At 57.4% G+C, this 69,828-nt stretch overlaps 1 protein-coding gene and 1 long non-coding RNA gene across 3 annotated transcripts; both read right to left on the reverse strand.

The window, feature by feature from the left end:
* Nucleotides 1–7,460: 7,460 nt before the first annotated feature.
* On the reverse strand, nucleotides 7,461–32,213 carry THBS2 (thrombospondin 2). Of its 2 annotated transcripts, none has more exons than XM_030316801.1 (22): nucleotides 31,289–32,213; nucleotides 28,662–28,733; nucleotides 26,498–27,054; nucleotides 25,243–25,327; nucleotides 22,582–22,778; nucleotides 21,413–21,553; nucleotides 20,783–20,879; nucleotides 20,158–20,328; nucleotides 19,842–20,018; nucleotides 19,000–19,173; nucleotides 18,190–18,317; nucleotides 17,967–18,119; nucleotides 17,293–17,511; nucleotides 16,269–16,376; nucleotides 15,497–15,656; nucleotides 14,136–14,254; nucleotides 13,329–13,563; nucleotides 11,700–11,927; nucleotides 10,979–11,250; nucleotides 10,422–10,519; nucleotides 9,875–10,014; nucleotides 7,461–9,025 (listed from the first exon to the last, which is right to left on the reverse strand). In XM_030316801.1, the coding sequence occupies exons 2-22, from the start codon at nucleotides 28,711–28,713 to the stop codon at nucleotides 9,018–9,020; spliced, it is 3,519 nt and encodes a 1,172-aa protein (XP_030172661.1). In that variant the 5' UTR covers nucleotides 28,714–28,733; nucleotides 31,289–32,213; the 3' UTR covers nucleotides 7,461–9,017. The 2 variants fall into 2 exon arrangements, with proteins under 2 accessions (XP_030172661.1, XP_030172662.1); XM_030316802.1 differs by lacking the exon at nucleotides 31,289–32,213 and adding an exon at nucleotides 29,872–29,930.
* Nucleotides 32,214–47,005: 14,792 nt separating this feature from the next.
* On the reverse strand, nucleotides 47,006–48,691 carry LOC115513465. Its single transcript, XR_003968704.1, has 2 exons — nucleotides 48,248–48,691; nucleotides 47,006–47,444 (listed from the first exon to the last, which is right to left on the reverse strand). It is a non-coding gene; the product is annotated as an uncharacterized LOC115513465 (long non-coding RNA).
* Nucleotides 48,692–69,828: the final 21,137 nt, after the last annotated feature.

Here is a 69,828-nt window from a genome sequence, read left to right on the forward strand (position 1 = left end):
GCGGGGCGTGTGAGGGGCGGGACAAAGGCAAAGCCTTGCTCCTGTGGCTGGCACGTCCGCCTGGGGACAGGGCCCAGGGTCCCCAAGCAGCGTCTGGTCACGCCCGCCTGAGGCGCGAGGCTGGGACCTGTGAGCAAAGCGCCTTCTGTCCTGACTTTCCAGTCGCCGCTGTGCATGTGACGCCTTTCCTGGGAGACAGGGCCAAGCACAGGCTCTGTGATATCCCCTCGGGCAGAAGCCAGAGCAGGGAGGGGCTCCTGGGCCCCACCAGGAGTGTGCCTGCCCCTCTGTTCCCGCCAGGTGTGCGGCGAACACGCTTGCGGCCCGGCGGCCTCCCCTCCCGTCTCGCCTCGTGCAACGTAACCCGACGGGGACAGGCAGCCGGTGACCTCCATGGCCCTCTCCTCCGCCTCGTCCAGCAGCGGCCTTGGGGGGTCCTCTCTCCGAGGACCCACTGGCATCTTACGAAATGCCCACGTAGTCGTTTGTCGACCCTTAGAGGTCACAGAGGTCTCCGAGCAACATGGAACACCGCGGACATCGCTGGTCGGAAGCACGGCAGGTGCACGTGTCCCGCATCTTTCACGGCGGGTTTTCGGGGAGTCTGGGAGTCCCTGTGGCAGCGAGACCCGTGGCTCACGTGGCAACAGCTGGGGTCCGCGGCAGGGGCAGGGCGGCACGGGGGCGGAGGCCGGGCCACAGAGACTCAGCTGCGTGCCCAGCAGTGCCCCCCCACCCCGATGTGGGGCTAAGCCTCCGTGAACACCTCACTCTGTGGATCTACCCCACTCCCCCACACTGTCTGCGCCCACATGGAGGGGCAGAGCCACCCCGGTCACCGTGGCCTTGTCTCCCTTCCTCTGAGGGAGGCTCAGGGCCCAGAGGAACGAGGCTCAGGCTGTAAGTCACAGTCCAAGATCAGGTCACAGACACGACTCCGGAGCCCGTTCCCACCACTAAGTCCGTTTTCTCTTTCCTCCCATGTCAGGATCCCACCACGATTAGTGGCACTGAGGAGGCCGGGTGGGAACAGGGACCAGGAAACAGGGCGAAGCCACAAGCCGCGGGGCACACGGCCTGGTGCCGACGCGTCCATGATCACCTGAAGCCTTGATCCCCACAAAGCGAGCGTCCTGAGATCAGTTTGAGTTACCGGTCTGGCTCATGGGCTACAGTCAGATGTGTGTTCCTCAGTTTCCTTTTTCTCATTGAGGTGAAATTCAAAATTAGCTGCTGTAAAGTGCACAACTCACCGGGGTTTAGAGCTGTCACCAGGTTGTAAAACCATCACTTCTATCTGGTTCCAAAAATGTCACCACCCCAAATGACACTTCTGTGCCCACTGAGCAAGCAGCCCCATCCCCCGCTTCACGGCCCCGCGGCCACTCATATCTGCTCCGTGTCTCCGGCGACTTTGCTAATCTGAATTTTTTTTTTTTTTACTTTTTTACGTTTATTTATCTCTTTTGAGACAGAGAGAGAGTGAGAGAGCAGGGGAGGGGCAGAGAGAGGGGGAGAGAGAGAATCCCAAGCAGGCTCTGCGCTGTCAGCACAGAGCCCGACACGGGGCTCCATCCCATGAATTGTGAGGTCATGACCTGAGCTGAAACCCAAAGTCGGATGCTTAACCGACTGGGCCCCCAGGTGCCCCCTGAGTATTTTAAATGAAGGGAATTAATTGTACGACATGTAACCTTCTGTCTGGTTTCTTTCCATTACTCAGATTCATGCACATTCAGCATGTCTGGGCTGCCTCGTCTTACGGATGAACAACAGCATTTTACGTTCGGTTCGCCACCTTTCGTTTACCTTCCACCTGCTGAAGGACATTTGCATTGTTTCCACTGTTGGACCACTGTGGGCAGTGCGTTAAGAACCTTCAGATGCCAGTATCGGTCTGAGCTTCTGTTTCTACGTCCTTAGGGTGTATGTCTGGGCTCATGTGGTATCTCCACGGTCAACCTTTGGAAGAACTGCCATGGTTTTCCCGCAACAACCGATCCATTTTTTGTCCCACCAGCCGTTGGTCCCAATATCCACGTCCTTGCTAATTAACACTCATCTTTCTTTCATCGTAACCATCCTGGCGGGTGTCAGGCGGCTTTGACTCGCATCTCCTCTCCCTGGCGACCAGTGACGTTGGGCACTCTTCACCTGCTTATTGGCCATTTGCTCATCTTTGGAGAAATGTCTACCCAAGTGTGCTGTTCATTTTTTAATGGAGGTTTTTTTTTTGTTTTCTTGTTTTTTTTTTCTTTTTTGACTTTGTTGCTGTTGGGTTGTAAGGGTTCTTTATGGATTCTTAGACTCCGTCAGATCTATGATTTGTAAATACTTTCTCCCATTAGTGATTTGTCTTTTTTTTTTTTTCCAACATTTATTTATTTTTGGGACAGAGAGAGACAGAGCATGAACGGGGGAGGGGCAGAGAGAGAGGGAGACACAGAATCGGAAACAGGCTCCAGGCTCTGAGCCATCAGCCCAGAGCCCGAAGCGGGGCTCGAACTCACGGACCGCGAGATCGTGACCTGGCTGAAGTCAGACGCTTAACCAACTGCGCCACCCAGGCGCCCCATCGTGATTTGTCTTTTTACTTCTCTGATACACAAATGTTTTTCATTTGGGGAGAGTCCACTTTGTCCACTGTTTGCTCCGTTACTCAAGCTTCTTTGCGTCAGACTTAGGAATCTGTTGCCAAATTCACAGTCGTGAACATTTACCTGTGTTTTTATCTGAGATTTTTGTGATCTTAGCTCTTTGAATTAGGTGGCTGATTCACTTTAAGTTCATTTTTTGTATGTTGTGGGAGATGAGGGACAACTTTATTCTTTTACATGTGAAATCCAGTGTCCCTGATTGGAGATTATTCCTTCCTCACCGGGTGGTCTTGGAACTCTTTTTGAAAATCATCTGGACTCTGTTCTATCTGTCTTTGTGGCAGTTTTGAACACGGCAGCTTTGTAGCGAGTCTTAAAATCAGAAAATGTGACTTCTCAGCTTTCTTGTCACTCTGAAATAGTGTTCTGGCTGTTTGGAGCCCTTGCCATCCCTTAGGAATGTGAGGTTCCGCTTTTCCATTTCTGCAAATCGGGTTGTAAGGACTTTGACGGAACAGCGCTGAGTCTGTAGGCCCAGGGTGCTGGCTCTGCCCCACGATAACCCTTCCCATCTGTAAACGTGATGGGTCTTTCCACTTAGGTAGGTGGGTGTTAGTCTCTTTCAGTGATATTATCCAGTTTCACTCCACTTTCACCTTTTTGGTTGAGTTTATTTCTACGAATTTTGTTGCCTTCGATGCTTTTGTAAGTGGGATGGTTTTCTTCATTCCCTCTTCGGATTACGTATCGCAGGTATGTCGAAACACGCCCGCTGTCACTCTTCAACTGCTGCGCTCCCCACTGTTTCCTCCGTGTTGGCACATGATTGATATAAACACTGTCATTAAATTTAAGGTGTACTCCCATTTTTTTAATCTCTGAAAGTTACAGCACTAGAAGAGAAAGATCTTGGGAATTAAAAAAGGATGTTACCTTAAAAAGTCCTTTAACTGAAATATTCGGTCATTCTAGCAACAGGTTTCAGGATGGTCGGGTGTCGTATGACATGCAAAAGCCCAAAGGGTAGCGAGCTGTACAAACGCTGCCAGGCTAGGCTGTTTGAGCGTGTTTCTTTGTCCCCTCGCCTGGGGCGAGCCTCAGTCTGGGGTCCCCACCCCTGCTCTGAGCTGGCTCAGGGCCCACCAGGTGAGGGCTGATTCTCCCCAAACACAAGAGAGAAACTCCAAAATCTGATGGAATCCTCCTCCTGTGAATCCCCTGCCTCCCCTTTCCAGAGTTAGCGGGAAACCTGTCCCTGAATGCGACGATTCTTACCTACAAGGAAGCAACTTCTAAGATTATTCCTCTCGGAGAAGTTGTTTCTGTAAGGTACACATTGACTGTGTGCATAATATTTTGTTAACGTTTATTTATTTTTGAGAGAGAGATAGAGAGACAGAGCGTGAGTGGGGAGGGGCAGAGAGTGAGGGAGACAGAGTCCGAAGCAGGCTCCAGGCTCCGAGCTGTCAGCACAGAGCCCGACACGAGGCTCGAACCCACAAACCGTGAGATCATGACCTGAGCCGAAGTCGGACGCTTAACCGACTAAGCCACCCAGACGCCCCTAACGTTTTTTATTTTTGAGAGAGAGAGGGGTGGGGGGAGGGGCAGAGAGAGGGGGAGAGACAGAGTCCGAAGCAGGCTCCAGGCTCCGAGCTGTCAGCACAGAGCCCGACGCAGGGCTCGAATCAGGCTTAACCGACTGAGCCACCCAGGTACCCCAACTGTGTGCATAATATTAAATACAACCTTAAATATAGATCTTTAAATATTCCATATTAAATATATAGTAATGTATTTAATATATAGGTCCTGTTTAACAATGCAGGAACAATAGGTCTTTGTTCCAGAAAGTCATATTAAAAAGAAAAATAATTCCAGTGTTAATCGTGTTAATAATTCCACCGTGCGTTGTGTCCCAACCCAGAACAACTGAAAAATTTTCACAAATAGAAAAATACATCCACAGAACGATAAAACAAATGTATACAAATAATACAACTTGGAAGTAAATAAATAGTGTGTAAAATAAAGCGTAATCCAGTTTTATCATCCTAACACCCTTTGGTCTTTTTGCTCGACTTTTCTTTTCCAAACCCTTCGTACGCTCACAGTTAACCTGCAGTCACACTGTCCTTGCGACATGCCGTCACAGCACGGAACCCCCGGGGTGGAGTGAGGGCTGAGCCCCGGTGTGTCCCGGGGGCCTCGGGTGCGGCCTGGGAGCCAAGGGGACAAGGTGGGCGCGTCCCAGGGGCCTCAGGGATGAGGCAGGTGTGACCCGCGGGCAGCAGGGAGCCCTCCCCCTCGCCCCTCCAGGGCAGCTGGTCCCACCACCCGGGTCCACCCACGTGCGGTCATTTGACCTAGACGTGCTCCTGGCGGTGCCCAGACCGAAGCCGCCTCGTCACGGCGTATTCCGAGTGTGTCCTGCCTGAAGGCTGTGGTGTCGAAACATCACTTCTAAAGCGTGTGATGTGCTTGGGGGGAAAAGGTCGCGCTCTGGAGAAGGCAGGATCTGGAAACGCCGAGTTTTCGGGGCCGCCGTGCCGGGAGACGTGAGCTGGACGCCGCTCGGCGAGGCCAGCTCGCGACTACCGGGCCCGTGACCGCCGAGGGGCCGGCCCGCCTCCGTCCGCAGGGGGGCCCGGCAGGGACCCCGTGGAGGGGCAGGGTCACCCACGCTGTGCGAGGACAGCGAGGCTCAGCCGGCGGCCGTGGGCCGACGCTTGGCAGGAATGCCCCACGGCTTCCCCGGAGCTGATGGCGCCGCGCGGCGCTGGCCGTGGCTACTCTGGTCCCCAGACCGCACCTTGGCCGCCAAGTCGTTCCCCTGGGAGCAGGGCTCGGCCAGGCCCGGGCTGTGCCCAGAGTACTGGGATGTTCCCGCTTCCGCGGGATTCCAGGCCGCGGCTCAGTCGGATCTCTTTGAGGGTCTTTCCGTTCTGCGCAGAGCCCTGCCCGGCAGGTGCGGGGTCCACGCCGCAGGCCCCCAGCCCAGGGCCCGGGCGTGCTGGGTGGCCGTCCGTTCCCATCCTGCCGTCCCTGCCCAAAACACCGCGCTGTGTAACTCAGACTAACTGGGAGAGACCTGCCTGAGATGTTGAGAGCCACAGAAACCCCCGAAGGGACCCCATGTAACCTACAGTTGGAGATGCCGGCTGCCGGTGACGGCCAAGGGCCGGACTCTGTCCTGGGACCGTCTCCCCTCCCCGGCACTAACAGACCCCGTTCCAGATCCTTGTGAGAGGCTGCTGCACTGCCTCCTGCACGGCTCCCGCGCCAGTGAAGGCGTGTGCACACGGCATCCGGCTCTGGGTCCGGTGCTCGGCGGACCCGGCTCTGGGTCCAGCATTCACGGCACCGGGGGCTAAGCCCACCCCACATCCATGCAGCTGCAGCTTTTTCCGGAACAAACAAGACTGGGGGCATGCGGGTTCCATTTGTGGGAACCCTGCCCAGAAGGAAAAGAGGACTACAGAGTGGCAGAGTGGGACACGAAACGTGTCCTGCTCCAGGGGCGCCGCGTTCCTGTCGGTCAGTCGGTCAGTCCTGGGAGAGGACGGCCCCGGGGTCCATCACACACTTCTACTTGCTATAAATCACACAGAAATAACGTCCGGAGAGACGCATCTCGCTCCCACCCGCCTCTCGAGCGTCGTCCTGAAGCGTGTCCGGTTGTGTCTTTGGAAAAATGTGCGTGACGCTCCCTCCAGTAGCCACCACGGCCCAACCCGAATCACTTCCCTAATTGACTTCTCTCTCAATTTGCCAAAGGCTCCCGTTTGAGGTGCAGGGGCCCCGCGGTCCCCCCGCTTTATGTCACAGAATCCCCCCTGCGCCCCCAGATCGAAGCAGGGCTTTCCTGCCCCCGATGACTGGTCCCGTGCCGTGTAGCTCCAGCGTGTGACTCGCTCCTGCTTCTTTCTGCCAAACGCCCGCGTTCCCCCCCATATTTGACTCCGACGTAACAGAAACCCAGGGCCGCTGGGAACCCAGAGAAACCCCACGACCCTCCCGCTGCGCGCCGGCTTGTCTGTGTCTCTGCCGCCGGCCCCGGTGCGCCTCCGTCCCTGGTTTGGAACGAGTACAGCTCGCACGGGTCCCGCTCGCGTTAACGGGGCGTCTCCCGGGCGGTCAGTGCTCCTCTGAGTCCCTTCGGGGACGCCCCCCAAAACTCGCTGCACAGCTCGAGCCGCAGGCGGGAAGGGGCACCTACTGGCCGTGTCCCGCTCAGCTGTGGGGCTGCCCCACACGGGGTTTCCTTCTCCACGACGACCCCAAACCTACACCTTAACCTCAGCGGGGGGGGGGGGGTGGGGGGCACAGCTGGGACCTGCAGACAAACGGGCTCACGTTGAGGGGAGCAACACGTCACCCCCTCCCTGTTGGGGTATGTCTCCCTTCCCCCCAGCAGGAACCCTGCTAATTCTTCTTAAAAAAGGGAAAGAGATTCGTTTATAGAAAACCTTTTTACAATTTATTTCCTGTTATTAATCTTTAAAGTATAAAAATGAGGCTGCAGCTAGATAAAAGCAGGGTTTCAGTGGTGAGATTCTGACCATGTGAACAAATAAATAAATATTTACAGTCTTTGGCAAAACAAATGGTTTCATCAATCTGGAAGAGAAGTTTGTTCAAAAAAAAAAACATAAATAATTTACCGAAAAAATATGGTACATTCTAAATATTCACATCATCATCGCACAGCACTGCGTTGTTCGTCCGAGCGACAGCCACACGGACACCTGTGCACTCTCCGCGGCCGTTACATTTAGTCCAGTTCCCAAACCCCCGCCGTCTGGGAACACAGCTCCAAAAACTAAGTGGAAAGTGCAGCAAAACAAAAAGTCAACCTCAAAGGAAGAGACAAACACAACTTTATCAAATGAAATGTGCAAGTTAGGACAAGAGTTATGGATCCTCTGTATTCCACACTATGGAATCGAGATAGAAACATAGAAACGAGATCACTATGAACAGAAAGGGGAGAAAGATTTGCCCGCATCAGACAAGTAAGACAAACTTCTCTTATTAAACCCCTTATGTGGAGGGAGATTAATATTTCCTGCAGAAAGAACAGGCAATTTAAAGCGAAAACAAAAAAACAAAAACAAAAACAAAAAAACCCAAAAAAATCGTGTATATCATTGTATGACTGATTAACAGGTGTGTCTGGCAAGGCTTGATGCTGATTTTTCTTCAGCCTTTAAGGTTTCATATCCTACGTACAGCAGAGAACAGGGGCACATACTGGATTAGTGCGTTGGCAACAGTATAAATTAAGGTTCCTTTATCAAGTCTTCGTCATCATTTCTTTATTCCCCTTCATTTGAAACACGCTTTGTCGTGACAACAGCATATTGTAAAGCTTGTATCTCGGCAGGAAGGTATTTCCTTGTAACAACATCTTTGTATCATATGTGTGCTCTACGTGTATCCCTAGAAATCATGCTATACGTGTGTTACTTGACACATTTAAAATAAGTTATGGTGAACGAAGCTGCATCCTAAAGTCATTTAATAAATATTAGCGTTTCTAACTGGAACCTTAATGAAAAGTGTTGCCAAACTAGGTAAGCAACTTTTGCAGAGTTGCAAAGCCCAGAGGAGGAATTAGATGCTAAAGTGCTCTTGCTGACGCGTGGTCTGGAGCCGGGCCCCGGAAAAGACTCATGCAGAGACCCTGGTGCTCAGAGAGCAGAACCAAGGGGCACGCGGGGCTCCCTCCAGCCCGCCGCGGTGGGAGCGCCCACTTCTCTCCGCTAACTTCACCAACGGAGGCCAAGTACGGGACTTCGGACTCCACCGCTGTAGGGGGGGACAGTGGGGGAAGGGGCTTCCGTTTGTCCTCGTGACCACCGCTCAAGTTCCAGTTAGAGAGCCGGCCCCCCACGTCGGACGAGGTCTCCCGACCTCTGCTACCAGCACGACTCCAGACTCCGTGAACCCGACAGGACTGGCTGCTGTGGGACAGCTCGGACCCAAGAGTGGAAATGGCTTTAAGCACTGAAAGTCGTGCAGCGGTATTTTTTTCTGCTTAATTTATGATAATGGCTTGCGCACAATATTCCCTTCAACTCCATATACACATAAATACAGTAAGTAATTACATTTTATATGTAAACGTCATTCTTTTTAAACAAACAAGAAGCGATGTAATGCCGAGCTCAATTGTCACTGCACGGAGTCTCCTGCATCATCAAGCTGTCTTCTGGGCCGGACGTTCACCTGTGGGGCCCACGACCAGTCCCCTCTGAAGGCGCTTGGGCGTGGGGTTGATGTCGGTGAAGGACCCCCAGCGTCAGGGTCAAGGACGGGAGCTGCCGCTAAAGAGAGCGAAGCCGGAAGCACCAGCACAGACTAGGGGTCTAGGCAACAGCGTCTACAGTACGTTTCTGGAAATGCAGCCGGTCTTGTTTAGACATCTACAAAATAAACAATACACAGAACGAGGGTGGCTGCACCATGGGTTTTGCTTCGTTTTGTTTTGTTTTACCTGCAACCGAAATATCATTTTAATTTTAAAAAGCCTCCACAGTACGGACGGGTGTGCGAAGGGTGGCGTGTGTGGGAACGCGTCGGGTCTTTGCCCCACGGAGGGCTAAGGAGACTTCGCCAGAAGCAATGTGCTCGTGTTCCCTTTCTCCCCTTGTGGGTAATTTTCAGTGTGTGAATTTTGAGAAGCATCTCAGAGCCTTACTGACCTCATCTGTAGGAGGGAATGTTTTCATGTCCTCGTGAAGGTATGGGGTCAGACAGTACGGTGAGCCAATTATCTTTCTAGACAGGTAACTACAGAGAACCCCCTCCCTCCCTCCCTCCCCCTTTCCTCCCCCTTCCCTCCCTCCTTCCTCTCTCCCTCTTCCTCCTTCCCTCCCTCCTTCCTCCCTCCCTCTTCTCTCCTTCCTCCTTCCCTCCTCCCTCTTCCCCCCGCCTCCCTCCCTCCCTTCCTGCTTTCAGCAAGGGTAGCAATCTAAAATCTACAATGCCATGGGGGGCCCAGAAGCTGTAAGGAATGCACAGTCACAGGACGGAACGCAAGGTGAATAGGCAGAGCCTGGGAATAACTGGAAAGTGTTTGCTCCACCAGAGACATTCACGTTCAATTTAATACAAACAGGTAACGAAACAGGACACGACGCAAGCCAGCGAACAAAGCAGCTGCCATCAGCGTATTGCCGTGATGTGCCTTTCAAGGCAGCAAAGTTACATGCGTGTCTGTCTCTCCCCCACTCTGTGCCACAAGCCGCCCATAGAGCCGTGTTCTCACCCACCTCGGCATTCGTATTTGAGGTCTGAGAAATAGACCATTTCCTGCGAGAACACAAACAGACCCAGCCGCCCGCCGGCATACGTTTGGTCATAGATGGGTCCCGAGTCCGCCATGACCTGCTTTCCTTCGTGCACTAAGACTCTGAACACAGGGGTGCGGGGGAAAGAAACAAGGTGTGAATGGCAGAGGGCGGGAGGTCCGTCCTCACGGGGCGCCGCCCCAAGACCCACCCCTCCCCACGACAGGTGCTTCAGCCTCAGCCAGAGCGCTCTCCAGTCCCCACCACCTCGGCCTCCCTCCCCGTGGCCTTCAGGTGACATTGAAGCCACGTGCGCTGGGCCCACCCTCTAGGCTGCAGCCTAGGTGGTAGGGAGGGGGCCCCGACCTAATGCCCGGAGCAGGACCCCACGTGCTGACGGCTCCCTGACAGGAAGGCAGCACGTGGGCGAGTAAGCCTCACGCTCAGTGAGCCTGCGCTTCCCCCGTCCTGGCCTCTCACTGGTGCTGGGGACACTGGGTGGAAGTCGCTGGCACTGGGCCACCCTCACCTTATGTAGCCCGTCTTCGGTCTGTGGGTCAGATGCCACCTGTAAGCAGTGTAGTCTTTCCAGCCAATGTTTTTGGGGTCGTGCCATAACGTGCGCACCTGAGAAAACATCACTCTTGAGTACGGGTGCCGTCTCACAGCACGGACGGGAGTGCCCGTGGCTCACGCGGCCACGAGCCTCGGGAGCGGACCCAAGTCCGCCGACGGGCCAGCAGGTCAGTGCCACCGGCACAGGCGTCAGAGCCAGAGCCACGGATGCGATTCCGGATCCCCTGCTTCCTCAACATGGGACCTTGGGCAAAACAGTTAGCCTTTGAAAACCCAGCTGTCCTCACCTCTAGAAGACAGTAGAATCACACGTAACTTACAAGAGGATCATGGACCGTGTTTACGGAAACACCAAGACCGGGCATGGCGTCTTTAATCAGGTAGGCGCTCAATACGAGACTGTTAAAATTACTGTCACTTGGGTTACAATCAAGGAAAACACAAAGTTTGGGCATCTTCGGGGCGAGAACGGCTCTCTTGAGCGTGCTCCCGGCGCCTCGCCGTCCTCACCTGGCCTTGCGTGTTCCCGGTATGCCAGAGCGCGTTCCTCAGGTGCTCGCCGGTGCCCGTGGTGGAGTTCACCACCTTGAGGGACACGCCCGAGTAGCCGTAAGCCCGCGTGGGCTGCTCTTCCCAGTAGGTCTGGGTGACCTGCTTCCACATGACCACGTAGAAGCGGCTGCTGGACTGGTAGCCGAAGACAAAGCCGGCGTAGTCATCGTCCCGGTCGGTGTTGACGTAGAACGTGCCGCTGAAGTCCACGGACCCGAACTCGTCAAAACCTGGGTGTCAAAGGGGACTCTCGGTGGGGAGGTTCAGGCGGGCCCGGCCCCGGAGGACGTGCCCGGGTCGGCCCCGGGACCGGTGGGCGCGGGCGGGAGGAGGCTGGGCTGGGCCCTTGTCTCACACCCACCTCCGCTTCGTGGCTCTGGGGTTAATGAATGTCTGGGATCTAACAACTTCAGACCCCACTTCCTGAGTCTGGCAGCCCGTTACTGTATGACATAGTATCTTGTAAACCAAACCCACACGTAAGATGGCTTACTGAGCACGACCTCACGGACGCCTGCCTCCCCATTCCCTCCATCGAGACCATTTGGCAGGCGTGGAAGGACGGGCACCCGAGAGACCACCCTGACCCCACCACGCGGCTCTACAGAGCCTCCCGCATGCCCCGTGGGCACCCTGCCCCCAGGAACCACGAAGGGCGGTGCGAGTCTCGAAGGCTCACCGACAGCGATGCCGGGGTCCGAGTTGGCCGTCTGCACCAGCTCCTTGCCCTGATGGCGAATGACCCAGTTGGGGTCGATCTGAGTGGTGCCCTTCGGGTCCAGGTGGACCATCTGGAAGTTCCTGAAGTCGGTCTCGCTGATGGCGCTGTTCTCGGGACACACGTCATCGATGTCTGGGATGCTGTCGTTGTCAAAGTCGTCTTTGCAAGCGTCCCCACGCCCGTCCCCTGGCGGCGGATAGCCGAGAAAGAGAACACACGGTGGGTGGTGGGCCGTCAGCCTTTCCTTGGTGTTCTGTGGGGCCACGCTCATCTTCCCTAGTGCGTGGGGCTGGGGGGCTCCCAGGAGCCCGGCGCGGTGCTCAGAGTGTGGACAGCAGGCTCCTGCTCGCTTCCGCGGGTGTCCCCCGAGACTAGGCCTCAGGCTGGGGGTGAGGGGGGCTGCACCCCCAGCTTATTCTCTGACAGTTTCCAGAACGTCTCCTGACAACTTTCATCATCACCCTTGCCTGAAATCTATTCGGATTTAAAGCGGAGCTCTTACTCTACCAATGACTTTCTTTGGGGAGGTACAGACTTTTCTCTGGAACCTTCTTCTCAACCTGTCCGGTGAGGTGGTGGGCGGGGTGCGGGCCTGGCAGGCCCCCAGATCACTGGTGGGGGGAGGCGCGGGGGGCCTTGGCCTGTGGCCCCCACAGCTGTCCCGTCCAGGGGACGGACGTTAACGTTCTCAGCTATAGCTCATTTCACCAGGAGAACAGCCACCGAGCTCGGCTAATTCCCGCCGCGTCCTGCGGGGTCTGCTCGGCTGAACGCACCTGAGGCCCACGCTCGCGCGGGAGGAGCCGGAAAGCACACCCCGTGCGCTCAGGGCCGGCCTCTCCCCACCCCGGCCCGCCCCCGGGCTCCCGCGCGGGTCAGCTTGAGCCGAGCGCTTGCTCCAGGCAGGGTTCCCGCCCCTGCTCGAGTCGCCCGCGTGGCTCTGCCGTGACCCCCGGAGCCGCCCTCAGATCCCGGGTCCCCCACTCGCCTGTGAGTCACGTTGGCTCGGACGCCCACACCCCGTCTGCGGTCCCAAAGGCTGGGCGGCCCACACGCGCGAGGGCCCCCGAAGCCACCTTCTCACGGCTCCCCCGGGGCCCCCGAACACGGCGTGCACCTCGCCGCCTACTCCACACCCTCCCCGTGGCCCCACTTCCTCAAGACCCTGCCCCCGACGCCGCCCACTGGTTGCGGGCCGTGCGGGGAACCCCGTTCCTTTTCCTGACACTTCACACCCCTTTCTCCTTTGGTTTATCTTTGAAAGAATAAATCCCCAACCCTCTCTGAGCCCAGATCCCACCTCATCCCGCTCGTGACGGGCAAGTCTCTGCAGAGACCGCTCATGGCTTCTGCGTGGAGCCTGCGGCCTATGGGCTGGCGGGCACGCGCGAAGCTGCTGCACAGGGGCGGGGCACGGATCGCCCGAGGGGGTGGGGCACGGATCGTCCGAGGGGGCGGGACACATACTGTCCGAGGAGGCGGAGCGCCTGCCGTCTGATGGGGCGGGGCACGGATCATCCGAGGGGGCGGGGCACGGATCGCCCGAGGGGGCGGGGCACGGATCATCCGAGGGGGCGGGGCACCTACCATCGGAGTCCTCCTGGCCAGGGTTGGAGACAAGCCTGCAGTTGTCCCTGTCGTCTGGGACCCCGTCGTTGTCATCGTCTGAGTCACAGGCGTCGCCCTGGCCGTCGTGGTCGTGGTCGGCCTGGTTGGCGTTGGGGATGTAGGGGCAGTTGTCTTGGTTGTTCTGGTGGCCATCGTCGTCGATGTCATCATTGTTGTCACACTGGTCTCCCACGAGGTCGTTGTCCATGTCGGTCTGGGGGACAGGGCAGGGAACGGGCTGAGCACCTGCCGGGTGGACGGGCGCCAGGCTGGTCGTGGCCGCGGACCTTGGGGCTGGGCCGCCCCCTGCTGCAGGCGAGCGGCCGAGTGCGCGACTTGGGCAGCACCCTGCGTGACCCAGCTACATGGACTCGCTTCCCGGAAAGAAGAGGCCGGAGACGCAAGCGCCTTTGTGACGTCATCTGCAACAGTGTATCCCACATACGACAGCAACACCTTACGTGCTGTGTCTTCCAGAGGCAAGTCTGGAAGAGAAGCCAGTCCCCACGTTTGTGTCAGGGAAACAGGCAGATAGCGGAGGGCGGGTGCCCGGTCCCCTCAGACAGGGAGGGCCCGCGAACGCGCCCACGAACGCAGCCGTGGCCACCGAGATTGAAGCCCGCTCAATGAAAGTTTTCAATTAAAATTATTGAAAAGCCCATGCTGTCCCTGTGTGGCAGCACTAATGGAAAGCTACAAAGACACGTATATCCACGAATGATTAGGTTCCCTGACCTCCCCCCCCTTCTGCTCACACACACCCCCATCGGTCACCTAATCAGTTACCTGATCAGGGTTGTGCACCAGGGGGCAGTTGTCGCAGTGATCGCCCACGCCATCCCCGTCTGTGTCTCTCTGGTCGGTGTTGTAGACGTAGGGACAATTGTCCCGCTCGTTGAAGACGTCTGCAGATGTTCGGGGAAAATGAGTGTGCTAGCTTAGAAAAAGCACAGAGCTTTTCCCGGCTCATTAAGTAACTTACAGCCGAACTTCGGTTTTGTAAAAAAGGAGCTAAGAATACGGGAAAGTGTAAATATTATCAGATCGTGAAAGAACGTGTGTCAGGTTTCCCATTGAAGCCCAAGATGCCTTAGTTTAAAACAGAGCCACTCTCGGAGGCTTCCGGGTGATTCTGCATGGCAAGGAGCTGTCACCCGTGTTCACACGTGTCACCTCTGAGCTCCCCGTGTCGAGTCTTTCCCCCGGATCCATTCCACAAACAGGCCGCGAGCCCGTAGGAACTGAGCGTGGACATGCTACACGGAGGAGCGTGCCCGCGGCAGAGGCTGGCAGGTGCAATACCTTACTTCAAGAGCCCTGGAAGTGGATAGTGGATCCCAGGACACTGGGGCCGTGAGAGACCTGAATTTACAGCAGCGGCAGCAACCCCGTCCGATGGCACAGCCAACCCTCACGATCGCTGCATCGAGAGGAGTGCGCGAGACGGGCCGAGGCGCCTCTCGCCCGGGCCAGGTGGGGCCTGAGGGAGCAGGGCGGGGGGCAGCGGGAACAGACCCCCAAGAAGGGCTGGGGCGCGCTCCAGCCGCTGCCGAGACAGAGAGAGGCGTGAGTCGGCTCAGCCTGCAGACGCCTGGTGGGTGGCGGGCAACCACCGCCGCTGGCGGATGGGGTCCTTTCCGGGGCACCGGCCTCTCCGGCTGAGTGTGGCCTGATGGTGTCCGAGGCTCCTAACAGCCGGGGACGCCCGGGGTGCTTTGCCATGGCCGTGCCGTGAATAGTGGGAAGTAAGGGTGTGGGCAGAAAAAACCCGGGACAGGGCGGCAGACACACCTGCCTGCAGTGTGGTTTGGTGAGGACACAGGACTGAACACTTGGGCCTCTGACGGTGACGCCGTCACAAGTGCCAACAGGGGACACAAGCGTGAAGGACACAGGGCACAGGACTAGGGGCCTGGGTCACGGAAGGAACATGCCACATCCGTGGTTTCACGAAGGGAGTTCTTGAGGCTGGCGACCCCACCAGCGACCCCGGGAAGGACAGGCCTGGCGAGGCTGGGCTCCCGCGAGAACAGCTTAAGGCACTGTTTACCCTGGCACCGGTCTGCAGGTGCGGCTGAGCCTGTGTGGCACCCACGGGACAGAGCGCCAGGCGGCAGACACGCGTCCGCGGCAGGGGCAGAACTGACCGTCTCCGTCAATGTCCACGGAGCACGCGTCGCCCTCGCCGTTGTTGTCCGTGTCGATCTGCGCCGGGTTGTGCACATACGGGCAGTTGTCACAGCGGTCCCCGACTTCATCTTTGTCATAGTCGAACTGGCGGGGGTTGAAGAGAAGCTGGCAGTTGTCCTGCGGAAAGGCAAGGGAAGAGGTCGGGACACCTCGAGGACATCTGACACCGCGAAGACGTCGCTGGGCTGCACATCACTCACTCCGGGAGGATCGGACGACCCACACGGAGCCAGTCGGCCTCAGCCCCGCGCTTTCCTGCCGTCAAACCGCTTTCTGATTATTTATGCGTCTGCCGCTGAAACGGAGACATTTCATGGCAGAGACGACATAACCGTATACGTCACGCTGACAACAGGTCTGCCAGCGTCAGGTGAGTGAGTGAGTGAGGGGTTAGTGGGTCAGGAGAGGCAGGTGTGGTGAGGCTGTGCGGAGACAGGCAGCCTAGTCTGTCCCTTCTGTGAATGTGAAGTCACCTGGTGGACAGTTTCCCCGCAGGTTTCAGTAAAGGCAAGCACATCACTCATGGTGGGGACAGCGGCGCCCCAGCTGGCACCCACAGGAGGGCAGGCGGTCCCCCTGCACGCAGACGCCCACGGCCAGTCGCGCTGGCCGGTCACCGCACGCTGCACACGGCCTGCGCCCTGTCAGGGCTGGGTTGCGTGTGCGGGATCGCAGAACCCACCGAGTGCGGGGCCCCCGGGACAAAGCTCTCTTCCCTGCCACCCCCACCTTCTCATCATCCACGCCGTCATTGTCGTCATCATCGTCACAGGCGTCACCGGTGCCGTCCTTGTCAAAGTCTTCTTGCCCGGAATTCGGCAGCAGGGGGCAGTTGTCCTGCAATCAGAGGGCACACACGAGTCATAACAACACTCGGGGGGGCGGAGGGTAAACCCTCGGGCACGGAGCTGACGGTGCCAGGGTCACGCGCTGTCCTCAGTGGGGGCGAGGCCAGGGACACGCGTGTTTCTCCTCAAGGCTGCCCTGGAGACGCCGCACCGCCGCCCATGCTTCCAGACCAGGGAAGCTCGTGCCCTGTGCCCAGGACCCCGGCGGCCACGGGAGAGCAGAAACCCGAGGAGAGGGAGGGGCTGCCGCTCTGGAAGCCTGGAGGAGGGCCGAACCCCCGGAGACCTTTCACGTCCCGACGTCAGAGTCCCATTCTGCACATCCGTGCCCTCCGCCCTCCTCAGCCAACAGGTGCCAGGAGTCAAGCATAGATCTCTGTTCAGAATCCGGGGCATAGAGTCCAAATCATCTCCCCCGTGACCGGCGTGATTAGAAAAATCACTTGGCTTCAACGAGCCGAGTTGTAATTCAAACCTGTGTGGCGGTGGTGAAGCGTGTATTTCAGTCGTGTTTACCCTTGGGTCTCAGAAGTTCCAGGGTGGCCTCCAAACAGATCCACAGGGACCTAGGTCCCATCGAGGCACAGCTCCTGGGGCCTGTCTGCAGCCAGCGAAGGGCTGGTGGCCCGGCTCCCCCAGTCCCACGAACGTGGGCGAAACCTGAGTTTCTCCAGCAAGTTCCCTCACTGAGAGCAGAAGCCCAGGTGGAGCGGGGGTGCAGCTGGGAACCACCTCGCACCCCCAGCTCTTCAGACCAACAGATTGTCTGCAAGTGGCCACAGTGGCCCTTGATGGGACTTCCTGGAGCCAGTGGGAGGTGGGACGGGGGGGAGCGGCGGGGGGAGCAGAGGGTGGAGGGGAGGCTGGAGGTGGAAGTAGGGGGGAGGCAGGAGGCCAGCGCTCACCTTGATGCAGTGGTAGGTGGCATTGGTGGAGCACACCAGGTTCTTGTTGGGCCAGCCGTCCAGGTCCGAGTCCTCCCCGCAGATGAGCCCGTCTCCCGCGTAGCCCGTCTGGCACTCACACTTGTACATGGGGTCGCTGAAGTGTCCCAGGTAGATGCACTCCGCGTGCTTGTGGCAGGCGTGAGTCTTGTCTTTGCACGGGTTCTCGGGCTCACACACCTGCGGGAAGGCGGCCGCGTGGTTGGGACGCACCGAGACCCCACCCCTCACGTGCGGATCTGAGGCGGACGCTCCGGGACGAGGGCAGGGGTGCAGGTCCCCCCCCCCCGGCCGGGTGCCCCAGGGACCCAGAGCCTCGGAGCTGTGCTCTCTGCTCTCCAGAAGCGATCCTGAGGTCCAAGCCCGCAGGTGACCGCGCGGGGTCGCCAGCATACAGTGGTCACGCCGGTCCTCTCGGGCTCCCTGCGGGAAAGTTCAGGTCTGCCCCCTCCAGGCTGATCGGTCAGGGTGGTGGACAGGCTCTGACAGCCCTCCGCCTGCTTCCCAGGAGTCAGCACCCCTTGCCTCCTCGCCCAGGGAGGCCACCTGGTATTCTCTGACTGCCCTCCAGTGCTCTGGGGTCTTCCCGACTGATCTGCAGCCTTTTCCCAGAACACAAGCGGTCAGTTGCTCACCTGCTTCTCCGTCCTGGCCGCCTCCAGGCCGACGCCAAAGGGCTGGGTCCCTTTGTAGCGAGGGGGGCACGGCAGGCAGTGGAAGCCGGGGTTGGTGTTGACGCAGCGCTGGGCTTTGCCCACGGTGAAGCAGACGTCGGTGACCACGGCACACTGCGGGATAAGCGGGGGTGAGCGCCGACCCCGGCTCCGCGGGCACCCCTTCCCCAGGCCGGGCACCCACCTCGTCCAGGTCCTCACAGTGTGTGCCGTTGCCCAGGAAGCCCACGGGGCAGGCGCCGCAGGACCAGGAGCCGTCCGGAAAGCTGCTGCACTCGGCACCGGGGAAGCACGGGTTGGACAAGCAGCCGTCTGCGAAGGACGGCACAGAGCGGGGTCGGCTCGGGCGGGCGCACCCGGGAGGCCGCCGGGACGCAATCACCTGCGCCCGGGGAGGCGTCTGTCCAGCACCAGGGTTCAGTAAGGGGAAACTGAGTCACTTGGTATATGCTGGCAACGTGCTTGCCCTCCCGGAATTTATCTTTAAATAGTAAAAGACAGGGGCGCCTGGGTGGCTCGGTCGGTTAAGCGTCCGACTTCGGGTCAGGTCACGATCTCACGGTGCGTGGGTTCGAGCCCCGCGTCGGGCTCTGTGCTGACAGCTCGGAGCCCGGAGCCTGCTTCAGATTCTGTGTCTCCCTCTCTCTCTGCCCCTCCCTGATGCACACGCTGTCTCCCTCTCTCTCAAAAATAAATAAACATAAAAAAATAGTAAAGATAGAGGCTACAGGCGCATAGGCACATGGGTGGCTGATGGGTGATTGTCGTCACGCGGGATGTTCCACAAAACCGTGGAGGAGCACGGGTGTCAAAAGCAGGTGTCCTCATGAGCATAGAACTAATCTCTCCCTTCTATATTTCCTACTTTTCTACTTTCTATGTCTTCTATTTTTATGCTTTTAACCAGAATAAAAATGCGGTGGCTTCTTCAGAGGGGCTGAAGCGTGCAGACCACAGGGACACAGGCGCTTTCGTGTCCCGCCCGCGCACCCACCTACAGGACAGCTCCTTTTATTGCACATCTGACGCTCTTGGACGTCCCCCACGCAGTCCTTGCCCCCGTGCTGGGGCTCGGGGCTGTTACAGACGCGCGTCCGCTCCCGGATCCCTCCGGCACAGGTGACCGTGCAGGCTGACCATGGGGACCAGGGGCTCCACCGGCCGTCGACTGAGGGCAGAGAGCACAGAGGGTCAGCGCGGAGCCTGACCTACACGGGGGCTCCCGGGGTAAGAGCCGGGATGGAGCGGGGTCTCCAGACGTGGGAGGGAAACTGGAAAGAGCGTCCTTTCCTGAACCTGAGCTCGGGGGTGATGCGGACGACAGGTTTCAGCTGGCTTTGTTTTCCCTCACGTCCCACAGGCCGGGGTCTAGAGGCGGAAAGCTGCCCACACAGGCACACCTACCAGGTGAGAGGTGCTCGCATCTGAAACGTCCCATGAAGCTCAAGTTCATCTTATTGGACAACTTGGCAGCGAGAGGATCACCCTGCACTCCCCTTGTCCCTGGCTGTCTCTGCACTTCATGAACGGGGCTTCCGGAACAGGGTCCTGGCACCCCGGGGCCCGGGGCCAGCTGGCTGCAGGCTGCAGGGGGCCGTCTCCCGAGACCCCCTGTTCCATGCTGTCTACCCATCCCCCGGTAAAGGGCACGCGTCACACTGCCCAGGGGTCAGGCTGACTTGTCCCTTAGTTGTGGGTTAGCAGTAATTTAACTGAGCTGGTTCACCATCAGGATGTACCCTCAGGCCAGCTCCGGCAAGGAGCCAGCCAGGGGACAGCCACGTCTCTTCTGCCCGGTCCTGCGCTGGGCCCACCCCCCGCCTCCACCCCACTTACTTGGACACGGGGTGCCCTGGCAGCCTTTGGTCTCCCGGCCACTCCCCTTGCAATTCTTGCCCCCCATCTGGGGGACGGGCGAGTTGCAGAGCCGGATGCGGGTGATGTTGCCCACGCCGCAGGTCACAGAGCAGGAAGACCACGGCGACCAGTGGCTCCAGCCCCCGTCCTGCCGGACTAGCACACAGAGGAACACAGAGACATCAGGGGGAGGCAGGGGCTGGCCGTCCCAGGCGTCTGCTCACACCCAAGCCGGAGAGCCCGTCCCCGCGATCTGGCCCCGCCCTGCGGACGAGGAGCGGCCTCTGACACTCACTTCGGTGGTCACACTTGCCCAGGCTGCACGCCCGCGTCTGGATGGACGGCCCCAAGCAGGTGTTGCTGGTGACGTCACACGACCGCCCTCTCTGCTGGGTGCCCGACCCGCAGGTGGCGGAGCACTGGGTCCACTCCGCCCAGGGGGACCAGCCCTCCTCGCCGTCCGGTGCTGGTGGGAAGCACAAGGGCCTGTCGGGCCTCTGCCCACCCTGCCACGGACGGACCGCCCGTGAAGTGGCCCACGAGGCAGAGTCCGTGCGCTCAGGAGAGCAGGTGTGTCCCCTCCCACGAACAGGGTCCCCAGCGGGGCAGACGCCCACACCTGGGTTGGGACTCAGAGCTGCTCTCCCCAGCAAGACGGAGGGCACGTGGGGATGCCCACGGAGAGTGACAGAAGCCAAGGAGCCTACTGTCCCCGCTCTGCGCTGCTCCCTCCCCGCCAGGTGACACGACAAGACCCTGAACTCCGAGATCGTGGGTGTGGACGGCCTCGGGGTGAAGTGGCCCTGATCCCTCCCCTCCATCCCGCTAAGCCCCTCCACCGCCTGCGGGTCACCGGGAAGACAGCAAACAGGCGGGAGGCGGACGAAGCAGATGGCACCCCCCGCTCCTCGCACACTAACAGTGGAAGCAGGAAGGACAGCATTCTCCCTCCACGAAGGACGGGTTGGCACAGGTCGCCGGCGGGCAGGTGATTTGGTGGCAAACGGTTTTAAATTTCTGCAAGCAGAGAAAGGTGTCTGTGTGACCCTCGTCTCCAAAAGCAGGCGTCAGGGCAAGGGCGGGACTCAAGGGCCGAGAGGGCGGCTGTGCCCGTCCTGACGCCGCAGGCCCTGGAAACAGAGGAGGGCCTTCCGCACACCGCGGGCCGGGGGACCAACCTGGCGTGCGCTGCCCGACCCCCGAGGCCGCCATCGTGAGAACGGGGTGCGTTCGCCAAGGGGAAGAGGCTAAGCTACCCACTGACCTCTGTGTGGGCAGTGACCTGCACCCCCAGGCCCCCCGGAACGGCCTGAAGCTGCACACGCCCGGCCCCCTCCCGCCTCCCGGGAGACACCAGCCGGACCGGTCACCTCCTGGAGCTTGTCTCTCGTGTGCGACGGGGTGAGGTGGGCTGGAGCCCTACTTACGGTCGGTGCCCCGTGCCCGCCCTCGTATCAGCTGTCCCGGCGCACCTGCGCGCGTTTGCGGCCAGCGGGGGAGACCGGGGAGCCCGCCTCCCTGCCCCGCGCAGAGGTGTCCCCGGCCCTCACCTTGCAGGTGCATTTGGTGCAGCTGTCCACCACCCAGGTTTCATTTTCCGCGAAGAAGCGGCCGTCCTGCCAGCAGGCGGACATGTTCCTGGTCTTGGGCGGGCCGCCGATGAGCTCCCAGAGGACCTGGTTGTCGTTGGACTGGAAGATCGAGGGAAACGTTTACGTGTGGGCGGAAGCAACATCCTCATCGCGCTCACAGGCGGGAGAGGAGGCTCCTCCCTCAGGGAAGGGCGCCCCCGGCCCGTGTAGCACCGCCCGCCGTGCGGCCGGCTCTGCGGGAGGAGAGTCGGGGCCACGTGAGGCCTCGCCACGCGGGGTCACGTCCCAGCGATCCCAGCGGGCAGCCGACCGCCTGTCACCCTCCAGGGGTGCTCCACTCACGTGGCCGCGTCCCACGGCGTCTGCCTGCCCGCCTCCGAATCCCTACCTCTTCCTCCTGCACACGGTGGGTGCTCAGCGGGAGGCAGTGGGTGCGGGCGGGGGTACTGTTGGAACTCTTGCCCCCATTCCTGCCCCAGGGGCACACACCTGCTGGAAAGTTCCAGAAGAGGCACAGCCTCCTCCAGGTGCTTCCCAAGCCGCGCGTCCTGGCCGTGCCCATTCTCCCGACCGCCGACGGAGTGGGAGTGATAGGGTCCCACCCCATCCCGGGCCCCTTGACATGGGGCAGAGGGTGGGGACGGCTGCCCGCCGAGCGGCTGTGCGACGCCACCAGGGCGTGAGGCGACCCCAGACCCGCAGACCTTCCCGGCCACTCTTCCCCGCTGCCCCTGTCACTTCTGTTAGGCACCATGTGTTCCCATCCCCTGGGCCCAGCTGAGGGCCTGTCTCGGGTCACGCAGCTACGAGAACATGGCTCCCGTCAGTGCCCTTTTCTAAACCTGAAGGGACCCAAGACGGTGTTTTCCTTCTGACGTCCCCTTACGTCCCGGACCTGCGGCCAGTCCTCCCACACCCATCCTGTTCAGGCTCGGGGACACGAGCGTCCCCCGGGTAAGAGCCATCCTGGAGGACGTGGAGCCACAGGTATCTGTCGTTCAGGGTCCTCTGCCCGCCCACCTGCCCTCCGCTGCCCTGTGCTCGGGCCAAGCGCCTTGTCAGTGCGTCAGGGGGGCTTGCGGGTGAGGTCGCGCCTGTGTGGCAGGAAGCAGCCGCCAGGCACCCACCACTTTCCGCAGGTTCTCGTGAAGCTGGTTCACGATGACGTGCAGCCCCGACAGCTCGGTGATCATGGTGCCCAGCTCCTCGCAGGAGCGTTCGCACACCTCCGGCCTCCTGTGCGCGCCTGGGCCCGCGTACTCCGTGGCCACCTGAGGGCTCAGATGCAGTGTCTCCGTGTTCTCGCTGATGGCGTTGGCTTCGGCTGCGGGAAGCAGTGGGTGCAGTGAGCACGGGGGAGAGCGGCCGCGCAGACGTGGGCTTGGGGACGGAACGAAAGAGGGAAACACGGGGGCTGGGGCTCTGCACCCACATGTGACTCAGGCAGAGGAGAGGTGACCACCGCCTTTGCTGACAGCCGTCCCTGTGCCCCGGAGCCTGCTCCCCAGCACGTGTCCCCGCAGCTCCTCGCTCACCCTGTTTTCTATCCAAACACCCTTTGTTGTGGCCACTTGCTCCACATCAAGATGGATGCAGCCGGCGGTCTTCATGCCAAGAAGTGTCCACCAGACCTCACCTGCCTCTCCCTCATTCCCGTGTCCTCTGGAGGGAAGGGCAGACGCCCTCAGAAGCGCGACCTTGGGGACTCCCCCTCGCTGCCCCTGAAACCGCACAAACCTCCTGGGGCTCTCCCATGGGACGTACGTGGCCAGGACACAAACAGCAAACTACTTGGGCCGGTCCGGAGACAGGCGTCATCCCCCGAGGGAGCCGGGCCGGCCCAGCCATGCCCCCAGCCCTCCGGTCACTGTCACAGGAGTGAAATGCCCTGTTTCTCTCAGCATCTCGCTACTGAGTTACACCTTCTGGAAGCTACCGATCTGCCAGGACTACTGCTGGGGACTTACTACTTGGTCATGAATCCTTGCCGCAATCACTCTGACCTCGGGAGTTCCCCTGGCTCGCTGCATGGAAAAGGGCACAGACCACATGGACATAAACGCGTCAGTCACTGCCCATAGGTATCAGATGGGAAACGGTCCCGCACCCACAGATGTGCCCCGGGGCCTGATTTCAGACAGACCCAGAGCAGGACAGGACAACACACAGTCAGGGCGTCCACTCCCCCTGATGAAAGGCCTGGCAGGGTCGCCCGGGGGCAGAGCTGGGACCGGGACCGGGGTGCCCTTCACCCCCTCAAGGGTGAAATGTCCCCCCCTGCCCACAGAGCAGACCACCAAGCATGACGCTCAGCTTTTACGTAAACACAAGCACAGTCCGTCCGTCAGGGTCCCGAGAGCCGCTCTCTTCCTCCGTGTTGTTGAGCCTTCCCGGAGGGGTTAGTGTCCTATGTCTGTTCACTATCTTAGCCCCTCCTGAAACTTTTGCTTTTTAATGACCACTTCCTCCCCCAAGAAAGTCAGCGGCTAAAATCACAGAGGCCAGTAGTTTGCACGTTAGCCAAGCTGCAGACACGGGGTGAGGTCTGAGCCTCAGCGGCTGCGGCAAACGAGGGGCCGGTCACAGGAGCCTTACAAATGTCCCTTCACGCCACAGTCCGGCCAAAACGCGCTGTTCTAATCCTCACCTGCCCTGAATTTCCACTGAGTGAGTATGGAAGATCTGCAGAGGGACAGAGGACAGGGCAGAGGGACAGGGGACAGGACAGAAGGACAGGGGATAGCCTCAGACAAAGATGAGGCCTCCGTGGGGGACCCCCAGCCGCCAGCCAGATGCAGGCTGAGGAACAGAGCGGGCATCTCCGCGCCTAAGATGGGGGAGGGACAGCTCCCAGCTCCAGGGGGGTGCGGGTCCCAGAGCCGCACCTGTGCGTTACAGACATCACATCCTATGTATTCCTGACACGCTGATCATGAGAGAACGATTTATCTTTGTCGTAATTTACAATTGACATGAGGAAGGGGCCTCAGTGCAAATAAATCACAACGTGAACCATGTTGGGAGACTCTCAGCCCAGGTGGGCACACAGGTGGTCACACACGGCAGCGGTGGGACCCCCGGGGCCCCTGCTTCTTTATGGTAAAGTGAACGAGCCTGTCTCTAAGGTGTTTTGAAGATTCAGTGACACACTGAGTTTAAAGAGCCCAGCAGAGTGAACTTCATAAATTAAATGCTCAAGAAAATGTAGGCAATTATGGCTGGAGGTAAATTCAAACTGCGATTAGCATTCAATGCAGGATTATCTGTCAATGGTTCAGGCAGCGAAAATGTTTCCAGAATAGGGCTGTGTCAACAGCCGTGAAGAGTGAAGAAAACCTCCATCAACGTAGCCGACAGATACCCATGCCGTTACCCAGAGAGATGATCGTCACCCATTAACAGACAGGAAAATTTGCGTGTAATCATGTTAAAATGCAGAGATTGGCCTTTTGGTTTACGAAATTGATTATTTTGCATTATTAAAATATATTCAAAATTACTCTTTCAAGCAGTTTATCATTTTCAGATGTCAACATGTCCGAGTTGACCAGCTAACTCCTTCAGAGACAATAATGGCACTTTATTACAATATTTTTTCTTAAATCCCCACTAGCCCCCCAATACACACGCACACACACGCACACGGGCACGCAAATGCATGTACAGGCGCACTCACCCACGCGCGGATACACGCACTCACACACGTGCACATACACACTCCCGTCGCAGCAGAAATCCATCCAAGACGAGAAATGAGATGCGAAATACACTGTTCAAAACACACCTACCTCCCTGACTTTGCTGACAACCTTTCTTGCTTAGAACATCTTCCACTGAGTTTTCGAACACTAAGTAGATGTTCTGCAGCAAACCCTGGAATGCACGTGAGGAGACAAATAGAGCAACAGATACACATCAAACGATGCCAAGCTAAATGACATTTTAAAAACACAAGATGTAATCTTGTTCTTGTGCTTCTACACGCAGCAGGCTGGACCTCTCCTTATCGTGGGTCAGTCTGGTGTCTGGCTGACGGGCTCGGAAGGGCACGCGGTCCCGGACGTGGACACTCGGTCTCAAAGGTGAGCGTCTGTGCTCCCACGGCAGGGCCACGGGGGCTTCCTGACGGCCACCAGAAGTCAGTTCAACAACCGGGTAAGGACGCTAGCCTCGGGCTCAACTGAATTTAAACGCACGATCGTTTCCCCAGAAGACACACGATGCTGTGCCAACACCACGCTGTAGGCTCTAAACCCGTGTGGTTTTAGAAAGATCTTCCAAAAACTATTTTAACATGAACATATTTTAAGATGAACATGGAATTTTTCCCTCATAAACCAACAGCCCTCTCCTTGAAAAGCATGGCTCTTACTCTGCTCTCCTCGCCTCTCGGTGCTAAACGGGGAGTCTGGAGATTACCAGAACATTCCAAGGGGGCCGATTCCTTGGCCATCAAATCCGTCTTCGGCCGGAAAAATGACAGCCGTTTGCCCAGGTAAAAAGCACACCGGGACCACGTGCCCTGCTTATTTGTGGTTTAGAAAGGGGTGCGTTATCTGTGTGTGCATGTGTGTGTGTGTGTGTGTGCGTGTGTTGTCCATGTGAGTGTGGGTGTGCACACATGTGCATGAGTACGGTGTTCGTGCACACATGCGTGTGATTGGGTGTGTCAGTGCGTGCACCTCTGCGTGTGCTCCGTGTGTGCGTGTGCACGTGTGCGGTGTTGTCTGTGTGGGTGCGTGTGCACATGTACAGTGTGTGCACATGGGTGCCATTGGGTGGGTGGGTGCGTGCACATGCGTGTGATTGGGTGTGGGCGTGTGTATCCATGTGGGTGTGTTTGCGTGCAAGCGTGTGTGTGTGCACGTCTGACACGTCTGTGTGCCTGCACGTGGCGGGAGCCCACGTATGTCTGCGTGGTGCGCGTCTCCCGGGCCTGACCTCTTCCAGCACGGCATCACGTTAAGAGATGCCTCGCCGCTCAGCCCCCAGCAGAGCCCGTCCCCGTGCCTCGTGCCGCGGCCGCGACCCTGCTGTACGTACCCGGAAGTGATTGTCTCGAGCAGAGCCTTTGGCCACGTACATCCTGCTCTTCTCTGTCCGCAGCTGCTCGTAGAAAGGCTCGTCCAGCGTGAAACTGTCGATCAGGTCGCAGCCCACGTACAAGCTGTAGGTCTCCCCTGTCACCTGCACGGTGATGTTCTTCCACTGGGAGTCAGCCAGGCCCACGTCCTCCAGGGAGATAACGTGCTGAGCGCCGTCTATCCAGTAGGTGAGGTCCAGCGTGTCGGCCGGGCCGTTGGACACGATCTCGAACTGCCTCTGGGAGGCGCCGGGGCCCTCCAGAGCCAGGAGCGTGCCCCGGGACTTGGGGTCCTGCTTCAGGCTGGCCGTGAGAAAGAAGCCCTCTTTCTGCCTCACGATCTTGGCAATCTTGCTGAGGTAATCTGCACTCACGGGTGGGATGTAGTCAAAGCGGACAAAACGATACGCTGGCACGTTGGGGTCAGGCCCCCGGAACTGCTTGGCCCCAATGGTCTTCCGGTTTATGTTGCTGATGCTGAAAAGGTTGAAGGCGGTGTCCTCGTCCTGGTCACCAGCTGCCCGTGGGGACAGAGCAGGGAGGTTACCGCGGGCACGAACCCGGAGGGGCCTTTTTACACACGGGGCAGCAGACCCTGATCCCAGGGGGTGTCCCCTTTCCGCTGGGTGCTAATGGCACCGTTACCCTCTCTGTCCCCGGGCCGCTACCCACAGTGGGGCCCCGGAGGCAGCTGCTGCTCGTCCGTGACCGTCCGGGAGCGAGCCGGCGCCAGAAGGCTGTGTCCGGATCAGCCCGCACTCCGCAGCCAGGCCTCCTGGGGGGGGAGGCAGCGCTGCCCTGAGCTGGGCCCTGGCGCACCTTCCGGAACCCGTCCCGCACCGGGCTCTCTCCTGCTCTCCCACCCAGATCTGAGGCTTAGGCGCAGCCCTGCTTCTACCATTTGATCGCCCAGAAAAAATTCCTGCACAAGAAATGCGTCTTTGTCCTTGCTACCCACGCTCTCTCCGTCGCTCTCTTATGGAGACCACCTGACTCCCACAAGTTACACTGGTGTCTCCATTTTGCGGAAGTTTATCCGCAACCCCGCTGAGCACCCCGGGGAAGGCTCTGAGACAGCGGGAGTCTCAGGCCTGCGAGTAAAGGGCTTTAAGTCACCATCCGGATGACCGGACCTTCCCAAAACGTAGCAGGGCAGATGATTCAACGCAATTCACTGAGCAGGAGGTTCAAACGAAGCGTGGCTTTTCATCCCCTGTGCGGCGAATCAAAGCACGAGCTTCAGAGCTGCTCACAGAGGTGTCAGCCGGCCACCTCCTTGGCAGAGCCGCTGGGCAATCCGCCAAAAATGCTTAAAGAGTTAACAGCTCTGACTCAGCAACGTTCCTTTTGGAACTTGTGCTGAGGATATAATCTCAAATACCGGGAGAGACGCAGTCACAGCTGGGTTCCCTGTGGCGTCTCTTACACTGGCGACGCTGGAGTAATGCTGCACCTGGAGACTGGTCTACACAACAGCACGATCTATCTTTGGACGGAATATCATCCGGTCATTAAAGGCCGTGTTGTGTGAAAATAAGCACACGGAAAAACACTGATGTTGCATTTTCAGGTAGGAAAAAAAGTAGGAAGAAAAGGAGTTATAGAACACCAAGCCCTTCCAGTGTTAGAAACTTAGCGTGTAAAAATGTAAAAGCTGACTGTGCGTGGCCAGTGTTGTGTCACCAGACGAAAGAGTGTGTTTCTCTAATACCTAGATTTTCCAAAAAGAGATAATTTCCTACTGGGGCACCTGAGTGGCTCAGTCATTTGAGTGCCTGACTCTTGATTTTGGCTCGGGTTGTGACCTCGTGGTTCGTGAGGTCGAGCCCTGCGTCAGGCTCCATGCTGTCAGCGCAGAGCTTGCCTGGGATTCTCTCTCCCTCTCTCTCTCTGCTCCTCCCCCCCCCACTCATGCACATGCACTCTCTAAATTAATCAATTAATTAACAAACTTAAGCAAAGATTTAAAAATAAGAAATAATTTCCTCCTACGTGGACTCAGAAATAAGTAAATATTTATTTAAAAGGAAGTTCTGAATGTTCTACCCTGGTAGGAACCTCAGCCACAGCCTTACCTGCGGGGCGCCAGCGGCCCCGGCAAGCAGAGCCACTGTCCACACTCACCTCGCGCGCCGGACGCGGCCCAGAGGGCGAGCAAGACCAGATCCCAGAGCATCCTGCTTCGGCGGAGGAACCCTGCGGACAAGCCAGGCCCTGGTTACGCAGCGCACAACACGCACGGCAGTGATTTCCAGTGTCGACCGCAGTCTTCACTCACACGAACGTTTACGCGGTTTGTGCGTCGAAACCAGCAGTAAATGCGTTCGTGGGAAGTAAAAGCCGGGTAAGAAACGGGCCTTTCAAGTGGGGCTCTTCCGACTCGAGCTCCTGTCATTGCACGAGCATTTGTTGACAAAGCAGGGCGTGATCACATTCCCAATAGTCACATTATCTGATCTCACGACGACCCGAGAGGCAAATACTATTGTTATCATCCCCATTTTGCGGATGGGTAAGTGAAGGACCGGAAAAGTTAAGCGCTGGCCCAGAGCAAGGCCGCTGGTGAGCGTGGCCAGGCCTGAAACCCAGGAAGTGTGAATTTAGAAAAATGCCGGCACCATAGAGACGATAATCTATGAAGGCACCGTTGAGCAGATGGCCAAGAAGAAAAAAGCCAGGCCTAACTTAGAATAAACCTTAACTGTACGCAGGAGAAAGAAACTGAACTTGGTGTGTCCCAACCACAGAAAAACATAGCATTCTACTTAGCAATCACTTTTCCTCGGCTGTTCTATTTTCCTGCAGGCCTGTTTTTCCATTCTTGAGGATTTTCAGTTGGCATGGTTCAGGCCAGCAGACGCTGGGCCGGGAGTCAGGAGACCTGGACGGAGGCCCGCTCCGCCGTTAACCCCTGCCCCGCCTCGGGGCTCCCGTGCCAGCATCTCGCAGGGGCGCGCGGGGCACGGAGCTCCCTCCCAGCGGTGGGCGGCATCCGGCTCCGAACCGAAGCCAAACCGAGACCCCGGCCCGGCTGTCAGACGACGGCAAAGCTCGTTAGCGCCTCGGGGTCGCAGGAATCCTAAGGAGTGCCCCCCCCGCCCCCCAGAAGCATCTGGTAAACTGGAAACAGTCATCCTCCTGGGCTGGAGGAATGTTCCCCAGGAGAAGAGGCCACTCTGCAGGCCCCTGGGATCCCTCCGGAGTCCGGCTCCCGCCGCTCACAACCTCCTCACAAACAAGTCGGGGCGCCGCTGGTTCTCACGTGGCCCCGGCGAGCGGCCGGCCCCGGCGGGCAAGCCCTCGCGGCCCAACCTCCCTGCCTCAGTTTCCTCACCTGCCGAATGAGGAATAGTTGTGTAAATCCCGTGCCAGACAAGGTCCCCGCGAGAAATGAGCTCGGCGAGTTAACACTGTAGAGGCTCACGCGGCGCGGTGGGCGCGGAGGCGTCTGCTGAACGTGCCGCGTGGCTGCCCCCCTGGACCGCTTTTCCCGCGGCTCTCCGGGCGGCAGCCGTGCCGCTAATAGGTTCCTCAACGGACTGAGCCACACGCGTCAACACCCGGGTGCTCAGAGCCACACCTGGCGCTCAGTGAGCGCCGCGTTCGTGCTTTAGGAGGAAACTGGGCCAGCACCTCCGGAACGCCTCCCCTGTGTCCCCTCGACCAGATGCGTGCCGTCTGTCCCCGCAGAGGGGACAGCTGGCTCTGGCAAACCGGGCTCCGTCCAAAATGTGCTTTTTCAAGTCCTGGGGGCCCAGCTTCCCGAGTGTCAGCTACACAGCGTAAACGGAACTCCGTTCCAAAAAAATCAAACCCTCTGCCCCCTGAAAGCGGAGCGTCTCTGGGTATGCACGCTCCGCCGTCGGTCACATGAGTGAGAGGGACCCACGCTGTCCGGCGGGGGCGCGACGGCGGCAAGGGCGCAGCGGGACCAGGAATCCCTGGGTCAGCCGTTCCGTGCCCACGGCTGGTCCACGGCAGCACCCGGGCCGTGTCACGTCCTAGGACACGCAGTCAGGCACCCGGACACACACTCACAGTGTGTCCGTGGCTCCATCTTCTCCGGAGACTTTCTGCAGCAGAATGTGATTAGAACTCACACAGATGTGTTCACACCCGTTTGTACGAGCCATCCGAGCAACGGTCACCACCGGGAGGTGTGCGGTCCCTCCCTCGAGAGGGGCTCGGGCACCCGGGAGCCTCCTGCCCCCCGTGGCTCAGCAGCGCCTTCTGGTGCCGCCCGGGCCTCTCCTGGTGCTGATCGTCCCCCGCTTGTAGCCACAGCCGGGCGGGGATCCCCGGGCTCCTCACACACCCACAGTGTATCTGCTCCTCCCTGATACTCAAGCACACTTTCACTGTCAGAGACGCTTAGAATTGCAGTGTCTGTAACCTCTCTGGTGACCGTTTTCACTTTGTCAGGAGGACTTTCTCTAACGCCCTCCTCGGGGTCCCCATCAATGACAAAGACACAAGCGTGCGCCCCGGCTCACGGGCAGGTACGCTCGCGGAAGGCACCGGGACCGTGGGACCAGACCACCTCCGAGGGAGCTCGCGGCGCGGCCGCTGCGGACGCGATGCTTCCAAGTGTGAAGACGCGTTAACGGTCAAGCTTCACCTTACAGCATAGATCGGCTTGCACTTTTCCTTCTCCCTCCTCAGAAACCAAAACAGCCTTTTCTGAAAATTAAAGTACAACGCGATGGCTTTCTAATAACTTCTACAAGGTAAATCTTTTATGCAGTTCTTACCTGGGACGTCGAACGGCTGTGGCGAGGGCTGACTCGGTGCCGGGGACGGAGCCCAGAGGACCAGGTCCGCGGCGTGCGGAGCGGGGGTCAGCAGCCTCCTCTTTATATGCTCCGGTCTCCTGGGTGGTGCTGTCAGTCAGACCCGGGAGGAAGCGCGTTCAATCCATCCTTCGAAGGAGTGACATAATCCCCCTCCGATCTCGCATTCGCTCCGAGCACCTGGCACACGGGTGCTGGGCTGCCCGCTCCCGCCGGCCCCTCCAGCTGGGGGACGGCAGAGGCGGAGCCACGGGAGAGGGGAAGGCAGGCAGGCGCTGGCTTTTCCTGTCTTCTCTCAGGAAATAAAACGCTATAAATACAACCAGCGAGGTTGGCTGCAACTCCCCTTTTCGGCTTCAGAGACAGAATGCAAGTTCCAGGGTTTACACAAGTTTCACACCGGCCAGGCTGAGAAGGTCTTTCCAAAGCAGACAAGTCACGACCGAGAAGACGCAAAGCATACGCCGCCGGGGTCGGTGTGCTGAGGAAGTTATTCTGTGGCTGAATCAATTTATCATGTGCAGAATAAATATTTAACCTAAAGGGAAGTCGGGAAATGTCACTTTCTGCAGTTAGATGACTAAGAAATAGGACAGAGAGGATCCACATGCCACATCGTGTGCTGGCTGCACCCCCAGGAGGCCTCCCCTGCAGGGGCCCCGGACGGGGCCACGTCCGGCCGCCGCTTCGTCCCCAGTGGCACAGACAACCCATCATCAGCTTCCGTGGGCTCAACTAATGGGACAGCCTGCAGAATAAAGACTTGAGAATCCCAACAGTGGTAGCAGTCGGACACCCTGCCCTCCCCAGAGCTCACCATCTCCTGGGCCAGTGTGGACAGTGGTCAGAGGAAGGAGGTGGTGGACAGAGGGAGGAGGTGGACAGAGGGAGGAGGAGGTAGACAGAGCAAGCAGGTAGACAGAGGGAGGAAGTGGACAGAGGGAGGAGGAGGCAGAGGGAGGAGGTAGACAGAGGGAGGAGGAGGTGGACAGAGGGAGGAGGTGGACAGAGGGAGGAGGTGGACAGAGGGAAGAGGAGTTAGACAGAGGGAGGAGGTAGACAGAGGGAGGAGGTAGACAGAGGGAGGAGGAGGTGGAGAGAGCGAGGAGGTAGACAGAAGGAGGAGGTGGACAGAGGGAGGAGGTGGACAGAGGGAGGAGGTGGACAGAGGGAAGAGGAGTTAGAGGGAGGAGGTGGACAGAGCGAGGAGGAGGTGGACAGAGGGAGGAGGAGGTAGACAGAGGGAGGAGGTGGACAGAGGAGGAGGAGGTGGACAGAGGGAGGAGTTGGACAGAGGGAAGAGGAGGTAGACAGAGGGAGGAGGTGGACAGAGGGAGGAGGAGGTGGACAGAGGGAGGAGGTGGACAGAGGGAAGAGGAGGTAGACAGAGGGAGGAGGTAGACAGAGGGAGGAGGTGGACAGAGGGAGGAGGAGGTGGACAGAGGGAGGAGGTAGACAGAGGGAGGAGGAGGTGGACAGAAGGAGGAGGTGGACAGAGGGAAGAGGAGTTAGACAGAGGGAGGAGGTGGACAGAGGGAGGAGGAGGTGGACAGAGGGAGGAGGAGGTAGACAGAGGGAGGAGGTGGACAGAGGAGGAGGAGGTGGACAGAGGGAGGAGGAGGTGGACAGAGGGAGGAGGAGGTAGACAGAGGGAGGAGGTAGACAGAGGGAGGAGGAGGTGGACAGAGGGAGGAGGTGGACAGAGGGAAGAGGAGTTAGACAGAGGGAGGAGGTGGACAGAGGGAAGAGGAGGTGGACAGAGGGAAGAGGAGTTAGACAGAGGGAGGAGGTAGACAGAGGGAGGAGGTGGACAGAGGGTGGAGGAGGTGGACAGAGGGAAGAGGAGGTAGACAGAGGGAGGAGGTAGACAGAGGGAGGAGGAGGTGGAGAGAGCAAGGAGGTAGACAGAGGGAGGAGGTGGACAGAGGGAGGAGGTGGACAGAGGGAGGAGGAGGTAGACAGAGCGAGGAGGTAGACAGAGGGAGGAGGAGGCAGTCAGAAGGAGGAGGAGGTGGACAGAGGGAGGAGGTAGACAGAGGGAGGAGGTAGACAGAGGGAGGAGGTGGACAGAGGGAGGAGGAGGTGGACAGAGGGAGGAGGTGGACAGAGGGAAGAGGAGGTAGACAGAGGGAGGAGGTAGACAGAGGGAGGAGGTGGACAGAGGGAGGAGGAGGTGGACAGAGGGAGGAGGAGGTAGACAGAGAGAGGAGGTGGACAGAGGGAAGAGGAGGTAGACAGAGGGAGGAAGTGGACAGAGGGAGGAGGTAGACAGAGGGAGGAGGTGGACAGAGGGAGGAGGAGGTGGACAGAGGGAGGAGGTGGACAGAGGGAAGAGGAGGTAGACAGAGGGAGGAGGTAGACAGAGGGAGGAGGAGGTGGAGAGAGCAAGGAGGTAGACAGGGAGGAGGTGGACAGAGGGAGGAGGTGGACAGAGGGAGGAGGAGGTAGACAGAGGGAGGAGGTAGACAGAGGGAGGAGGAGGCAGTCAGAGGGAGGAGGAGGTGGACAGAGGGAGGAGGTAGACAGAGGGAGGAGGAGGTGGACAAAGCAAGGAGGTAGACAGAGGGAGATGGACAGAGGAAGGAGGAGGTGGACAGAGGGAGGAGGTGGACAGAGGGAGGAGGTGGACAGAGGGAAGAGGAGTTAGACAGAGGGAGGAGGTAGACAGAGGGAGGAGGTAGACAGAGGGAGGAGGAGGTGGAGAGAGCGAGGAGGTAGACAGAAGGAGGAGGTGGACAGAGGGAGGAGGTGGACAGAGGGAGGAGGTGGACAGAGGGAAGAGGAGTTAGAGGGAGGAGGTGGACAGAGGGAGGAGGAGGTGGACAGAGGGAGGAGGAGGTAGACAGAGGGAGGAGGTGGACAGAGGAGGAGGAGGTGGACAGAGGGAGGAGTTGGACAGAGGGAAGAGGAGGTAGACAGAGGGAGGAGGTAGACAGAGGGAGGAGGAGGTGGAGAGAGCAAGGAGGTAGACAGAGGGAGGAGGAGGCAGTCAGAGGGAGGAGGAGGTGGACAGAGGGAGGAGGTAGACAGAGGGAGGAGGAGGTGGACAGAGGGAGGAGTGGACAGAGGGAAGAGGAGTTAGACAGGGGAGGAGGTAGACAGAGGGAGGAGGTGGACAGAGGGAGGAGGAGGTGGACAGAGGGAGGAGGAGGTGGACAAAGCAAGGAGGTAGACAGAGGGAGATGGACAGAGGAAGGAGGAGGTGGACAGAGGGAGGAGGTGGACAGAGGGAGGAAGAGGTAGACAGAGCAAAGAGGTAGACAGAGGGAGGAGGAGGTAGACAGAGGAAGGAGGAGGTGGACAGAGGGAGGAGGTGGACAGAGGGAGGAGGAGGTAGACAGAGCAAGGAGGTAGACAGAGGGAGGAGGTGGACAGAGGGAGGAGGAGGTGGACAGAGGGAGGAGGTAGACAGAGGGAGGAGGAGGTAGACAGAGGGGGGAGGAGGTAGACAGAGGGAGGAGGTAGATAGCGGGAGGAGGTGGACAGAGGAAGGAGGAGGTAGAGAGAGGGAGGAGGTGGACAGAGGAAGGAAGAGGTAAAACAGAAGGAGGAGGTAGACAGAGGGAGGAGGAGGTGGACAGAGGGAGGAGGAGATAGAGGGAGGAGGAGGTGGACAGAAGGAGGAGGAGGTAGACCGAGGGAGGAGGTGGACAGAGGGAGGAGGAGGCAGTCAGAAGGAGGAGGAGGTAGACAGAGGGAGGAGGTAGACAGAGGGAGGAGGTAGACAGAGAGAGGAGTAGATGGACAAAGGGAGGAGGTGGACAGAGGGAAGAGGTGGACAGAGGAAGGAAGAGGTGGACAGAGGGAGGAGGAGGCGGACAGAGGGAAGAGGTGGACAGAGGGAGGAGGAAGGAGTCAGAGGGAGGAGGAGGTAGACAGAGGGAGGAGGTGGACAGAGGGAGGAGGAAGCAGTCAGAGGGAGGAGGAGGTGGACAGAGGGAAGAGGTGGACAGAGGGAGGAGGAAGGAGTCAGAGGGAGGAGGAGGTAGACAGAGGGAGGAGTGGACAGAGGGAGGAGGAAGCAGTCAGAGGGAGGAGGAGGTGGACAGAGGGAGGAGGAAACAGTCCGATGGAGGAAGAGGTGGACAGAGGGAGGAGGTGGACAGAGGGAGGAGGAAGTGGACAGAAGGAAGAGGTGAACAGAGGGAGGAGGAAGCAGTCAGAGGGAGCAGGAGGTGGACAGAGGGAGGAGGAGGTGGACAGAGAGAAGAGGTGGACAGAGGGAGGAGGAAACAGTCAGAGGGAGGAGGAGGTGGACAGAGGGAGGAGGAAACAGTCCGATGGAGGAAGAGGTGGACAGAGGGAGGAGGTGGACAGAGGGAGGAGGAGGTGGACAGAAGGAAGAAGTGAACAGAGGGAGGAGGAAGCAGTCAGAGGGAGCAGGAGGTGGACAGAGGGAGGAGGAAGGAGTCAGAGGGAGGAGGAGATGGACAGAGGGAAGAGGTGGACAGAGGGAGGAGGAGGCAGTCAGAGGGAGGAGGAAGTAGACAGAGGGAGGAGGAGGTGGACAGAGGGAGGAGGAGGTAGACAGAGCGAGGAGGTGGACAGAGGGAGGAGGAGGTAGACAGAGGGGGAACATGAGACAGCACCCGAGGCCAGGGTGGACAGTGGACAGCAGAGAATTCGGTCAGATGCACAGGCTGCACCCGTGTTCCCTGGACGTTACGTGCACAGCAGCCGCCAGGCCCAGTGGTTCCTAAAGCATGTGAGAGAGCGTGCGTGGAGTTCACGCCAAGCCAGGGGATACATATCAGCAGGGTAGCATCATGAGAGACCCGGCCTTCACTTCACCTGGGTCCCTCCTGAGTTCCAGAAAGTAGAGTTGGGGCCGCAGAGGGCCAGCAGGCAGCACACCAGGCTGTGGGTCGGTCCCTCGGCGCCCAGGGATGGGGCGGGTAGAGGCTGGGGCAGCGACGCGATGGGTGGTGACTCTTGCTCACCGTGTTGGCGTCTGAAAGCCTTTGACCAAACGCAACTCTGTACATATCACCCGGCAGAGAGTACTAATTTCTGGTGTGCAAAGAATGGGTGTGTCTTAAGGCAGCATATCTTCCTTCGGTCGGCCAGTCGGCCGTAAAGTCATCATTCGGATAAAGCATATGTGGACTCTGTCAGTGCTACCTGATTCCAACCAAGGATGTGTATCCCGGTTTCCCTCCAAGAATCTTCCGTGGTTTGGTTGGCGTTTCCCAGCGATTAATAATAGTGTGCATTTCTGGGCCGCCTGGGTGGCTCAGTTGGTTGAGCGTCCGACTTCAGCTCAGGTCACGATCTCACGGTTCATGAGTTTGAGCCCCGCGTCAGGCTCTGGGCGGATGGCTCAGAGCCTGGAGCCTGCTTCCGATTCTGTGTCTCCTTCTCTCTCTGCCCCTCCCCCATTCATGCTCTGTCTCTCTCTATCTCAAAAATAAATAAACATTAAAAAAAATTAAAAAAAAAAATAATAGTGTGCATTCCTTCATGTGTATGTTGGCCTTCTTCACATGCCTTCTCCGGAGAGATGCCTTTTCATATCGTCAGAGCCTGCCCCTTTGTGCTTTTTTAAAATTCGCATTCGAGTTGGTTAACGTACGGTCAGGAGTAGAGCCCAGTGACTCACCTCTTACATACAGCACCCGGTGCCGGTCCCTAAAAGTTCCCTCCTTGATGCCCGTCACCCACGTAGCCCATCCCTTCACCCTCGATAGGATGGTTATAACAAAAAAGAGACGAGAGCAAGGGAGTGGAGAGATCAAGAATCCCTACAGTGCTGCCGGGAACGTGAAAGGGTGCAGCCGCTTTGGAAAACAATTCCTCAACAAGCAAACATGGACTTGCCCTGCGAGGGAAAAGGGACCTTTGGTGGATACTCATCTGTTTCCAAGTTTACCTTACTTTCCATCCTAATTGGTCTCATCGGTGGCCAGAAAGTGCAGGTTTATACCTCACTCTGCCGTGTCATCAAAAGATGCTTTGAATGCATTTCTTCATCTATTTGCTCCTCTAATATACATTCCCTGACTGGTGCTTTTTTTTTTTTTTTTAATTTATTTTTGAGACAGAGAGAGACAGAGCATGAGCAGGGGAGGGGCAGAGAGAGAGGGAGACACAGAATCCGAAGCAGGCCCCAGGCTCCGAGCCGTCAGCACAGAGCCCGACGCGGGGCTCAAACTCACGGACTGTGAGATCGTGACCTGAACTGAAGTCGGACGCTCAACTAACTGAGCCACCCAGGCGCCCCCCTGACTGGTGCTTTAAACACAAAATCCTGCCCTGGTTAGCATTTGGGGGAGAAGAGGGCAAAGAACCCAGCGAGACCGCCTTCGTAGCTGGTCAGGAGAAATAAACCGTAAGTAATGATGTGAAGTGTGTAGATGAAACCACAAAGCTAAGTTGGTGGCATGGCAGGACAGTCCAGGAATTCTCGGTGTGCCCGTCGAGTCTTGGGGGAAAGTGTGCGTCTCAGGGAGACAGAGAGGAAGAACCACAGTGGGCCGCACACGGCTGAATCGTGTCCACGAGGAACCTGTGAGAGCAAACTTGTTGGAAAAAGGGTCTTTACGGGTGTAGTCAGGTTAAGAGGAGACCCCGTGGGAGCAGGGCGGGTCCTAAGGCCAATGACTAGTGTCCTTATAAGAGGCGGGACATTGGGACACAGGAAAGAAACACCCAAGCGCAAGGGCAGAGGTGGAAGCGATACGGTCACAGAAGTGGGAGGAGGCAGGAAGCGTCCTCCAGAGGGTCGCAGCCCTGCCCCGCCCGGATCGCAGACGTTGGGCCTCCGGAGCGCCAGACGACACATTTGGGTCATTTTTAAGCTCCCCCGCATATCGTGTTTCAATAGGGCAACCCTAGGACCCTACCGCAGATTCCCTGCCACGGTCCAGAAACTTCTGTTATCACAGGCATCATTTTCCAAGTGTCAGTGTGGTCCCGTGGACCCCCTGTGCCGCGGACACTCCTCTGACAGATGCATCTTGGGGTCTACGTTCCTAACGCGAGCTCCTCGGGGGAGCAGACTGGTGTTGGGTGCTGAGGGCACAGCGTGGGGGCTGATCTGAGAACAGCACGGCAGGGACTGTGCAAGGGTCTCCCCCAGGCCCGGCCTGTAACCGCTGCCGTCAGCGTCTGAGGCACACGCAGAGGGGACAGCGAGCAGACTCCGCACTGGCCAAGCCCGGACGGTGAATGCATCACGTGACAGAGCAAAAGATCCCAACAGACTAAAAAATGGGTCTCCTCCGATCTTCAGAGTTGTCTGTGGACACTGCGTGGGGCCAGGCCGGTTTCTAGACCACCCAACTTGGTACGAAGCAGGAGACTCAGGGGAGGCGAAGGGAGGCAGGACAATGGGGGCCGGCCCCGGGGACAGGGCATGACCTGGACACAGACGACATAGATGGAACCCATGAGGAGCAGGTGAGGCCTGAGCACCTGGATGAGAATTGCCAGGCCGGTCGCCAGGCCGGGGAGCACAGGAAGGGGTAGGAGGAAAGGCCCCGTCGTAGGGCAGAAAAGCAGCGTCACCTGGTAAAGAGCCGGTGACCGGGCTCCACTGTGGGATGGGCGCTGGCGACGATGGGAGGACACACGTGAGGGGTGACAGGGCTGGCTGCCCCTCAGGGGGTTCACAGACCAGAGAGGGACACCCGACAGAGGGCGGGCTGCACCCGGAGGGGCGCAGAGCCCGGCCGCTCAGGAGCAGCGCACGGGCCCACAACCGCCCTGCCGGGGTGACCCCCCCCCCCCCCCTGCGTGACCCCGGCCGCATCCCACGGGTGGTCCCTGGCCGGCTGCTCCAGCCTTCCTTGCGGTCGCGGCAGAGCAGACGAGGCGCTCCCAGGTCCGAACCGGGAGGGCGTGACTCAGGACCGCCGGGAACGGTCTTGTGACGGAGGACAGTCGCACGGAGCAGGGGGACAGGAGAGGAGAGACGGGGGTGCTCTCGGCACTGGAGCCCAGCGGGGGGCTGGCTCTGGCGTCGGGCCCCAGGCCACAGTCACCAGCATGGAGGTCGGCGAGGAGTGGGTTTTCTGAGCTGCTGCCCCTGGGCTGACGAACGGGCCCGACGTGGGAGCTGCTCCGAGTCTGCAGACTGGAAGTCGCGGGGAGGGGGCAGATGGGGGTCCAGGCGGCTCCTTATGGAGAATAAAACGAACACTCCCCTGGGACTCAGACTCCGCCTCGTCCCGGCGCCCTCGGTGGAAGGGGGTGGGGGTGGGCACCTGTGTCCCGGCTCGGGTCGTGCTCATGGCCCCTGGGCAGCGGCTCAGGTCCAGGAATGGATTTTAGGACAGGGGTGACCCTGGTGCTGGGGGACAAGGACCGCAGGGTGGAGAGCCGTCTGGCGAAGCACGGGGAAACGGAGTTTGTGAGTTCAGGACAAGTTTAGGGTTTATGCCCAAGGGAAGCACAGTTAGGGTTCCTGCTCGCTGCTGACAGCTGCTGCTGAGCCACTCTCCACTCAGGAGGGGCACTGGAGGGTCCGCTGACCGATGGGCGCCACGGGCAGAGGGAGGGGGGTGCTGGTGGTGGGGGGCTGTCGTTTACACAGCAGGTGGGGGGCACGCGGCGAGCGGGGTTGGAAGAGGGCGGGCCATGCAGTGTTGGGGGACACGAAGCAGGCGGCGTTGAGGGGAAAGTGGTCTATACAGTGGGGGGGTTCCAGGCGGCGAGTGGGGCTGGAAGAGGGCGGGCCATGCAGTGGGGGACGGGAGCCACACGGTGGGCGGGGTTGGGGGCGGGCCATGCAGTGGGGGAGGGGAGCCACACGGTGGGCGGGGTTGGGGGCGGGCCATGCAGTGGGGGGGGGAGCACAACGGTGGGCAGGGGTTGGGGGGTGGGCCATGCAGTGGGGGAGGGGAGCCACACGGTGGGCGGGGTTGGGGGGTGGGCCATGCAGTGGGGGGGGGGAGCCACACGGTGGGCGGGGTTGGGGGGGTGGGCCAGGCAGTGGGGGGGGGAGCCACACGGTGGGCGGGGTTGGGGGGGTGGGCCATGCAGTGGGGGAGGGGAGCCACACGGTGGGCGGGGTTGGGGGGGGGGCCATGCAGTGGGGGAGGGGAGCCACACGGTGGGCGGGGTTGGGGGTGGGCCATGCAGTGGGGGAGGGGAGCCACACGGTGGGGCGGTGGTTGGGGTGGGCCATGCAGTGGGGGAGGGGAGCCACACGGTGGGCGGGGTTTTGGGGGGTGGGCCATGCAGTGGGGGAGGGGAGCCACACGGTGGCGGGTTCGGGGCGGGGCCATGCAGTGGGGGAGGGGAGCCACACGGTGGGCGGGGTTGGGGTGTGGCCATGCAGTGGGGGAGGGGAGCCACACGGTTGGGCGGGGTTGGGGGGGGCCATGCAGTGGGGGAGGGGAGCCACACGGTGGGCGGGGTTGGGGGGGGGGCCCATGCAGTGGGGGAGGGGAGCCACACGGTGGGGCGGGGTTGGGGGGTGGGCCATGCAGTGGGGGAGGGGAGCCACACGGTGGGCGGGGTTGGGGGTGGGCCATGCAGGTGGGGGAGGGGAGCCACACGGTGGGCGGGGTTGGGGGTGGGCCATGCAGTGGGGGAGGGGAGCACACACGGTGGGCGGGGTTGGGGGTGGCCATGCAGGGGGGAGGGGAGCCACCACGGTGGCGGGGTTGGGGTGTGGGCCATGCAGTGGGGGACGGGAGCCACACGGTGGGCGGGGTTGGGGGTGGGCCATGCAGTGGGGGACGGGAGCCCACACGGTGGGCGGGGTTGGGGGTGGGCATGCAGTGGGGGACGGGAAAGCCACACGGTGGGCGGGGTTGGGGGTGGGCCATGCAGTGGGGGACGGGAGCCACACGGTGGGCGGGGTTGGGGGGTGGGCCATGCCAGTGGGGGACGGGACCACCCGGTGGGCGGGGGTTGGGGGTGTGGCCATGCATGTGGGGGAGGGGAGCCACACGGTGGGCGGGGTTGGGGGGTGGGCCATGCAGTGGGGGAGGGGAGCCACACGGTGGGCGGGGTTGGGGGGGGCCATGCAGTGGGGGACGGGAGCACACGGTGGATGGGTTGGGGGCTGGGCCATGCAGTGGGGGAGGGCGAGCCCAACACGGTGGGCGGTGTTGGGGGGGTGGGCCATGCAGTGGTGAGGGGAGCCCACGGTGGGCGGGGTTGGGTTGGGTGGTGGCCATGCAGTGGGGGACGGGAGCCACCCGGGGGCGGGGTTGGGGGCTGGGCCATGCAGTGGGGGAGGGAGCGCACCACGGTGGGCGGGGTTGGGGGGTGGGCCATGCAGTGGGGGAGGGGAGTCCACACGGTGGGCGGGTTGGGCTGGTGGGCAATGCAGTGGGGGACGGGAGCCACACGGTGGGCGGGGTTGGGGGTGGGCCATGCAGTGGGGAACGGGAGCCCACACGGTGGGCGGGGTTGGGGGTGGGGCCATGCAGTGGGGGAGTGGAAGCCACACGGTGGCGGGGGTTGGGGGGTGAGCCATGGCAGTGGGGGAGGGAGCCACACGGTGGGCGGGGTGGGGGGGTGGGCCATGCAGTGGGGGACGGGGAGCACACACGGTGGGCGGGGTCTGGGGGTGGGCCATGCAGTGGGGGGAGGGTGAGCCACACGGTGGGAGGGGTTGGGGGGTGGGCCATGCAGTGGGGGACGGGAGCCACACGGTGGGCGGGGTTGGGGGGGGGGCCATGCAGTGGGGGAGGGGAGCCACACGGTGGGCGGGGTTGGGGGGGTGGGCCATGCAGGGGGGGGGGGAGCCACACGGTGGGCGGGGTTGGGGGGGTGGGCCAATGCAGTGGGGGAGGGGAGCCACACGGTGGGCGGGGTTGGGGGGGGGGCCATGGCAGTGGGGGACGGGAGCCCACACGGTGTGCGGGGTTGGGGGCGGGCCATGCAGTGGGGGAGGGGAGCCACACGGTGGGCGGGGGTTGGGGGTGGGCCATGCAGTGGGGGAGGGGAGCCACACGGGTGGGCGGGGTTGGGGGTGGGCCATGCAGTGGGGACGGGAGCCACACGGTGGGCGGGGTTGGGGGGGTGGGCCATGCAGTGGGGACGGGAGCCACACGGTGGGCGGGGTTGGGGGGGTGGGCCATGCAGTGGGGGAGGGGAGCCACACGGTGGGCGGGGTTGGGGGGGTGGGCCATGCAGTGGGGGAGGGGAGCCACACGGTGGGCGGGGGTGGGGGGGTGGGCCATGCAGTGGGGGACGGGAGCCACACGGTGGGCGGGGTTGGGGGCGGGCCCATGCAGTGGGGGAGGGGAGCCACACGGTGGGCGGGGTTGGGGGGTGGGCCATGCAGTGGGGGACGGGAGCCACACGGTGGGCGGGGTTGGGGGCGGGCCATGCAGTGGGGGAGGGGAGCCACACGGTGGGCGGGGTTGGGGGGTGGGCCATGCAGTGGGGGAGGGGAGCCACACGGTGGGCGGGGTTGGGGGGGGGGCATGCAGTGGGGGACGGGAGCCACACGGTGGGCGGGGTTGGGGGGTGGGCCATGCAGTGGGGGACGGGAGCCACACGGTGGGCGGGGTTGGGGGTGGGCCATGCAGTGGGGGAGGGGAGCCACACGGTGGGCGGGGTTGGGGGTGGGCCATGCAGTGGGGGAGGGGAGCCACACGGTGGGCGGGGTTGGGGGCGGGCCATGCAGTGGGGGACGGGAGCCACACGGTGGGCGGGGTTGGGGGCGGGCCATGCAGTGGGGGAGGGGAGCCACACGGTGGGCGGGGTTGGGGGTGGGCCATGCAGTGGGGGAGGGGAGCCACACGGTGGGCGGGGTTGGGGGTGGGCCATGCAGTGGGGGAGGGGAGCCACACGGTGGGCGGGGTTGGGGGGTGGGCCATGCAGTGGGGGAGGGGAGCCACACGGTGGGCGGGGTTGGGGGTGGGCCATGCAGTGGGGGACGGGAGGCACACGGTGGGCGGGGTTGGGGGTGGGCCATGCAGTGGGGGACGGGAGCCACACGGTGGGCGGGGTTGGGGGTGGGCCATGCAGTGGGGGACGGGAGCCACACGGTGGGCGGGGTTGGGGGTGGGCCATGCAGTGGGGGAGGGGAGCCACACGGTGGGCGGGGTTGGGGGGTGGGCCATGCAGTGGGGGACGGGAGCCACACGGTGGGCGGGGTTGGGGGGTGGGCCATGCATTGGGGGACGGGAGCCACACGGTGGGCGGGGTTGGGGGGGTGGGCCATGCAGTGGGGGAGGGGAGCCACACGGTGGGCGGGGTTGGGGGGGTGGGCCATGCAGTGGGGGAGGGGAGCCACACGGTGGGCGGGGTTGGGGGGTGGGCCATGCAGTGGGGGAGGGGAGCCACACGGTGGGCGGGGTTGGGGGGGTGGTCCATGCAGTGGGGGAGGGGAGCCACACGGTGGGCGGGGTTGGGGGTGGGCCATGCAGTGGGGGAGGGGAGCCACACGGTGGGCGGGGTTGGGGGTGGGCCATGCAGTGGGGGAGGGGAGCCACACGGTGGGCGGGGTTGGGGGTGTCCACGTGGTGGGCGGCGGGCGGGACTAGACGAAAAGGCAGGCGGGTTCTGGCAGGCTCATGGCTGTTGGCCCAGCACCTGAGGACGGGGTCCGGTGCATATCAGATGATGAATAAATATCTTGGGTGAAAGGGTGAACGAATGGACTCACAAATGAATAAAATGGCCTCTGGGGTCCTTTCCACGCAGCAAGTTTAGGAGTGGGGGGGGGGGGGGGTTTAACGGAATCGGAGGAAGGGGCAGCCCAGGCCGGTGCCCGCAGGGCTCCAGGCCAACCCGCAGAGGGTCTAGAGTCCCTGCGCGAAGCTGGGGGTCAGGGGCGCGGGCTGGCGGGGGAGAGCCAACTGGCCCTCCCTTGCTGGGTGCGCGGGGGGCAGGGGAGGGCGCGGAGGGCACGGGGGGCACGGGGGGGGGCGGGGCAGCCCCGGGCTCCGTGACGGGCCAGCCGGGGCTGCGCGACACGCGGGGGCCGGGCGCCGCTGGCTCGTGCGATCCCACAGCGTCACACATGTGTTCTCCCCTCATCCCTGCCTGGGTCCGAGTGAGCAGAGGCTGCTCCTGCCCCCGCTCTGGGCGCCAGGCTTCCGGGAAGGGGGAGGCGCGGCGGAGTACGACTCCTGTGTGAGTGTGCCCAGGGCTGGTAGCAGGAGGAGAAAATTCCTGAGAAAAAAGCTCATGTGGCTGGAGGCCCGGCAGGATGAGGTCACGGGCTATTTAAATTCCTGGCGTGTCCCGAGCCCTCACACAAAAATGCCAGAGGCGGGACTGGGGGTCAGATGCGCGGGGCCGCCGGGCAGGCAGGCGGCAGAGGGGCTGTGGGGACACCCCTTTCCCTGGAAGAGGTGATAAAATGAGACGGGACGGGCAGAAAGCCCGGGGGCAGCCCCACGCCCGCTCTGTGACGCTAAGTCCGCTTCCGGGCCTCGGCTTTCCCCTCTGTGAGATGGGCGCGTACCAGAGCGCATCGAGTCAGAAGCGGCTTCGGAGCCGGCCCAGGCGGCCCGGGCGCACAGCACAGGTGGAGAAGGCCCGGCCTCGAGGGCTCCCCTCTGCCCTTCCGGTGACGCAGCAAGCCCAGGGCGTCAGCAACCTGTCAGGGGTCCCCACACCCCTCGGGCCGCCGAGGAAGCAGGGACGGGACTCGGGCAGCAGGCGGGAGCAGAGGGGCGAGGCCAGGCCGCTGGAGCCCGGCCGTCCGGGTGTGGACACGGGAGCGGCAAGCCCCTGCACCCTCGGGGCGCATCTGGCTTCGGAAACATCTGAGGTGCTGTGAAAAGAACAGAAGCCCTCGCCGGGGGCTGCTCGCTCTCCAGCTGCGTAGGTGGCCCGGGGACCACGAACCCCTTGAGCCAGCCGCGGGGTGCCCGGGGAACGCGGGAGGACCCTGCTCGAGGTCGGGATGCTGGTGCTCAGCTCCGGGCACTGACGCCCTTCGGCCCCCTCCCGGCCTCTGCGCCCTCGCCTCGGGCAGGGGTCTCAACCTCACCCTCGCCGGCCGCCGCCCGTGTGGCTCCAGGCCCTGCCACCCGCCTCTGTCCAAACGCGCCCCGCACGAACCCCACATCCACAAGAGGGGCCCTGATACGCTCACCTTCCCCGCCCCCACGGACAAGAGGGCCGTCCACCCGCCTTTCGCAGATGAGCAGGCGACAGTAGGGATGTAGCTTCTCGGGCGAAGACGCCCGTCTTCCAGATGCTTCTCTCTCCGGGGAGGCCCCTGCTCCGCCCCGGGTGCCAGGCTGTGAGGCAGCCCCACGCCGTCCCCCGCCTGGCCCCCTGCTGAACCCCGGCCCCAGCCGCCAGCTGGGCCTTCCACCCGCCGCGACAGGACGCTCCCCGGGGACAGCAGGCACGAGGCGGGCAGCTGCACCCCAGGAGTCCCACTAATCCTTCTGCACGGACAAGACTCCAGGCGAGCAAGGAAAGGAAAATGCCTTCTCGTGGGGAGGCCGAGAGCCCCTGCGGCGGACTGCTTGGCAGACGTTGAGGACGTGTAAGCCGCCTGCTGCTGCTGGGTTTCCCGTCGTTGGGCCCTTCTGCCCTCTCCCCGGGGGGCCCAGAGGGACACTGCGCGAATGACACCGGCTGTGCCCTGCTACAGCCCCAGTGGCCACCATCGTCCAGAGAATAAACCTACTCCCAAGGTCTTCTGTGGTCAACCCTGCCCACTTCCTGCCTCCTTCAGGCTTCCTCCCCTGGCCCCATCGCCTTTCTATGTCTCAAACACTGGTCCTTCTGCCTGAAAACTTTTCCTGTCAGCTGCTCACATGGTTGGTTCTTTCTACTAATAGTTATTCAGGTCTCAGGTCCAAAGTCTCCTCCAAGAACAGCCAACCCAAGACCCCCCCCCGACCCATCCCCTCCAACCCAAGACCCTCCCCGCTCCATCCCAGTCAACCCAAGACCCTCCTACCCATCCTGTCCAACCCAAAACCCTCCACACCAATCCCAGCCCTCCCCCGGCCCATCTCAGCCCACCCAAAATCCTCCCACCCATCCCAGATGAACCTAAGACCCACTCTCCCATACCCATTCTGTCCAACCCAAGACCTTCCTCCCTCCATCTCTGCCCACCCAAGACCCTCCCCCATCCCGTCCCAGCCAACCCAAGACCCTCCCCCGGCCTGTCCCAGCCAACCCAAGACCCTCCCCCAGCCCGTCCCAGCCAACCCAAGACCCTCCCCCGGCCCGTCCCAGCCAACCCAAGACCCTCCCACCCATCCCAGATGAACCTAAGACCCCCTCTCCCATACCCATTCTGTCCAACCCAAGACCTTCCTCTCTCCATCCCTGCCCACCCAAGACCCTCCCCCATCCCTGCTACTCAGCACTGGCCTCCACCACCCTGCATGGCATTTCACCACCTCCCCTACTTCCTGTTGCTCCATGGTGTGCCTGTCCTCTCACCACACTCTGCTCTGCACTAGAACAGAAGGCCCCAGAAAGTGAGGGCTCGTCTGCCTCACCACTGCTGTGGCCCAACCTGGAGGAAGTGCTTGGGGTGAACGCTGGCCAGATTAGTTGAATGAACAAGTGTCCGTGAGGATGCCCTGCTCTCAGCTGTGTGTGTGGGGCACAGCTAGCTGGGGAGGATGGAGAGTCACGTACATGTTTCATCCGGAATCCAATTTCTCCTTGACATGTGCTATCAGAGGAGAATGTCTGATCGCCCAGCAGAAACTCATTAATTAACATCTTTGCCCACTTGCTAAGTCAATTGGTATAAAAGTAATAAACACCACATGCCGGAAGCCACCACACTGGAAACTGAGTGTATTCACTGTAGTCGTGAGGCTCGGCCTCAAGAGGGGCGAGGGCGTCCAAGGGCCGACTTCTCACCGAACTCCTTAGCTGAGCCTGGGGACGCGTCAGGGAGTCTGCAAGCGCGGCTGCCGCCACCGGGAGCGGGGACCGTCTGGAGCGGCGCTCATGCTGGTGTTGGCAGAAACCTTCCGTCCATGTCGCTTTCTCAGGCTGCAAATCACGGTGGGCCGGTTACACACAGACAGACGGGGCTCCGGGGCCCCGTGTGCAGGGGGAGCAGGGGAGGGAACCAGCGGCCGTGTTCAGAAGACAGAGCACCAGTGGAGGGGCGTGCCTGGCCCGGGTGGAGGGGAGGACAGATCCGGTTCCGAACAATTGGCCGCTGGAGCATCACTGGTGGAAACCGGAGGTGGAAGTCGCCCCACACTCTGCACTGGCGGCGAAAGACACCATTTATTAAGTGCCTACTGTGTGCCAGCCCCCCCCCCCACCTTGCCTCCTAGACGCCCATCTCGGCTCTCACAATAAGACCCTGCGGTGGATGTTACCAGCCGAATTTTACAGAAACTAAGGGTCGAGAACTTACAGTAGCTTGTTGGGGGCACCAGGCAGCAGCGCTGACCAACCCAAACCTTGGCCCTCCTGCCCTGCTGTGTCACCCAGCTTGCCAGGGTGTCCCTTGACCGGCTTGCTGGGGTGTCCCCTGCCCGGCTTGCTGCTGTGTCCCATGGGAAGGGAGTGAGCGGAACCAGGCAGGGTGCGAGGCTCCTGGGAAGCCAGAGGGACCACAGATGGCCTTGTTTGGGTTCAACGAGGAAACAACGTTCAAAAGAAAACCCGGCGATCTTGTAAATGGGGTTCTGGGTTTGCGGCAGGGCAAACCCCAGGGACGAGCCAAGGCGTGGTAGAGGCTGCTGGCCTTTGCCCCCTGTCACCCAGTGACAGGCCAGATCAGGGTGGCCTCAGGACCAGGGTTTGGGCAGCTTCCAATCCCAGAAGGTTATTGGAGTTGGGATTAAACAAGAGCATAGAGAGAAAAAGGGGCATCTCCTGTGACTGAAGCAGGAAGGAAATTGGTGACCCCTCCCTGGAGAAGTCAGAGGCTGCGTCCCCAGCCCCACAGGTGACATCAGCACTCACCTCACGCAGACACACAGATACCGGGTGACAGGTGACATCGGTGCTCACTTCATGCAGACGCCCAGACACCGGGTGACAGGTGACATCGGCACTCACCTCTCGCGGACGCCCAGACACCCGGTGACGAGGCCTCTGCAAGGTGGCCGCAGACGTCACCCCCAACAGAAGCTGGCTCCAAATCCACTTACAGGCGGCGCGTGTTCCACAGACCGCGGAACAGCTGCCGTGCTCAGGAGGCCGGTGAGAGCAGAGTGTGCGCTCAGTTTCTTTCCATGGAGATTTTTGTTACGGACGTTTGTGCTGTCGAACATGATACGGATGACTAGTGCTGTCATTTGCCTCACACCCTGGAGACGGCCGCGCTCTTACACTCGACCTTCCGGAACAACCGGGGCCCCAGAGGGTCCCGACTGCTGCAGACGCGGCCAGGCCGGCGCACCTGCATTAGTGTCGGGGGCGTCTCTGCAGCCTTTGCCCACACTTGCTAACCTTCAGGAGGGCTTTGCCCCACATCGTGTCACCCGGTGTCTTCTGGGAGGGAATCGGGTTGGTGCTGAATCACCCCGCGCGCTGTCCTGGGAGAACACGCACATGGAAACGGGGTTTCACAAACAGATTCATGTGACTGACATTTGCACAATATTTTTGTGATTAGGCAGGAATCTGAGCACAGAGACAAAGGGGAGACGCTCGGGCCAGCGGCTTTGCGCTCACTCACCACTCACTCGGCGTGCGTATTTGTGCACCATGTTATTACGGAATTTTTATTTAGTCAAAAAGGGCAGAAGAATTCCAGTGATTATAAAACACCCCAGCTAGCAGGACAGATACAAACGTGACTCCCAGTATTGAGCAAGCTTAACCTTGCAAAGTGCAATCACAGGAAAGGGTCCAGAAGTTTCTTCTTTCTTTTCAATGTCATTGCAAGTCGGTGATAAGGCCTCATTTTGCAAGACGTCCCAATCTGCATAACCTCATGAGAAGGGCTCACAAACTTCATTTTCTAGTCAATTTTGGATTGTTTTCAAGAGCACTTGGCAAACCCGACGTATCAGCCGGGGCTTTCCAGGGAAACAGAACCAACAGAACAGAACCACAACCTACAGGATTTGCCAGAGGGAGCTGGCTCACGTGACAACAAGGCTGGAGACCCAGGATGTGCAGGCATCCAGCCGGAAACCGGTGGGGGAGGGCCAGTAGTTTAGGTCCGGCCTGCCTACGCAGCCGGAGGACCGGGAGGACCGATGTCATTGCCATCTGAAGGCCAGCAGGCTTGAGACCCAGAAAGAGTCAATGTCTTCGTTAGAGTTCGAAAGCCGATGTCCCAGTTCCCACAGGCAAACGGAGCGTCCTCTTATTCCAGGGGGCTCTGCCTTTTTGTTCTGGATACGCCTTCCACTGACCGGAGTGGGCCCACCCACATCAGGCACAGACCGGTCTGCACAGCTGACATCACGAAGGTCATAAAAGCAAACACTGTTGGTCTAAATCTTTAATCTGAAAGTGCTTCGTATCGTATTCATTTCATTCTTTTGATTTTGAAGCTGTTGAAAAATGGGAAAACATAACAGATATTTTCTGTAATTGAAAAGTTTAATAAAGTATTTTGTTATGTTGATTCAGAAGAGCACTGAGAAAAGCCGCATGAGATGTTTTCCTTTCATTTTTCTCTTGGGGCACCTGGTGGCTCAGTGGGTTAAGTGTCCGACTCTTGATCTCAGCTCAGGTCATGATCTCATGGTTCATGAGATCGAGCCCCGTGTCGGGCCCTGTGCTGACAGTGCAGAGCCTGCTTGGGATTCTCTCTCTCCCTTTCTCTCTGCCCCTCCCCGCTTGTGCACGTGCTCTTTCTCTCTCTCAAAATACATAAATAAACTTAAAATTTTTCATTTAGGAGTCTACTAATTTATTGGATAAAGCACCTGGCACAGTTTTAAGAACCTAGGAGGGATGCACATTTTTCATTGAAATTGTCAATTCAAAAATGAAGCCAGTGGTCCAAAGCCAAAGGAAAATTGTGCAAAACAAAGTAACGTTTGGGCTATCCACGAACCAACAAACGTTGTATAAAAATGGTACAACTTTACTCGGATTTCAGCATTTGTTTCTCCGTATTTATTCTACGAATATACGTGTCTTTGGCCAAATGAGGAAATCTACTGGGGCACCTGGGTGGCTCAGTCAATTAAGCATCTGACTTCGGCCCTCAGGTCACAATCTCACAGTTCGTGAGTTCAAACCCCACGTTGGGCTCTGTGCTGACGGCTCAGAGCCTGGATCCTGCTCCGGATTCTGTGTCTCCCTCTCTCTCTGCCCCTCCCCTGCTCGCGCTCTGTCTCTCTCTTGGTCTCAAAAATAAATAAACATTAAAAAATTTTAAAAAGAAATTTATTATTTTTATACAGCTATTTATTATTTTTTTATTTTTCTAGGTTTATTTATTTATTTTTGGAGGGGGGCAGAGAGACAGGGAGAGAGAGAGTCCCAAGCAGGCTTTGCACTGTCTGTGCAGAGCCCAATGTGGGGTTTGGAAACACAGACAAGGAGTTCATGACCTGAGCTGAAATCAAGAGTCAGACACTTAACCAAATGAGCCCCCCAGGTGCCCCTATACAGTTATTTTAATGATTTTTTGTGTTTTAACTTCATACTAAGGTTAAAAGTGATTTATGTGCCGCTTGGGAGTACCACAGCGTTCCGTTCATGCCCCATCTTTATTCTGCCCACAAGGTTCATTCTTCACGTGCCTCAGTGCTGCCCCAGTGTTCTTCCATTGCACACTACAGACGTCCCTCTAGCATATCCTGAAGGCAGGTCTTGGGGGACAAACTCCCTCAATTTTTGTTGGTCTGGGCAAGACTTTATCTTGCCATTTTTTTCCAGTTTTCTATTGTACTAAAATATACTTAATATAAAATTTGCCATCTGATTTACTTCAGTGATGTTAAATACATTCACAATGCTGTGTAACCATCACCAACATTCATCTCCAGAAAAGACGGATTTATCTTTTATGATCTTTTCATCTTACAAAACTGAAACTCTATGCCCATTTAACAACAGGTCCCCATTTCCCCCTCTTCTCATTTATAACTCATTTATAAATGAGCTTTTATAACTGTATTCCATGTATCCCCAAAGTTAAGTAGATACACTGAAGATACAAAACACATGCAAATAGAACTTCAGAGATAAAAACCATAATGTGTGAGTTGGAAAATGCATGTGTTCTGATTGTACATCAAAGAAAAAGAGATCCATGAACTTGAAGACATAACAAGAGCCACTTTTTATTAAAGAAAAAGCCAGGGGCGCCTGGGTGGCACAGTCGGTTAAGCGTCCGACTTCAGCCAGGTCACGATCTCGCGGTCCGGGAGTTCGAGCCCCACGTCAGGCTCTGGGCTGATGGCTCAGAGCCTGGAGCCTGTTTCCGATTCTGTGTCTCCCTTTCTGTCTGCCCCTCCCCCATTCATGCTCTGTCTCTCTCTGTCCCAAAAACAAATAAACGTTGAAAAAAAAAAATTTTTAAGAAAAAACCAAACAAACCACAGAGCAAGCAAAGGATTTTTTAAAATAAACAAAGCATTGGTGAGTTATAAGGCAACCTCAAGCAGACTTATATACTTGCAATTGGAGTCCCCAAAAGCAGGGGGGGAAACAATAAATGATGCCAAAAGTTCCCAAATGTACAGAGCTCTATGAAACAACATATTGATGAAGCCCAATGAACCCCACTCCTAAGTAAAATGAAGACCGTACCAAGGTCCATAACAGTCAAATTGTCTAAATCAGTATAAAGAGAAAAGGGTAAATACAACCAGAAAAAAAACAACACATTACATTTAGAAGAACAAAACTGACAATGACAGTAGATTTCTTGTAAGAGACAATCAATATAAATGAGCAGACAACGAAGCCCCATGTTTAATGTACTGAAATGAAAATTATCAGCTTAGAATTCTATACCCAGCAAAAATATCTTTCAAAAACAAAAGACAACAAATACTTTTTCAGATAAACAAATTGGAAAGAATTGATCACCAGTGGACCTGCAACATACAAAATGTTAAAAGAAGTCTATCAAACAAAAGAAAATAAAAATACAAGAGGGAAATAAGAACACAAGGGAACTTCTTCAACCTGATAAAAGCCATCTGTAAAAATCCTATAGTTAACAACATACTTAATGATAAAAACTGAATGTTTTCTCCTAAGATGCAGAACAAGACATGGATGTTTTCTCTTATTGTTTCTATTCACCATGTACTAGAAGTGCTAGCCAGTGCAACAAAGCAAGAAAAAGAGTTTTGAGGGTGGAAAAGTAGAAGTAAAACTGTCCCTTTATTTACAGACACCATGATCATCTGTGTAAAAAATCCAATAGAAACTACAACAAATTTCTAGGAATAATGAGTTTAGTGAGGTTGCAGAAGATAAAGTCAATATACAAAAAACAATTGTACTTACACATTTAGTAATGAATCACCAGAAATTTAAGATACCATTTACAATAACAAAAATATGAAATACTCAGAGATCATGCAAAATTAATGCAATGTCTGTCCACTTACAACTATAAAACAGTGAGAGTGATTGAAGATGTCCTAAGTAAATGAAGAGATATACCATGTACATCCATCGGAAGACTGGATATTTTTAAGATGATAATGATCCCCAAACTGACCTATAAATTCAGTACATTTTCAATCAATATATGGGCATATGGTTTTGTAGAAATCAACAGGATGATTATGAAATACCCATATGGAAATGCAAAGAACTAAAATAGACAAAATCATTTTGAAACAGAACAAGTTTAGAAGACTAACACTACCTGATTTAAAGTCTCATTGTAAAACCAATCAAGACAGATTGTATTAACAGAACAGTTTCAATTTTTGTTGAAAAAATAGAAAGCTCAATAGAACAGAGTTGAGAGTTATGAAATAGATCCATACGTGTATGAACAACTGATTTATGACAAGGTTGCAAAGAAGATTCCGTATAGAAAGGACAGTTTTTCCAACAAATGATTCTGGAAAAATTGAATATCTACATACAAAAACAAAATAAATAAATTAAACCTTAGATCCATATCTTGCACCATATACAGAGATTCATGCAAAATAAATGACTGATCTAAATGTAAAACCTAAAACTCTAAAAATTGTGCAAGAAAACACAGGAAAATATCTTTGTGACCGTACTTAAGGCAAAGGCTTATTTGCTACAACATCAGAAGCATAATCCAAAAAGAAAGCATTGATAATTGGACATTATCAAAATTAAGCAGTACTGCTTTTCAAAAAACAAAATGTTAAAAGAATGAACAGATAAGCCTCAGACTGGTAGGAAACATTTGCAAATCCTATATCGGATGAAGAGCTTATATCCAGAATACAGCAAGATCCTTATTTGAGAGGGAGAGAAATCTTTTACAAGATTTGAGCAGGCACTTCATCGAAGAATATATGATGCTCAGCATACCAGTCACCAAGTCAATGAAAATTAAAATCCCAGTGAGATTCTACTACATACCTGCGAGAATGTTTAAAATTAAAAAGATTGCTCTTACCCAGTATTAGCAAGGACGTGGGAAAACTGAACTAGAAATTTCATACACCAGTGTTGGGAAGGGAAAGTAACACAGCTGCTTTTGAAAACAGTCTGTCCCTTTGTTCAAATGGTAAGCACACGCCTCTCCTAAGATCTGACCATTCCATGCCCAGGCATTTACTCCCGAGAAATAAAAACATGTTTCCACTCAGCCTGTACAAGAATGTTCCTATTATTTCTAGGTGGTAGCCCGAAACCGGAAACAACCCAATGTCCGTCAGTAAGTAAGTGGTTAACTACAATGTGGCATATCCAGTCAACGGACACTATTCATCCTAACAACAAATGAGCCAGTGGTCCATGCAACAGATGGGTAAGTCTCAATATAGTCATTCCAAGTGAAGAAATCTATATGTAATGTATGAGTCTATTTATGTAAACTCTAGAAAGTGCAAATTAATCAATAGTGACAGACAGAAGATCAAGGTCTGCTTCAAGTGCAGGGGTGGCTTGGGGAGCAAGGAGGAAGGACTCACAAAAAGGCAGGAGAAAATTTCTGTGGCGACAGACATCCTGGGGATATTGTCTGTGTGTGGTAATGGCTTCTTGAGCATATAAATATGTCAAAACACATGCTCTTAAAGTTTAGATACAGGAAATTTATCACACACAATCAGAACTCATTGAAGCCAAAAACAAGAACAACGTGCTAGAACATTGTTCTGCTTTGCAAAATCCAGTTGTTACATGTTCATGATTTTGTGAGCCAGTCAGCATCACATCGGTGGATTGTGATTCCCTGTGTTGGGACCACCTACGTGACGGAAAGAAGCTCCTTTGTTCATACGCCTGTTTTCCTCAAAGGCTGGTTGACAGACATTTGCCAGGACAACGCTGGACTGAGAGCATAAAAATAGGGTCAGAGGATATGGAGTCACTTGTGGACAATATTTTTCCTTTTGATTTCTAGTTACACGTAGGTAACATAAACTATCTGATTACATATAGGTAACACGGTGCTCTTTTGAGCACAGTGTTCTCTCTGCCTGGAAAACTCTCCCCCCATCTCCCCATCCCTCTGCTCACCTGACTCCACGCCTGGTTCTAGGAGGGCAGAAATCACATTTCTTCCCCAGCAGAGGTTCAGCGTCTGGCCGGGTACCTGCTCGCTGTGGTGAGTTCATCTTTTGATGGATACATCAATGAATGAATGATTTAATACTCACCCTGGAGCGCACTTGGCTTAAAATAAAACATGGGTGAAAGTCTGTTAAGCTCTATAGGAAGAAATGATCTAATTAACTTCTAATTTTTAGTTGTAAATGATAGAAATTACTTGGGTGCTAGCTATATCAATGCGTTTTTCTACATAGAAAGACCCCGGAAGATTCTTAGCTTTGGTCCACCTACGCTGCTTCCTTACTTTATGATGAAATTTGAAGTTCCAACGACAGAGTAGTCTCTTGTTCAAGCAGAACAAGAAGATCAGTAAATAACTATTTGTGTGTGCAGCATTTGTGAAGGACTTAAAAGGAGCGTTTTAAGTTTTTGATGTTTAAAATTATTTCTTTGCTTTAGTATCAGTGGCATGCTCGTTAAATCACGGTAGTGGTTGGTTCTCTGTCTCCCAAAGCAGATGGCAGATTAAAATTAAAAATGCCAGGTGGCGTTTGTAAAAGCAAGCACATTTTCTGTGGCTACGAACGAACCCTTTTCGTGGAAGAGCAGAAAAACCCGTATGTAAGTGTAAGCGGCCCTTAGCGCTTCCCCGTTTCCGTGGCATTTCTGCCCCCCTTTTGAGGGAGCTTGTCCTCTGTAGATGTATCTTTAACATTCTAGTTCGCGTTTTTGTCTCTTTTTATTGTAGTCGATCCTCATTCGACACTTATGTGTATTTCAGGCTTCCAATAACTTTTTTCTTTTCAGCTTTATTGAGATGTAATTGATACACCGCACCATATGAATTTAAGGTGGACGATATATTGATTCGACTTGTGTGCATCGTGAAGCGATCGCCGCAGTAAGTTTATTGTCTCGTGTGGTACAAACAAGAGGTTCTTCCTTGTGACGGGAACTCTCAGATCCACTCTCTCTGCAGCTGCCCTGTGCACCCCACAGCCGCATCCACCGTAGTCGCCTCGCTGCACGGGACATTCCCAGGACTCACTTCCCTCACACCTGGAAGTTGGCACCTGTTGACGCCCTTCTCCACACGCACCCTCCACCCCTCCCCCACCCCCACCTCTGGTGACCACAAGTCTGATCTCTTTTCCTAGGCTTTGGTTTGTTTGGTTCTGGATGCCACATGTAAGTGAGATCGTACAGTGTTTGTCTCCCTGTCGGACTTATTTCCCCGAGCATAATGCCTTCAAGGTCATTGTATAGCACATCTTGCCCTCAGATTATAATATAGTACCTTCAAACATCTGTTTCAACGTAATCGTAAGTAGGCTCACGATCATTTTCATATGATGAAAAATCTGTCCGAGACACTTAGTTTCCAACCATAAAATGCACTGGGTACATTGCAAAAGAGTAACTATGTGTGCCTAATTTGTAGGAGAATTTTAAATGTCCACAAGTATTTTCATAACTTTAAACAGAGCACAAGTATCCCAATGTGCATAAAGCTGAGCCTGAAGGCATTTAGCGAACTGAGGGAAAAATACAATCACGGTATTTGCCTTGAATCTGCATCTGGTGAGGAGGTTCAGCTCAGGGGAGAAGCCTGGGAGACCCAGGTGTGAGTTCCGCTCGCTGTTTTGGGGTGCAATCCTCACCTCTCAAAGCGTGGCCTTCCTCGTCTGTGCGGCGGCCGTGAGTACAGCATTGGGCTCGTCGGCCCCTTCTGAGGATGGGGGTGAGGCCAGAGCATCTAACTGACGCACGAAATCCTGGGCTCCACACCATCACTCTCCCGGTCCTCCAGGGCGGGGGAAACAGCGCCGCGAGCTGCTTTGGAATTCAGCACCTCTCTGAGGTGTGGTTGATCCAGAATGCTAGCTGTGTGTTAACAACTGTTAGATATACAAACTCCTTTGCAAGGACGTCCCATTTTGTAGGGGTTTTTACACAACTTGCTGTGAAAATCCTGGAAGGAAGGACAAACGCCAGGCAGCAGTGAGGTGACGAGCCGCGAGGAGGGACTTGCCCACATTTGCGGGCTCCCACCCGGGGGCTGAACACGGATCTAGAACGTGGTCACGGCTTCCAGAAAGTAGCAGTGTTGTCACTGGCCCGTAGTTTAATCACCCTGTAACAGGGGCAGAGTCCCCGAGCCAGGCCTACGAGCACACGGCACACAGCATCCCCTCGGAGACCCAGCCGAGGGGTCGAGCTGGCATAGACCCACCTGCACATGGGAAGGCACGTCCCACACGGGAGAAATCTGTTGGGCTGGGGGGACCGGTCATGTCACAAGACAGCTGTACGAACCTGGGCAGTCTCTCACTCAGGGCTCTCGTCACCAAAACAAAGCCAACGGCCGCTGCCTCCAGGCCCCGTCCAGGCCCCGATGGATGTCCTTGAGGGCTGAGCTGCACTGTTAAGCGTCACAGATTTTAAGCCGAAGTCTGGGCACTTACCCAGAACTTTTCAATCAGATAAGACAGGGAGTGACAGGAAGAGAGGGCCTGCATGTTTCGTCCGCTGCATCACACCGCCCAGCTTTCCACTGGAGAAAGTCGTTCTGTAATCAGCACCTTCCTCCAAGCGACAGCGTGCGTCCGCCTCCCTCTGGTGTCATCGGCCCACAGGCTGGTGAGCACGCAGCATTTAGAAAGTGCAAGACACGATTAACACCAGCACGAAGCCCAGAGCTCATACAGACTCACAGAGTTTTCAGTGTAATTACACCTTCTACGTGGTCCTGCTGGCATGTGAGCCAACACGGCCACTGAGCCCGTGTCACGGTCTGCGGTCCCGTTTTCCACAAGGGCCTGAGAGCGCCGGGCCCACTTGGCCGTGTCGTCCTGAGGAAACACGAACCACACAAGTCCTGTCAAAGAGCTCGCTGCCAGGTCCTGACGTGTCCGTTTCCATTTACTCCAGAAGTCCTTACCGTGAGGCGGGGTCGTCACTGTGATGTCCTGTAACCTGCGGCCAACGTGACCGCGGTCCACATCCAGGAATATGTTTCTGAGACGTTGGTATACATTCTGCAGAGAAAGATGATGCTAGTGAATTTTCCTTCTAAAATGTTGCCAAATGTCCTTAACCGTGGCAGACGCGTTTACAGCTGTTCCTATCATGGCACGACACTCTGCCTTTAAAACTCTGAAGAGTTCTACAAGAGCACCTGACGCAGGAACACGCGGCGGAGGCTGAGCGCCGTTACCTGAGCGTGTTTGTGAACCGAACACTCCCCACAGATGAGTGCACACGAGCAAGCCAGGCTCTAACCTTGGCGCTTTATCGGCAAGAAACGGCCAAGTATCCCCACAGCCGTCAAGGGACACAGAAGGCTAAACACCGCGAAGATTTGATAAACAGAATACAGTAAGCCGTGAGCCCCTAAGGATCTCCTCGAAGGTCACAGGGGGTCCCGAAACTGTCTTTTAAGAAGGACAGAACTGGGTAAACGATGATTGTTCTCTGTCAAGTGGGGTAAAGGGTATTGATCCGAATCATCTGACAGGCGTTCAGTCTTTAGAAGGATTACGAGGACAACTGAAGAAATAGTACAAGACACCTTGACATTCAAAACCTGCTAGGCCACCTGATCGCTTTTCGAAGGTCAGAGCTGCTGCGTGTAAAGCTTGCACGTCCATTAGCCAGTTTTCGAAACTTGGTTTTCCATTAGGAAAACATTAGGAAAACACTAGGGCACTACAGAAAATCAAGACAATCAAAGGAAGAATTTAGAAATAAATAAGTAATTGGCCGCCCCCACCATTCCAAAGTCATCTTTGACATCTCTCAATATCCCAGAGATTTTGGAATATCTCCTCATTTGCTTCGCGGCGCATATTTTTGCATATGATTCTGACCACATTTCAAACAGAATTTTAGGAGTCGACATGGGCTGTAAGTTTTTTCTATTAGCATTTATTTACTCTGAACTAATTGGCCCCAAATCAAAGTTAATTTCCGGACATAGTCAGGCCCCGCGGGGAGACAGTGTGTCATTTTTCTAAAGGAAAAGTCAACAGCTAGGTGCCAATACACGAAGCTACTAGGTGAGGTGCATCAGTAGCATTTGCTGATGGGAACACTTGTCGTGAAATGTGCACAGCTCTGTCAAGGTGACGCCCACGGCGGCCTCCCTCCAGGGGGGACGCGCGAGGCGGGATCCTACGTACCGCGCTCACGTGCCGTGCACCAAACGTTTCCTGCTACAGATCACGTGAAGGAGCATGTCTGTGTCTCCAGACAGACCCAGAGGTTGTGTCTCGACTTTACACGTTCAGCTCCTAGAGGTAAAAACCTGACTGGAGTCATTTACTATTTCGTGGGCCTCTATTATGTGCATGGTACGCTCTGTTAGAAATTTAAAGTGTGAAATGTTCTATTTACATTTTTAAATATATTGCTGAAAACATGTTGCAGCGGAGTTGGGTAGGAGGAAAGACCAGCGCTCCGGGGAGGTGGCCAGGACGGCTGCAGGGACGCCAGACGGATCGAGTGCGAGAGGGCGCGGCGGAGGCCCTGGGAGGAGGAGGCCGCCTGAGCAAGGGGACGACACGGGTGTGCGAGGCCTATCTGGACAGAAGCCGCGCCCCGGCTCCTGGAGGGAGCGAGAGGCAGGGAGGCCGCAGAAGCCGGGTGGCCCACGCACCGAAGGTCTGGACCCACAGGAGCTTAGCCTCCACTCTGTCAACACCGGGGCTCGGGATTTTGCTCGTCTGTTTCGATATTCTTTCATTTTTTTCAAATGCGTAATAAATGCCTACGGTATGAAATTAAAAACAAATCCAAAAGGGTATTTTGTGAAAAGCAAGCCTCTCTGTCCGCGTGCGCTCCTGCCCCACCCGCCAGGGCTCCCAGTTTCTCGCGTCTGCAGAAGACAAACGTGTGATCACCAGCCCGCGCCACGCACGGGCAAACGTCATTCGCGTGGGCGGCACACGCTAGGTACTGCTCTGCAGCTCACTTTCTCCGCCGAACAACTGTCCCCGCTTAGGTTTCCCAGAAGCAGGTGTTAAAAAGGGGTCATGGGAGTGACGCGCTGAGACAGGGCTCCCTGGAGAAACAGGCCAGAACGGACCTCAGAGCTGGCGAAAGTGCGCACAGAAATGGGGGGCAGGGGCCGGGGGCTCTGGGGGGCTGGGCGGGGCCGCAGCACACCCCGGAGGCCTCCCTGTAGGGCACAGGACGAGCCGCAGCTCTGGTGGCAATGAATGCCACCCCACTGTTTGGAGGTTCAGCCGGTGTCCCTGCTGAGGCGCAGTCACGACACCTCCAGGCTTTGCTGGTGTACACGTTGCTCCAGCATTTATGCCACTGGTGTGCCCTACGTCGCCTACGACAGTGAATTTTTAATTTTGAAAACTATGGCCAAATTCCCCTCTGCAGAATGTGCCCCATTACCCTGCGTCCAGCCAAGTATCAGGGCAGGTGATGGTTTTTAACCAGACGTATCCCTTGGCCGGGTCCACGCCTAGGACCGTCCTGGCCACAGCGTGAGACACAGGGAAAGGCCCCAGCTCTGTCCCCGTCCGTGCAAGGGCCACGCAGACCTCCTCCGCCACAAGGGAGCGCGGCCGAGGGGCACTGGGTCGCGGGTGCAGGGAAGGTAGGACTGCCTGTCCGTCCCATGACTGACGGGGGCTGAGACTTTGACCGTGGGCCACGCGTGGAAGGGGAAGCATTCAGGCAGGTCAGGGGACAAAGGGGGGTGCTAGTTGAGGACCTACCAGGTACACGTTGGTTTGGGTGCAGGACTTGAGAAGAGGGTCAGAGGGGGACTGGAGGTGGACCTGGGTTTGGGAGCCCACAGAGAGCACTTGGGAGAGCGGGAAGGGAGGCAGGGGCCGTGGAGAAGAGCCCGGCACACCGGCAACACCTCGAGACCCCTCAGCCAAATAAACGCGGACTGACACAGAATCCTTCCCATTCTGGATGAAAGGACCACCTCTGCTGGCTTGTTGGAGGAGAAAGCACCCCGGAGACGGCCTTCAGAGGGGCTGACGCCTTCACGTGAGGACCCCGCACGCGTGTGCTGACTTCCAGGAGTCCCTTCCTCCCTCCGCTGAGATTCCCGGGAGCTGCAGCTATGAACCTGTGACGACATCACCCGAAATGCTGCAAAAGCCAGCCTGTCTGTTCTCCCGGCATCATCCACCGCCTAGGGAGCGAGGACATCCGTCCCATGTTGAGGGAGCATCGCCGGCCGGTTGGACATCGACTCCAGCAGCGACCCCGGAACGCAACCGGTCCTGAGAGGGTGCGTGGCCGGGGCCGCCCACGTCCACAGCAAAGAGCAGGGAGGGGGAGTTTTCGCTCTGGTTGTATTTTCCAATGGCGTTTAATGACGCAGGCCGTTAGTAAGTCCGAGCTCTGGAAAACCTAATCAGGGAAGCATGTGTGTAAAATAAGCACCAGGTGGCTTTGCCTCGGCGCCTTGTCGTCCGGCCGTCACTTCTGGGAACGTGGCGTGGCTGCGGGTGCCGCCTCGCGGGGCCCGGCCTCCGTGCTGCCTTCCACACTGGTCCGAGTGCCGGCTTCTCCGGCCAGTTCAACGTGACACCTTGCTGGCTTCTACTCAGTCAAGAGGCTGTAAATAATTATGGAGTGATTTTTTTTATCCAAGTTTATTAATTTTGCAACTTCCCGAATGGCCCCAAACTACTCAATCAAAACGTAGTGACATGACTCACTGCTTTTACCGATTCTTGAGAACCAGATATTGGGAAATAAGTCTACACCAAATGTTAAATATCCTGTGATGACATCACTTACCGTGCACAATTATTTCCACGAAGCTCTGCCCTGACATTGCTTCTGTTGTTTCCCGTGCCAGATAATCGGAAAGTTCTATTCTCTTCCATTTCTTGATTTCTGGATTAATAGGCAGTGAGGACTGTTACTGCCGATTTGTGCAAGCCGGGATCGGGGGCCTACCAGCCGTGTCACGGTGGGCGGGTTGCACCGCATCTCAGATGTATTTAAATAAATTGATATGTAGTAATTTACATAAAACTTAAGACCCCAGGGATACGTCGAGATAATGGCATTGCGGGGCGCCTGGGTGGTTCAGTCGGTTGAGCATCTGACTTCGACTCAGGTCATGATCTCACAGTTTGTGGGTTCGAGCCCCGTGTCGGGCTCTGTGCTGACGGCTCGGAGCCTGCTTCGCGTTCTGTGTCTCCCTCTCTCTCTGCCCCTCCCCCGCTCGTGCTCTGTCTCTCTCTGTCTCAGAAATAAACATTAAAAAAATTTTAAAAATAAAGATAATGGCATTGCTGTATTATTACGTTGAACCACATCGTGTGCCCCGTGGGCTGGCTGAGCACGTGTTGACAGCATGAGAAGAGCAGTATTGTACGCATCCTGATGTTAGTGACTGTGGGGGGTGGGACTTTGAACAGCAGGGAATAATCGGTCACGTGAAGTTCACAGCAAATGCCGGTCGCTGGGATCAATACGTTCCCTTCACTTGGTCACCGATCCTTGACATCTGGAACACGGCCAACACCACCTTTGATCTTGTGGGACCCAGAAAGGTCTAGAACAAAGCAGCTTTGAGCCAAGTGACAGAAGCAAAGAGTGTGCAGATGGTCAGAACCAACTCACCTATCAGCCCCTCTAGTGGGGAGAGACACGGCCCCATCCGTGACTCCCCCGGTCCCCCAGGGCGGGCTAGATGCCCAGCTTTGTCATCTATGCTGCCTGTGGAGCAGGGGCTCCACACTGGAGAAGCCCGTGACCCACTGCATCCCCAGAACACTTCCGTGACGTTCCTTCCGTCGTGGACGACCGGTCACCGTGTTTTCTCTCTCCCTGGCACAATCAGGTGTGGTTTTCACGCTCCGGTCTCCTGCACAACGTGGCCAGCAGGAGGTAGTAAACCCCACCATGTCCTCCAGACGGCCCCGCACTGGATGATAGCACTCGACTGACACCGTGTCCCTCGTTGTCCTCTGTCCCCTGTCCCCTCTTCATCCTTCAGAGCAGGAGGGGGAATTAATGACACAGGACTTGAGGCTCCAAATTGACGAGGCACTGCTTGAGTGCTGGTCTGCCCCGTATCCCCTGCCCCCTGCCCACCAGCCCCCCTGCCCCCTTCCCCACATGCCCACCTGTCCCCTGCCCATCAGCCCCCCTGCCCACCTGCCCCAGTGGCCCCCTGCCCCTGCCCCTCCTGCTTCCTTCCCCCCCGTCCCCTGCTCACCAGTCTGCCTGATCTCCTGCCCACCTGCCCCCTGCCCCCTGCCCGCCAGTTCAGAGGGGCCCTTCTCAGCGAGCACTGTGAGTGTCTCCACTGAAATGGACCCTCCTTTGGATTCTTGCATTTGTACGTCTATGTCCCACCTAAGTGACAACGGTTCAGTCATTCATGTATTCACACAGACAGAAAGTAAGTATGTTCTACATTCCGAAGTCACGGGTCAGCATCCCAGGTGGAAGAAACCGTTACTTTCCTGACACTTTAACAAGGGAGCGTCGGGGCGCCTGGGTGGCGCAGTCGGTTAAGCGTCCGGCTTCAGCCGGGTCACAATCTCGCGGTCCGTGGGTTCGAGCCCCGCGTCGGGCTCTGGGCTGATGGCTCAGAGCCTGGAGCCTGTTTCCGATTCTGTGTCTCCCTCTCTCTCTGCCCCTCCCCCGTTCATGCTCTGTCTCTCTCTGTCCCAAAAAAAATAAATAAAAACGTTGAAAAAATTTTTTAAAAAAAAACAAGGGAGCGTAACCCTTGTTCTGCAGACAGAGCCGCCGTGCCAACACGGACACTTTTCTCTTTTTAAAATGAAGAAGGAAGCCTCAGAACCGTTGCAAATAAACACGTGTGTTTGGTGTTACCTCAAGGGTGAAACCACCTTTAACGTTATAAACCAAGTGTCCTTTGAAATGACACAAAGCCACACTGTGGAAGTCTCTCGGGTACGATTCGAGACCAGGGAGTTTCCCATCATGCCCCTGGGCCCACCATCAAAGGCTTCGGCGTGGGAGACGTTTAAGGACCCTGAGGGCACACCCCCGCGGTTTCCTGTCCAGGCCTCTGTACACACTAATGAGCCACTTAGGAGCCTAAGGGGTCCTTAAGACAGACTCTGTGCACCCTCAGCCCCCACGGGCCCCCAGAGAATGACACACTCCCTGCGTCTGGGGCCACGGCACCACCTGAGCTGGAATGAGTACACTCGCCCACACCTGCACGGCCACTGACCCGTGAGTCACATTCCCCCAGCGGTGGGCTGTCTACATCGCCGGCCCAGAAGTGTCCAGAGGGCTCCCACGAGGTGGGTCGGCCTGACCAGACAATGCATGAAGGCCAGGGGACAGGCAGGGCGTCCCGAGGTTCCGAGAGAGGACAGTGGCCCAGAGTCGACTGGAGTCTCAGGCAGTGACACCCACCGCTCCCCGAGCCCAACCTGATGAGAAGGCAGCACGGCGGTCGGATGGAGGCCAGACTCACCGTCAATTTCACAGACCCGCCGTTTCAAGCTTCTGACAGCTGTGCGTTCTCCGCCCTTTTTTTTTTGCAGTGAGAGACCCTCTCTTCTGCTTCTGAAACCCCAATCGCTCTTGTTACAGATATCCAGTTTCCCACGCACCTCTGGATTTCGGTTCATATGTTCGCGTGAAGGTTCATGTGACATACGCCTGACAGTAAACCTTACACGGTGTTTAAACACACATTTAGAAGTTCAAAGTTGCAAAATCTCCCAGGAAGAGTCTTCACTCTTAAATCTAAACCGCTTCAATCCATTGAAAATTCAAATATCATGCTTGACTGACCAACACGGGCCCTCTCCAGCACGCTTCTGAAAAGGCCGTGCTCACTTGGCGTGACTCAGTCGACCTGGAAAGGTGGTCCCGTGGATGCCACCCAGCACTTGAGGAGAGGCGGGCCCGGCCATCCTCCTCCAGGCAGCCAGGCAGCCCTCTGAAACCACTCCGACCAAAGAGTCAAGTTGAATATTCATTGCCAAGTTCGAGCCAACCCATGTGTGGTATGAAACACATTGGACTTTTTTGTTCACGGCTCCTCTCAGCCACCTCTCTCTGCCGAGTAGATGTGGGCTGGACTGGATCCGATGTCGCCAAGATGCTGAAAAAGCAGAAAAAGACATGTCCTTTCCTGGCCTGGGGTAGAGGCAGGCAGGTACAAAACCAGGCCATAAAGCGTGTTTTCCCACAAATACCGTGCCTCGCTCAACATACGACGATAAGCTGCACGTGATCAGACGCGGATTTTATGGTCAATGCACTTCTCGGGCCCCTGGACCTGGGCACCGATGTGCAAGGGCCAACCGCGATGCCCTGTCTCCCCGGGCTGGGGGCACATGTCCTGGGTCAGCAGCCAGACGCTGGTGGCTTCACCACTGGTGGCTTCACCCCCATCAGCTTTTCAGGGGAAGAGTATTTGGATGCTAACCTACAAAAGCAGTTGAAGGCTTTGTTCACAAACACGACTCGATGGTGCTTCACCTGTGAGTCCTGTTAGTTCTATCATTAAGACCCCGAGTGAAGGCCAGTCGATACGCACCATCCACTTCCACAAAATGTTGTGCTGAGAACAAAATCAGGGTGTCCAGACGCGCACCTCCATGGGAAACCCCAGTCTTTTCCGAGTTACGGCGAAACAACACGAGTGAACCCAAGTTAAGTGACGGTCACAACCCTACATGTGCAAACGAGGAGGAGGGACTCCATGACACAGAGCTGCTCGACCACCGGTGACACTTGGGACACGGAAGCACTCGCCCCTGAAGCAGGCTGGTGCCTCTCCCTTTCTCATCCTGAAGCCCAAGGTGTACAACCTGGGGGGGAGATTTTTTAAATTTCTTTGAGTGTAGCTGACACACGACATTGCTTGAGTGACGCATGTACAGCACGGGGATTCGACAAGCGTGTTTGCCTGTGCACGAGCATGGCTGTCATCCATCACCTCACACGCTGCCCCAGCTCTGTGTCTTCTAGTTTTAGGAGGGACAGCTAATGAGCATTACTTTTCGAGCATAAACCATGGAAAGGCTCTCAGTCAACACAGCTTATTATACATCAATCTGATTAAATTGATTTCCCCTATTTATTAATTTATGATCAATATTATGATAAAAGTGTTAGTGAGAAAGAAATAAAAGCACGCATTCATCAAGGAAGCTTTGCCACAAGATGGGCTTGTTTTGATTATAACGAGGCACCTGGGTGGCTCAGTCGGTTGAGCGTCTTACTTCGGCTCAGGTCATGATCTCACAGTTCGTGAGTTCGGGCCCCACGTCGGGCTCTGTGCTGACAGCTCAGAGCCTGGAGCCTGCTTCCGATTCTGTGTCTCCCTCTGTCTCTGCCCTTCCCCCACACGCACTCTGTCTCTCTCTGCCTCTCAAAAATAAGGAAAACTAATAAAAAATTTTAAAAAAAAAAGATGGGCTTGTTTTGTTCCAGCTTTACTCGGGTGTAATTGACAGGTAATGTTGCAAGATATTTAATAAGTTGATACTCGTCTACATGACACCAGATATACGATAATTTTATTCTGTAAAATGAGTTTTCATTGCCGATCACTGCTACAACCCGACGCTATGACAAAAGTCACTGGCCTCCTTCTCAGACACACGAGCCAGGCCTTGCGGACATCCATTCTGCCGTGCCCTCCTCCCCTCACACTCAGAGCCCCAAGTGCACCCGGGCGAGGCTCCACGGCACTCAGTCCCAGTCCACACTGCACGCTCTTCAAAGCTGACACACAGAACAGATTAACACGTAGGCGGCCTTGGGAGAGGAAGCAGGGGGGACACACGCTCCATTTGTAAAGCTCGTCCCCACAACGCAGTGCATTAAATTCTAACTCACCCGTGTGCTGACACATCTATGACTCAAGGCTTTGCAGGGATGAAGCATAGGACAGAGCCGTTGTTAATTAAATATTTGATTTTGGAGACTCCTCAACACCATTTGAACCTGTTTATCTTCCAAAGGAAGCGAGCCCCGGACAGAGGAGCGGCCCAGTCACTCGCCTCCTGGCCGGAAGCTCGGGTGATGCCAGAGGCAAGCCGGTGGGGTGTGTAGGGTAAGTGTGTACGACGTGTTCGTGTGTGTGCACACACGCGTCTTCACGGCACGTGGGATCTGTGGTGAACGCAGACACCGAGCCTCTGCTCCTCTGCCGGTTCCTGTGGAGACGCCCCAGGGATGGTTCCGGGGGCAGACGGACAGCCCCCTCCCGCCCCCGTGGGAAGAGACCCCCTCGCGGCCCCTCACGTGGGCAGTGCACACGCTCCAGAACCAGCAGCCCCTCCCCCGTTGCTCCTGGACAAGCCCAGACGTGCTTCCCTCGGGTCGGCCCCCACATTCCTCCACCGCGAGAACAGCTTCTGCGCGGGGTTCTCGAGTTGCGATGCTGGAGAGGGAGAAAAGAGCGGGAAAAGAGTGCGCTGGTTAGCAAATACAGGCTACGTATTTTATCAGGTTGGAAGCTGGGATTTTGAGTCCCGTGATCACAGCACTTTGCTCCAGTACCTAAAGCAGGAAACACAAGCCTAATTACACCATCAGCGGATTTTTCGGGGCAAGTAAGGATGTGCTGTTAACAAGTGGACTCTGCTGAACTCCGAAACAATCACGAGTCTCCACCGCGTGTTTGGTGTGGAGGCGAGGGGACACCGGCGGTGCGCCCGCGCTTGGGCCCCTCCCCCGAGCCCCTCGCGGGGTCCCTCGTGGGGGTCCCTTTCCCGCGCGTTCTGCAGAACCTCATCCGGTCCCGTGACCACGGCGTTCACTTATGTACTTCGAAATCCACAACCCGGACCCACACGTGCTCTGAGGTCCGCGTTCCCGGTCACAGGCTGATGTTCTGACCCAGATGTTTCCTGGTGTCTCGGGTTCACCTCCAACACAGAGCACCCTGACTGTCTGGTCCTGAGCCTCCCCCCGGCTCTCCGGGGACAGGTCGCGGCAGCAAGGATTTCTCTGCTCCTTCAACAGACCTGCCTCCAGAGTGTCTCCCAACCTGATCCCGTGACCTCGTCCCCTGAGGTCACCCGGACATGTCGTTACACCCTCAGCGAGCCGCCCGCAGGGGAGAAACGCCGGCTGAGTAATTAGCACTGTTAATAGTTCCCAGCTATTGCACACTTAGCCCCCGCCACCGTCAGAAGGGCTGACTGTTATTCCTTGGATTTTATAGATAAGAAAACTGAAGTTCCGAGAAATTAACCCCACCAACTGCTGCGCACAGCTGGCGAGGCAGGAAACCGTCATTGGAGTGAGGTCTGTCTAGCTGCAAACCCATTCTCTGAGTCAAAGCACCGCACTCCGTGCAGCCAACACGCCAGGCAGACGGAGCAACTCGTTGGGGTCCCAGCACGAGGTGGCCACGGCTCGGGGCGTGTTCCCACGGAAGAGCGGAGGCTCAGAGCTGCTGATGTGACCCCCCACCATCTCTGACTGCCAGGCCGTCCTTCGAGTCCACACGCGTCATTCCGAACCAGGTCCCGTTCAGAGGAGGTCTGGCCTCCTCCGGTTCTTGGTGCCACCAGCGGCTCTCTGTTGACAACAGACAAACCCTAGGTTTCTCAGGAAACATCGTGGAACCTTCACAGCCTGCACACCTGCCCTTATCCTCCGAAGACGCCCAGGTTGTAGATCCGCCCGGTCCTTTCTCTCCGGCCCTTCGGTGCCCTTGCTGTCTTGCACGGCCTTCCTGCCCCATCCTGGTCCTCCACCTGGGCACCACTTTCTTCTCCTTCAACACTCAGCCCGAGGGAATTCCTCTGGAAACTTCTCCTTATTCCCAGCAACGAGGGTAGGTGCTGTCCCCGCCAACGCTCCCGTGACACCCTGTGGCGTGCGCCACAGCAAACACGCTGCCCATCTACGTGGCTGACTTGAGGACAGGGTTGTCGGTCTGCTGACTTCCTACGTGCTGCCCTGCGTCCTGCAGTCCCTTCCTCCCGGTCCGTCCCACAGTGGCCAGCTCCCCTTCCAGTGCCGCGGGCACCCCTACGGCTGGGCCCTCTTGGAGAAACACTTACCTGGTTCTCAGGTGACACCGGTATTCGCCAGCCTCTCTCGGAGCCCCCGTCACATCACGATTCAGTGCTGTGATCACCCCCTTTAGAGTGTGGCCACCGTAAAGTGTAATAAAATCAGGGCCTGTGGCCTCTGACAGTGGCAGGAATGAAGTCCCAGGAGCTGCTAGCCCCTCACACATTAGAGGCCACTCACACCAAGGGTGGCAATGACAGTGCTGAGCCGCTCAGTCAGATGAGGGGCAAATGTTTAGATGAGGTAGTGAAAAACCATGGAAACAGTAGAGAAGGTTTTCGGTCATAATCAAAATGCGACTGACGTCCCCCTGCCTGTGACTCACACTGGCGCCCTCGTCTTCCGCGCTCAGGATTTCTACCGGTGACCCAGCCTCGTGTCGGAGTGCAGGAAGCAGGCCCCCGTCACCAGCCTGAGCCTCCCCGAGTTGAAGATTTTTGCCGGAAGTTCCAAGCCTGCTTCTAATGGTGCTTCCTTCCACTCTCTCTCACGGACATTTCAGCTCTTTATTTATCGCTCTCACGTCCCTGCTGCGTTCGCCGTAGGGTTGGGTATTGAAACCGTGAATTCATGGCATCATCCTGGTTAAAAGTCTCCTTGGCCTTTCTTTCCATAATCTGTCACTCCCTCATTTAAACCATTTCGCCCCCAAAACCTGAACGAAAGCCACACTGTCCGTGCCCGGACCTCCAGTGAACCCTCCGTGCTGTTGAAGCGACGTCTGCCAGGACTGGGGAGGGCGCCCACGAGCTCGTCCACGAGCACACACTTTCAGACCCGGGTCTTCTCCTCTGAAGCAGACGTAGCCGCGCGGGGGATCCCCAAGGTGCCCCTCGGCACGGTGTGGGGACCTCCGTGGCGCCACTCTGCCCCGAGGGCTTGACCTGGCCTCCCACCCAGGCCCGGCGGGACCGTGCTGAGAAGGCCGACCCGGTTGTGCAATCGGCCCGCAGCCGTGACCCCTCGCAGAGGAA

Source organism: Lynx canadensis, chromosome B2, assembly GCF_007474595.2.
Source record: "Lynx canadensis isolate LIC74 chromosome B2, mLynCan4.pri.v2, whole genome shotgun sequence".
NCBI lineage: Eukaryota > Metazoa > Chordata > Mammalia > Carnivora > Felidae > Lynx > Lynx canadensis.

Bases quoted from the DNA above. Each gene is read 5' to 3' on its own strand.
- THBS2 (XM_030316801.1), bottom strand. From the start codon at position 28,713: ATGCTCTGGGATCTGGTCTTGCTCGCCCTCTGGGCCGCGTCCGGCGCG. The intron at 25,328-26,497 runs GTACGTACAGCA...CGTGCATTCCAG, and splicing joins CTCGAGACAATCACTTCCGG to GGTTTGCTGCAGAACATCTA. The intron at 16,377-17,292 runs GTGAGCGCTGGC...CTCTGATTGCAG, and splicing joins CCACCTACCACTGCATCAAG to GACAACTGCCCCCTGCTGCC.